The sequence below is a fragment of the Pteronotus mesoamericanus genome, unplaced genomic scaffold (assembly GCF_021234165.1).
Source record: "Pteronotus mesoamericanus isolate MK-2021 breed Mesoamerican mustached bat unplaced genomic scaffold, CSHL_Meso_final contig_20, whole genome shotgun sequence".
Taxonomy (NCBI): domain Eukaryota; kingdom Metazoa; phylum Chordata; class Mammalia; order Chiroptera; family Mormoopidae; genus Pteronotus; species Pteronotus mesoamericanus.
The window spans coordinates 67,082,857-67,154,945 of NW_026555085.1; the positions used below are offsets into that span (position 1 = coordinate 67,082,857).

The following is a 72,089-nucleotide window of genomic DNA, read 5'->3' on the forward strand; positions in this document are numbered from 1 at the left end:
GGATCACTCCACAGAAGGGTCGGTGCCGGAGGAGAAGCCAAAGGGGCCTCTAGGATTTTCTGGTCAAGCACCAGGAGAGTAACCTGTCATGGGCCCTCTTCATCCCCCATAAAGAAGAGGCAATCTACATGATAAAAACCCTTCTTCCAAAGAAAAGATGTTCAAGAATAATTCTTTCTTTTCTTTTGTTAATAGCTCCCTTGCCCTTCCCTTCTGCCTACAAAAACCTTCTATTTTGTACAAGGCTCTGGGCAGCCTGCTAGTTACTGGATGAGATGCTGCCCAATTCATGAATTGATTAATAAATCCAATAAGAACTTCCAATTAGTAAGGCCAATTAGAACTTCAAATTTTGTGTCTTTTTAACACTTTAAATGAGTGGATATTATGGTGTGTGAATTATAACTTAATAAAGCTGTTTTTAAAAATCTCTATTCAAAATAGGGAAAAATTTCAAATCTTTTTTGCATGAAAGGGGCCCCAACAATATCTTTATTCTTGGTAATTGAAGCTCATAACTAACTTTCACTATACATGTTTTCAACCAAAGCAAAATTTTGGTCATTTGGGACTCAGGGAATTTTCTTAGAAAAATGCTGACTTAGGTTGAAGAAGAAGGAGGAGGAGGAGAAGGAAAAGGAGAAACTAAAATAAATATAGTACATACTTATAAGGTGGTTCTTCCTGTCTAGGTCAACAATACTACCTTTATCTTTAGGACATAAAAGACATAGTAAAATAACTCAATTTTTTTCCATTTTCGTTCTTCAGTCTCTATTCCCCTTAATATTGCTTTCTCTTCCCTGAAATATCAATAATAAGGTCCTCCACTGGGATGCTCTTGAGGAAGACAGGGCGTTTACATCAGCTCCCCATCCCCACTTGCCATTTCCTGGGGCAGCAGGGAACTCATTATCTGCATTCAACAGTCACACTAAGGTGTGAGGGGTGGATAGAGCTACAGTGTGTCAACATTCCCAGAGATGGTTCTATTAGAAAAGTTTAGCTCATTTAGTAAAAAGGCTGAATCTCTGGGAGCTGCATATATCCAACATAATTTTGGTCAAGTGGGCTTCCACCCATATCAAGTGTAACCACAGTGAACTGTGCTTGAGCCCAAGACTGTCACCATCTACCTTTCCCTTGGAGTGACAGTCCTCCATGCTGGTGGTTGCTGAGAGGAATGACATCATCATTGGCCTTGTCTTCAGACTCAGCCTGATTGACCTGAAAATGGTCATTTAGAAAATTCCTCCCAATGGAGGAGCAGCAAAGCCATTTGTAAAGTCTGTGTCCATGTCCTTCACTGTTTACAAAGCAGGGATAGGAGATTAAAAGGTGTTTTGTTTTGTTTTTTTAATTTCTGTGTTCAGGAAGCACCACATTGGCATTTTAAAGGCTAAGAAATTCTTCTTCAGGCAACTGTTCAACTAACAGCAAACAGAGAAATGGAAACACCCCATTATGTGAGTCAAGTCCTCAAATCACTACCTGGGCTTTAATCTCAGTACCTGCCTGGGATGGCTGAGAAGCCAAGAAAAGAATTTTATGACTCTCAAGGTCCCTCCTAGGAATGTAACTACAATTTTACAGCAGAGAAGCTCTCATCAAAAGAGTGACAAAGTAGCCAACATTGCCCCACCTAACATGACTCAGGGCCGTTCTGATTTTTTTATCTGGGGTGGTGGGGCCAACCGTTCCTCTCCTGAGTACACTACAGATATACAAATGCACAGATTAGGAATCAATGATTATCACAGAAAAATCTCTCATAAAATGATCCAAACTTGTATAATCAAGGATGACGTTATACTAGTGGCACATTCAGAATGTCTATGAATAGGACTGGCAATCCAGTTGGTAGCTGAGAATGGGCATTATGGTCAGCTTTCCTTTACCCCAGACTTCCCGCAGCAATTCCCTTGGCAGGCTCCACTTGCATCAGAAGAGGAACCATGTCCTCTATTTGCTGCTTGAGAAAGTGCGTGCACTTTGGAATTAGCCCACCCTTGTTCTCTTTTAGGTCGGCACCCCTATTTGGAATAGCTTAGCCCTCCTCATCCATCAGCTGGTTCACTCGTTTATCTTTCGCGCTCCCCACTGATGTCTCTCTCTCATCCTGTCCTCCTTAGGCACCGTCCACCCCCTGCACAGCTCCCATTTTGTCCTGCACCTCCCTGTTTCTCCCCTGGGAGGTACACACCATAGTCATCCCCATTTTATAGAGGAGGAAACGGAGGCGCAGAGCCAGTCTAGAGATATTGACTTGAAACAGGAGTGGAGATTAAAAAAGAGAAGAAAGGGTGATGAAGCTGTGAAAAGCAAGAGCTATTTAAGGAAGCTGACCCAGAGGGCAAGATAGGGGAAGGAAATTTTCTTCTTTTTGTGTTTCCTCCACAGCAAGGCCTACTTTGTCCAGGGACCTGGAACTCAGGATCTTTGAAAAGATTTAGTCAGTGAAGAAATCATTGAATTAACATCATTTATGTTGCACAGCCCAGGTTATAATGGAAATTGGGGAATTTGCTGCCGATTCCATACATTTTCCATCATCTGAGGTTTCAAATACCACTTTGGGCACATATATCAGAGAAGACAGAGTTTACCAATATTCCTAGAAATATGAGGAACACAGCAGCCCTTAGATAACATTTTCCCAAACTCCCATAAAATACTGATTCAAAAGGATACATACACCCCTATGTTCATAAAAAGCAGTGTTATTTATAATAGCCAAGATTTGGAAACAGCCCAAGTGCCCATTATTAGATATGTGGATAAAAAATAAATCTGTCATACATTTACACAATGGAATGTTATTCAACCATTAAAAAAAAAAAGGAAATCTTAAGTTTTGTGACAGTGTGAGTGGATCTGGATAGTATTATGCTAAGTGAAATAAACCAGTCAGAAAAAGACAAATGCCATATGATTTCAGTTATATGCAGAATCTAATGAATAAAATAAACTAACAAACAAAATAGAAACAGACTCCTAGATACAGAGAATAGAATGACAGCTGTCAGAGGGGAGGAGGAGCTGAGGGGCTAGACGAAATAGGTGAAAGGATTAGGGAAAAAAACAAAAGAACCTCATGGACACAGACAACAGTATCATGGTTACTAGGTGGAAAGGGGGGTGAGGGGAAGAGGAGGGTAGAGGGGTGATAAATGGTGATGGAAAGGGACCAGGCTTTGGATGGTGAGCTCTCAATGCAATGTGCAGATGATGTATTATGAATTATAACTTAAAACCTATATAATTTTATTGACCAATATCACCCCAATAAATTTAATAAAAATAAAATGAATGGAAAAACAAAATATGTGTGTATATTAGCTATATATATGTGTGTGTATATATATATGCATATATATGTTTATGTATATATTTATAAATTAAAGGAAAGAAGCCACCACAGATCAACTTGTATTTGAAACAAAAATTATACCTAATCCATGGTTTTTAAGTATTAAATTAGCAGACATAAGTTTCATTTATGAAATCCTGGGAATGATTCAACAGAGAAATAAATAACCATCTTCCTGTCATATCACTTTTGTTTAACTACTGGCTGCCACTTTCAAATTGTGTAACCTTTACTTGTTACTTAAACTTCCTGGGCCTCAGTTTTCTTACATATACAATGGGGGCGATAATAGTTTCTGCTCTTAGGTTGGGAAAATTAAATACATTAACACATATAAACAGCATAGGACAATGCCTAGTCTATAGTCACATTCACAATTGCCATCACTGTGTCATTTATTAACATAAATTTATTTAGTATCCTAGTACCTTCCAGTTATCAGTCCTGTGTTAAGCCTTAGATACATAAATGAACATTTTCCTTATTGAACCTCCTAGTTGTTTAAAACTTTCTTCCAGATGACTTTAAAAGATATAAACCCTGCTGCCAGATAACAGGAAGTAAATAGCATAGATAAGGCAGAGGGAGCAGAAAAAGGGGCAAGTGCAGAGGCAGGAAAACTTCCCTGAAAGGTCACATACTTGCTCGGGGTGGGCCACCTTTCTGGACTCTGCAGCCAACAGGAAGCTGCAGATTTGAACAAGACAAGATTTCCGACCTCAGGGAACTCGGAGTCTAGTTGAGGAAACAGATGTGTAAACAAACAATTACAGTGCAATGTGATGAATGCAAAAATGGAAGTTCTCCAGGGGCTTTGCAGAGGAAGTGATATTGGAGATGGTTTTCAATGATGGAAAGGGTTGTGGAGAATCACCAGGATGGGGAACAGCATAGACAAAAGGCTTGGAGCCTTGAAGAGCACTGCTGTCAGTTTGCAAAACAGGGTAAAATTTGCTAGAGTCTCATCAGAGAAGTTGTAGAAGGCATACAGGTGCTCAAAAATTTTTCTTTTCAGTGAAATAATGACGGGATTCATGATGAGTGTTCCAAGGCAGCAAGAATGATAACATGGTTTCAAAGAACTCAGAGTGAAGTTAAGAAATCAGGCAAAATGCCAAAGAAAGAAAAGAAAAGGAAACCCTAAAACTCCACCTCTGTTACTCTTTGTCCATTACCATTTGGATTTCCTCAGGAACCTGTTGGGAAGAAGAGGGTTCTATGCTCACACATAAATATTGAGCAATTCACGGTTACCTAAAAAACAGCATCTGAAACAGAAGTAACAGAATTGAATTTTGGAACTCTGTCAGATCATTAGAAATTATAAAATTCCATCCTCATCTTATTAAGAGGGAAGGAAACTTAAGTAATTTTTCAAAATAGCTGGATAGTGGTAAAGCTCTACTACAAGACCAGAGTTTTTCCTACTTTCATTTTGCATCTCTTTGTACTTGACTACATGGACTCTCCCAGTCCAGTGACAGGGTTTTAAGATCTGATATATTTTGTCAAAAATGGAGTGACAGAGGGTCAGAAACAGGAGAGTAGCCTAACACTGGAGGGACTGATTCCAACTTCAAGGATCAAAATTATCTGTTGCAAACTATAAGAGGTTATTAACTATATGAAGCTTTCTAAGAGAGGGGTTGTATATTTGAAAGTAGAGGATATTTTAATTACATAACATTTTGACTTTTTCAAAATCCTTCCAGCCCGCCATAAATGTATCCTCACATCTAGATATGCAATTCAAAAATAACTTCTTTTCAATGAAGAACAAATTAATGAAACTTGACAAAAGTTTTATTTTGCCACATTTTTTGCATTGCGGTTTCCCCTATTGGCTTAAACTGTCTTCCCAGAAATTCTTTATCTTCCTGGCTGATAGATGCTCTTTCAGCAGTGACTCCAAACACCGCATGGTGAGCTGTTTCCATCTGGCTCTCAGTCAAATGGTACGTCATCTCTGAATGTATGTTTAAGAGCAATGAGCCAGTTCCATATTCAAAGAAGCTCTTTGTTGAAATCTTTTAAGTGAAACAAAGATAAATAATTTCTCCCCCACTGTGCTCTTTTGGAAGCTGTTTACATATTCTGCATTGTATTGTTTTATTTTAAAAGGGGTCACCTGTTTCTCCTCCACAGCTGACTGAGGTTTCTGGTGTGAATGATTTGCACATACTCACTTCTGTGGTGTGGCCAGCAATTTAGATTTTACGGTACCTGCTTCACTGGGGCTCAGACCCTGCTTCCCAAACAAGCTTCTCAGTGATACAAATGCTCTTCGTGGCCAGATGGCTGGCTAATTCCAGGGATCACTGACCATTTGGTACAACCAGTGCCAACTAAGTATCTGACAGGGGAAGGACTCGATGAAAATCTGGGCAAATTGAAGGCTAAAAGATCAGGATCAGAACGACATAGGTAAATGTGGGATGTACATATCTTTAGCAACTCCCAACTTCCTTGTCAATGATTTGGAGTGTTTTTTTCTCTGTCCTAGGGATATCAATTACTCACTGTTCAATAGCTGTCCAAAGCCTTCACTTTTGCTCTCGCTCTTATAAATGTCAAACACTATACATTATTACTGGCAGTATTAACATATACTACTTCACAGTTCATAAAGCTCTTTTCTATTATCTCTTTGAATCTACAAAATAATCAAGGATTGTTACTGGGACATACATGCAAGGCAGCCAAGAGCAGACAGACTGAAGGGTCTGACCATTGGCACTTGTATTAAATGTCAGTGCTGTTCCCATCCCTCCACGGCCCTTGACCTTGCTTCATATCATCCCCATTCCACAGAAATAGCTCTCATTCCACACCCTTCTTGAAAGGATAAAGTCAGCCCCATTTGCTATTGTGGCACCATTTGCGTAGCAGGCCTATGACCTTGTTAAACATGACTGCCATTTTACTCTTCTGAGCTTATGTCCCCAGGACTGGAAATTACTGGAAAGCAAGAACAGAACTAACCACTCCCTACAGCCACGGGCAGAAGATAACATTGGAACAAACAGCAGCCTCGAGTTACTACACCCCCAACAGCCCAAGGGCCATACAACAGCAACCCCCACCCTTTTTTAATCTAATTATAACCCAATAAAAGCTTTAAGCCCCTTTCCCTCAATGCTGGTATATCTCTCCACACCATGCCCCTCTCCTTTCTTGGAGAGTGAACAAAAACTTTATTCTCTACGCTTTCTGCTCTTTGTGAATTCTTTCATAGCCTGCATGACTGACCACCCTAATGCTTCTTTTCCTCTACATTAAAATAGCTATGGCTATTTTGGAGGTTCATATGATAAAAGAGTAAAACTTAGTTTCAAATCTAATCTCTATCAGTACCCAATCCCTCAGCCTCCCTGACCCCCAGTGGTCTTGTCTGTAAATTGGATTCATATATCATTGCTTTTACAATGAACATGTATTCATTTATCATATGTGCAATTAAAAACATCTTTAAACAAATATAAGTGAATATGCGCCAGTTCATTGAGATGGTGTGTGTAAAGTACCTGGTAGAAAATTGGACCCTCATGCTTGCTCTTCTTTTCCCCGCCTGAGCAGTTTGGTTACCTAATTACAGAAACTGATACGCTTCACTATGATATATTTGTTTTAAAAAGATGTCCGTAACTATTACTACTTGGTCAAATATATGGGAAAACAACTTGCCCAAATTCCTCCTCCTCCTCTCACCCACTGTGCCTTCTCTGGAGGGTGGGGGTGGGTCTCTAGGGAACTGCAGCTCCCCAGCATGTGGGAAGTAGGGTTGATCTTGGAAGAAACAGTAAAATACGGTAAATGTGCTTTCATGTCTTCTCACTTCCCTCTCTGCCTATCTTTCCACATTTGGGTTTTTCTTCTCCATTTACTTCACCCACTTTTCTGGATCCTATATTTTAGCATTTCCCTCTTAAACTAATAATTACAAGTTTGTTTCTTTTTAAGGCTAATGATCCCACTGCATTAAAAAAAATTGTCTTTGGCCACAAATAATTTTTTATAGCTAATGATTGTAGTTACGTAGCTTCAAGACTCATTCTCCTTCAGAAGGAATACATTCCCATATGCTTCAGGAATGTATGCTAGCTTTTATTTGTTGTAAATAATTATCCTGGTCTCTCCACACTAGAATGGCCGTCAGGAAGTCCTAGTCTACTATGTCCCACAACCAGGAATTTTACCAATACTCCATGGTATGATGATTTCCATTAAACAACGAGGCCACCCATCTTTCACAGAACACAGAGATGCATAAACAAACATGCAAGTGAGCATGCATGCACACAACACACACATACCACACACACACTTAACCCCAAAATAAGCCCTATTTTGAAAGATAAATTTCTAAAACTGGAAAAGTCAGAGAAGGGAAAGTAATTTTTTCCACATGACTGTTTTCTCGCGATCGTCAGTTGAACCATACCTTTGATGGCACAATGCAGTGCAATGGCCAGTTCTATATAAACATCATAAATCTAAACTTTATAAATATCTGTACATGCCCCTGGGGCAACATTTTTAGAGAGAAAGGAAGAGAAAAGAAGAAGAAAGAGAGGGAAACATCCATGTATGAAAGACACATAGAGTGGTTGCCTCTTGAATGCCCCCAACTGGGGACCCCACCCGCAACCCCAGTAATTGCCCTGACCAGGAATCAAATCGATGACCTTTTGGCTCACAGGCCGGTGCTCAACCCACTGAGCCACATCAATAAGGGCTCTGTTTCTTACTTAATGCACATGTAGCCTATATTTGTAGCTTACATTATATGTCTATTAAACAGCACTTATATTAATTCAGATATTAATTCAATAATTTAAAAAAGGAATGTTTTCTTATCCTAGAGTATGTAGGGCTTGCTGAACACAGATCTCCAACAGCCATGTAACATGTGACGTATTTACTTGTTTATTTGTTTCTCTCTCTCTACTCCCACTAGAAAATAAAATTTACATAAATAAAACTTAATGGGCTGTTAACCCATTTTCAACGTAAGAATGTCCAAACCTGTAGAAAATTTTTATAAATATTTATTTGGGCCTAATAGAGCAAATACCAGGAAGAGAGATTTCAACAGATTGAGATCAATGCTTTGGAGAGTAACAGTTTGCAGTTTCTTTTATTCATTAAGGTAAAGGAGGGAATGTAAGGAAAATCATATGAAGGTGGGAGAAAGCAAGTCAGGGATGGGATCTTGCATGATTTAGAAAGAGAGGCCTGAAAGGGGGCATTTTTACGGTGTGCTAACCTACATACACAGAAACAGAACTTGCTTAATGTAGAGACGAGCCTTTTAGTAAAGAAAGTATATGCCTGGGGCATGACCAACCACCATGACCTGCCTCGTGAGGAACCTATGATCAGATCACCCTCCACGGTTACTTTCCATAGGGCCCCTTTTTCAACCACACCACAGTGTGTGCAATAACTGAAAATTCAGAATGTATCTGCCCTCCTCTATCATAAACACAGCCTTATGAGAAGGCCTTTTCAGCCTTTCTTCATTAGAACTGGGGATTCCACGCCTGTGGGTGCATGCAGCACAGTGGCTGCACCAATGGTGCCGTCTAACCGTGGTTGGTCGCTCCTTGGAAAAACTGCCGCCTCTCTCTGAGTGTCTGAAAAATTGGGGGGCCAACTTTGGAGATTATGATTCAATTTTGGTTTATGGCTTCTCCCTTGTTCCCTTGTTCCCTTGTTTTCTTCCTCCCTGCCTCTTAAGCCAAAAACCTCCAAGTTATTTTTGACTGTTTTCTTTTTACTCTCTACTTGTAGTTCATTGGTAAAGACTGCTGGCTCTTCATGCAAAATATTCCAGACTCTGCCTACTTCTTTCTACTTTGCCACTGTCACCTTGGCCCAACTCACCAGCATCTAAATAAAAAGAAGTCAGATCACGGGACCCCTCTGTTTAAGACCATCCAATCTCTCCATTGAAATCAAAGCAAAAGCCAAAGTTCTCACAAGGACTTTAAAAGCCCATCCTATTCCCATCCCCCACATTCTCACATTTCACTGTGAGAATGTTACTGGTCTCTGAGTTGCCCCTAACACCCTCAAGCACACTCCTGCCCAGACCTTTGCACTTTCCGTTCCTGTTGCTTATAATGCCCTTCCTCCACATCTTTGCATGGTTTGTCCCTTCACTGCCTTCAAGTCTCCGTTCCAATTTTGTCTTCTTTGACCACCTATACAAAATGCTATCCCCCTTACCTAATAAATTTTTCCTTCTTTTCGTTCCTGTTAGCACCACCACCACCTATGAATTGTCAAGGCTAAAGGCCAGGCCGAAGGGGGACACGAGAAGTCCAGGAGTTGCTGCAGGGTCCAGAGGTAGAGAGAAGTGAGGGAGGCTAGAAGTGGTGCTTCCTCCTGGGAGAGGGAGAAGCTGGCAGGACCAAGGCAGTGAGGGTTAGACAAACTGCTCCACGGAGTGAATGTGGGTCCTCACTCTGTGATACTGGGTGACAGCAGAGCCTGGGCTCAGGGAGGGTCCGGGAAGGCACAGGTAGGGGGAGGCTCCAGAAAAAGAGGCAGATAATTTGGCTCCACCATGGAGGGAGCTGAGCCCCTTTATCCTGCTCTTCCAGGCACAATACTACAGGTGTCAGTGCAGGATTGGGAGTTGTGGCCCAAACTGTGCAGTGAGAGAAGACTGGGCAAGCCAGGAGTCTGTGGCCCTCAAGCTGTGTAGGGGTGGAGTGCGGGGAGGTCCTCAAGCAGCCCTCAGTTTAGACAGTCTGTTGTCCCAGACACACAGGGCATGTCCCTATCAGTCAGAGGTTGAGAACAGATGCATCAAAGAGGTCACAGACACTTTCACCTTTTCCAGGTTAGAGATGGAGTTGTGGCCTCTGAGTCGGGGTGGAGGAGGGAGAAAGGCAGAGAAAACACTTCTGAGGCCATCAGTTCCTCCAGCAGCTCTAAGCTCCTGCACTCTCTTGTGGGATCAAATATTTCTGACAGCTCTTTGGGCAGTTCGAGAACACCTGTGGGGTCAGCCTCGATGGGCTCAAAGGAGGTAGAAGGGTTGGATCCAGATGAATGGCTATTGCTGCTGCTGCTGCTGCTGCTGTCCAGCAGGGCAGAAGGCTGCAGTGGCCCGGCCCGGAGGGAGTGAACTGGGCTCACCACTGTCCTTGCTATCGGCTCCGGGGCCACCACTCAGTGTGCGCTCAGCTGTTGGGCTGGCCATCCCTTGGGCTTCAGTGCTGGTAGGGATAAGGTGGTGGTGGTCACCTAGGGACTGCTTGGGTGTAAGGCATCCTGGGGCAAGGCCACAAGAGGTTTGGGCAGAGGTGGAGGAGTAGAGAGGGCAGGGGACTCTGGAGCAGATCTTCAGGTGAAGGCACAGGCACTGCCACAGGTAGTGAGCTCCATGCCTCCTTGTTCACCAGCAGCGCCTCAATGGGGCCGCTAGGCTCTTCAAATGTATCTGGTACTTCTACCCATTGAGGCCCTCTGGGATGGGCATCTCCAGGCTGGTGCCAAATGGGGCCCAGATGGCCAGGAGGGCATCTCCAGCAAAGCATCTGCAGATGTCCTCATGAGTCACGTGGGCCAACAGCTGTTCCACACGTTGTGCTCGGTGATGTCCTGGATGCTCTGCTGAACCCATACCTGGTGCTGGTCCAGTTCTTGCTCTCACTGCTGCAGCTCCTCTATCTCTGCCTTGAGCTCAATCAGCCTGTCTGCAATCTCCTGGATATTGCAGCCAGGCCCCATACCCTTCCCTGGGATGCCGTTCTTGGATTTTTTTTCTTCATCAGCCCAATACCTTCCAACACGTTGGAAATGTCATAAATCTGTAGCTTCTGGCACACAGCTAGGGTGTCAACTGATAGTTGAGGTCAAGCAATCATCTTTGGCCTCCTGTAGAAGCAACACAAACTCGGTAGTGAGAAGCCCCAAGTCCTTCTCTGTGCTGCTTGGGGTTCCCTGGGGCAGGGGCTCCAGCCTCCACTGTCACATCCCCCGCCTCTCCTGAGCCAGACCAGGCCTGGCCAGGTCAGTACCACCACCAGCAATATTTCTATAGATTACAAAAAAAAAAAGCTTCATTAGTTTTTTTTTAAGAAACCAACTTTGGCCCTGGCTCTTGTGGTTCAGTGGATTGAGCACTGGCCTGTAAACCAAAAGGTCCCTGGTTCAATTCCCAGTCAGGGCACATGCCTAGGTTGGGGGCCAGGTCCCCAGTTGGGGATGTATGAGCTGATCGATGTATCTCTTGCACATTGATATTTCTCTCATCTCTTCCTCCCTCCCTTCCCCCTCTCTAAAAAATAAATAAATAGCCCTAGCTGGTGTGGCTCAGTGGATTGAGTGTCAGCCTGCAAACCAAAAGGTCACTAGTTCGGTTCCCAGTCAAGGCACATGCCTGGGTTGGGGGCTGGGTCCCTGGTCGGGGGTGGGGGGACACGTGAGAGGCAACCACACATTGGTGTTTCTTTCCCTCTTTTTCTCCTTCCCTCCCTCTCTCTCTAAAAATAGATAAATAAAATTTTTAAAAAATGAAGAAATAAATAAATAACCAACTTGGAAGCAAACTTTTAAAACAGAAATCATATGTAAGTTAGAGTCTGCACTATATAAATTCACTGTGTGTGGGTATACATAATTTATTCTGTTGATGTAAATTTCCCATGGGGGACAAGAGCTTTCTTCATCTCCACTACCAGCATCCCTTCTAGGGGCTTAGCCAGAGCACCCCTTTAACCAGTTTCATTGCTCTTTTCCTCTTAGAAAACGTTGTGTTTGGTGAAACTGAACACTGCACAGCCTCAAAAACAGTGTCTAGAGTTGAACCAAGATGTGTGATTCAACATAGTAGACTCTTCAAATTGCCTTTCTTCCTCACCCATCCCCATCTTACCCAAGTACAGTCAATTTTTTTAAAGTCTAAGAAAATTTAGCTCTGGAGAGGAACTTATCTCTTTATTTTCATGGTTGGGAAGAAATGAGGAGAAAAAAAGCAACTGTTACCCCATCAAGTTCTTCATTTGTTAAAATTATTCTGCTGACAGAAATTTTAGGGTTTTTTTTTTTAAGAAGCTTCCCAAAATTTGCTTAAGATCTCTCCTCATTGTCTTATCCAAAATTCAGGCTTTCTAATTTTATCTCATCACCACCTTGAAATGAATGACATGTCACTGGTGAATGCCCCCCCCCCACCCCAAAAGCCTTTGGGGGCAAGATTTCTTAATTATTACTCTCATTGGATAAATGCTCAAAGAATACACCAAGGTCTTTAAGCTTAGCTGGAATCAATTTATTGGGCAAGTAATGAACCTAATTGTCATGCTAGCTTCCATGTCAGCAAAATAACAGATGTACAGTATAATGGAGAAGAAAAAAAGTTGCTTTGGGATTGTTAGAGCAGGTGCTACACGAAAAAAAAAAATCACATGGAACTTTCTCAAGTACATTTGGGAACAGTTGGAAATTAGCCAGGAGGAACATTTTTCTTTAATCCTTGGACATCCAGTTGTGGGCTGGGATTAGGACCCTGAAACAGCTGAGTCAGGAGGACACTGATACCTTGTCACTTCTTCAAGCTCTTTATTCCTCCCTCACACTCCAACAAAAGCACCAGCGACTGCCCTCCCCCAACTACACACACACATGCGCACGCACACGCGCACACACACACACACACACACACACACAAGTCCAGCTGCCACATATGGCTTTCAGAGAACACTAGACAGCGTTGAGTCCAAGCAAGTTACCATGGTTCTCTGGCTATTATCGCATCCAGCACATCAGCGAATGGAAATAAGTGTGCACATGTTCTAAAAGGCCTTTTGGGAAAGATCAGTGGGGCTGCATGGGGGACACAATGGCAGGCTTTGTCACAGAAAAAGGATTTGGTCTGGCAGGCGGCAACAGTCCTGCTGGACACAGGATTTGTCTGCAAGGGCAGTGTGGGAAAACCATGTGCAAGTTTATAGAACATCCTCATTAGGAAAAGTAGGGCATTTAGCATAATTAAAAGTCATCCTGAAGACATCAGGTAAGAGCCTGCTGTTTTTAATTAATTGCTTCCCGTGACTTTAAAAGGGGTGCCTTTTTTGCCCACAGAGGTCTAGAATTACTTCAGAAACACAAGTCATTCAGATGGAGGCAAAGCAGAGTATATGTGAACATTTTATAAAGGCCAACAAAGAAAAAGAGGATGAAAAGTATGGGAAGAGTGAGAAAGAAGGGAAAATTATAAACAGTCACCTTCTGTAATTTGTTAAAATGACCCTGTTCTCTTTTCATGCTCTGTGCCTCAACATCCTCACATCCAAAGTACAACTCCCCACTGTCCTGCATCCTGCCTTAATATAAATTATTTGGGGGGAAAAAATCCCAGAGTCAAAGTTAACAGAACACAGCTGGAGAATAAACTGAGAACCATACATTATAGATTTCTCCAGTCAATAGATTTTTAAAAACTCAATTTTGAAGAGTCAGCAGATCGAGAACAAGCAGGGTGAACCAAGGACTTTACTTGGCATCCATATTCATTAAAATAAGTATCATGAGGACAATATAACTGTGACAATTAGGCAAAAAGGGGAAGGAATGGACAAAAAAGAAATCTGACCTAAAATGCTTTTTCCTTTCACAACTACAAAATTCCCAAACTAAATTATCTAGGTAATTATTACTACTCTCTGCTTTTCTTATGCATAGTTTATAAATGAAGAAATGATTATATATTTTTAAATATTTTTATTTAGACTTTACAAATTATAAGCTACATTGTATAAAGTAGCATCTGCACATTAGTGAGAACTTTACTAAAGGTTGGAAAGGAAAAATAGCATTGATTCACTGCCTAAATCAAAATTGCTTTTGTATTTACAATTTTGATTTAGGCATTTTTCAAATGCATTTGAAAAAATAAATTTAAAAAGAAATTGCTTTTTTAATTAATATATTTTCTTCTTCTCTTTTCCCATCATTTAAATTGCATTGTATAAATTTGTCTTCTGTGTTTCTCACTTAATATGGCAACTATCTCCTCATGTCATGACAGTGTGTTGGATAGTCCATGCAAACACCTGAAAATTATAATTATACCTCCCTTTTTTCCAGAAGCCACAGTTTTCACTAAGCTCATGCCTCTGTGCATGTGTCTAGCCAGGCTCCGTGCTGTCTGGCCCTGGTACTAAGGCTGATTCAGGACCAAGGTTGACATTGTCCTCAACACAGATGCTCTCTATTCTTTTAGGACTTGTCAAATCTGTCAGAATTTCTGTCACAGGTCATAGAAAATAAGAATTTGTGATTGTTGGAGTGATTAGAAGGCCCAGCAAAAACCACAGAAATGATAAGAAAGCAAGAACCACGAGGTGAAAGAACTCATGAGGTAGAGAGTGGAGTAGAAAGAAACTGTGGCTCATTGAGATTAAGCTGAGTTGCTCTAAACGTACACCACTATTAGAGCCAATAGTCAGTTATTTCCAAAAAGTGATCAAAAATTGAGTCAGTAGAGATATATTAAATCCTCAGTAATAGTAATTAACATCTAAGTAACACTGCCTGTCAGGTGTTGTTCTCCATGTATCTGTTTATCTAAACTTTCCATCAATTATAACCTCACAGAAACGCCATTTCTTCAAACATGACCCTTTCCCCTTTCTGTCTGGTCCACTCCCTTATTCATTAAGCCCTTAGGACATCAGATTCTGGTCAGCATCAAACTGTCTTCAGAACAAAGCTTTAGGTCTGTTGATGACAAAAACAGAGTTTTGGTTAAACTAAAGATAACATCTTGACCTCATTTGTGTTTCATCATCTGGCCCATGAAAACAGAACAACTTTTCTAACCAACCAACAATCCTAACAATCACACCCTCATGAAACTAGACAGAACAACACTACAGTTGACATCTGGACCTGATACAATAATCAACTACTCCCTATCCTGACCTCAACAATCAGGACAGCTCACAACCCCAGCTCCCTTAATCACCATGATTTGTAATCTCTCCCCTATATAATCGGTCCCTGTGTGGGACCCAGGGCTTTGAGCATAAGCTCACCTGTGATTACAAGCATGGCAACACGCCCTTAATTAATAAACTTCTATTTTCTTGGCTGCAAACTTATGTTGCTGTTCAATTGGGCTTTGATATATGCAGGTGAACAAACCCCTTTAGTTTGATAACCCAACCCTATAGTGTGGGCTCTATTATCATCCCCATTTTAATAATGAAGAAACTTAGGAGCAAAGCTTTTAAGGGACCTTCCCAAGACTCAAATTCAGGCAGGCTGGTTTTCATGGCTGTAATATTTATGATTTATAGTAAGAAATACATATTCAGCCTTTGTCCTGTTTCTGATACAGAGCTTCTAAAACCCTCAAAATTTCCTAATTGATAACAATGATAAAGAGATCTGAATATTCATAAGAAATCCTTTTCAACCATACCTGTGTATGTTAATGAAGGGACATTTGGAAAGCACCAAGGAGAGCTGGTTGTCAGGAGAACCAATCATGTGATTAAAAGGTTAGAACATCCCTGACCTCAGAGAAGGGAAAGGGGTTGGAGACTGAGTTCAGTTACCAACAGGAATGATTTAGTTAGTCATGCCTATATAATGAAGACTCCACCAAAGAGACAGGTAATTCAGAGAGCTTCCAGGTTGATGAAATGTGGAGACTCAGGAGTGTTTGCTTGAATTTCTGACCAATTGGTTACTCAGAAGCCCTGGTGACAACCTCGACTTTCAAATGGCATCTGAAGTGTGCCTGTGTGTTTGGGGAGAGGGGCGAGCCAGTCTTACAGGACCGAGTCCTTAACCGGTGAGATCTGATGCTATCTCTAACATCTGATGGCACATGAATACCTATGTGTCAATATTTTTTCAATCTGAAAGAATACCTTTCATATAATGTCTTTATATATTCTGACATATGTACATATATGTATGTGCATGCCTGTACGTGTGTTTGTGTATGTGCAGAGAATTGCATATATGTATATATGCCTATTTATACATATATACCTATACATAAATATATACACATACATGTATATATGTATACATACATGTATAACCAATTTAGTGACTATACCAGTGTTCACATAGTCAAAAACTATTCCAGAGAGAAAGTAAATAAGTGTTTGCCAGGGGTGCAGATGAGAGAGAATGAGTGACTCTTAATAAATATGGGGTCTTTTGGGGGTGATGAAAATGTTTTAAATTACATAGCAATGATGGTTGTACAACCCTGTAAATATATTAAAATCCACTCAATTGGAATTCCAGTCAAGATGGTGGTATAGGCAAGCATGGCACACCTCTTCACACAACCACATCAAAATCACAACTAAAATATAGAACAACCGTCACTCAGAACCATCAGAAATCCAGCTGAATGGAAGTCTGACAACTATGGAATTAAAGAAACCACATCCATTCAGACTGGTAGGAGGGGCACACACGCAGAACAGGCTTGTCCCACATCCTTGTGTGATGGATAAAAATTTGGAAAGGATATCTTGGGAGTGAGAGTCCCAGCCCCACACCACACCCCCTAGCCCCTGGGACAAGTACCAGAAAGATAAGTCCCAATAACCTGTTTTTTTTTTCTTTTTGCCACATAATGAATTAAGCACATTTATAATGATAAAATGAGTAAATATAATAGCAACAATGCTATTCCACTAGATTCCACTAGATACATTGTCAAAACTTACACTGCAAAAACCAGTGGGAATTTAGTCAGTGGAAGAAACTTCTGGAGTCCCAAGCAGTTCCTCTTAAAGAACTCACAGATGGACTCACCTGCTCAGACTCACTCCCTCTGAGCTCCAGCACCATAATGCAAGCTCGAAAGGCACCAGAGGTATACAGAGAGAAACTGAAGTGTCTGGCATCAAGGTGAGCAAAGACCATTGTCCATTTTCTAAACCCTCCCCCACAGAGCCCACAAGCTGGTGCCATATCTGAGACTTGATCAACCTGGTCAGCACTGTTTGACCCGCCCTGGAGATCCCTAGATCTGCCTCACCCAACTTATGTGCCCACCCAAGCTGCTTTTCCATATAAATGACTGGTCTTGGCTCATGCTTCACAACTTCCTAAATCCTCTCAAACAAGAACAGCTAGCTTCAATGAGCCCCAGGCCCAGCACTAGCAGCAGCCAGCCTAGATTCACAGCTAGGTTTTGTCTGAATCTCCAAGCCCAGCACAAGCAGCAGTCATCTCAGATTGCTTTATAGCTCATGCAGGATGGCCCCACAAAACACAGATTGGGAATGACCTTGGCCTGCACTACCTGGGAAATCCCAGACCTGAACACCCAGTGGACAACTACAAACCACTCTGAAACATCACCATCCTGCACCTGCACAGCTGATCCTCCACAGAGGGCAGAGGTTGGCAGTAAGTGTTCACAGCCAACCCTTGCAGCTGAGTGGCCTGGGCAAATCCTTCCCACTGATCTGACAATAGCAACCAAAGCTCAACTACAAGAGGAGGGTGTACTTAGCCCATGCGGAGGGAGCACCTCAAATACCCATCTTGGGTTATAGTAGAGGCTGTGCCTCTAGGCCCTATAGGACACCTACTACATTAGGCCACATTACCAAGACATGGAGTCAAAGTAGCTCTACCTAGTTCATAGAAATAAACACAGAGAGACTGCTAAAATGAGGGGACAAGGAAACATGGCTCAAATGAAATAACAGATCAAAACTGCAGAAAAAAGAGCTAAATGCAATGGAGATAAGAAATCTATCAGATGCAGAGTTCAAAACATTGGTTCTAAGGGTGCTCAAGGAAGTCAGTGAGGACCTCAACAGCATAAAAAATATCCAGTCAAAAATTAAGACTACACTAATTTAAGTAAAGAATAGTATACAAGGAAACAACAGTAGAATGGAGAAACCAAAAATCATATCAATAATATGGAACATAAGGAAGCAAAAAGCAACCAATCAGAACAAGAAGAAAAAAGAGTCCAAAAAAATGAGGATAGTATATGCTGCCTCTGGGACAACTTCAGGAGGTCCAACATTCACATCATAGGAGTGCTAGAACGAAAAGAGAAAAAGCAAGAAATTGGAACTCTATTTTTAGAAATGATGAAAGAAAACTTCCCTAGTTTGGTGAAGGAAGTAGGCATGCAAGTCCAGGAAGGACAGAGAGTCCCAAACAAGAAGGATGTGAAAATGTCCACTCTAAGACACATCATAATTAAAATGCCAAGGTTAAAGATAAAGAGAAAATCTTAAAAAGCAGCAAGAGAAAAAAAGTTAGTTACCTACAGAGGAGTTTCCATAAGATTGTCAGCTGATTTCTCAAAAGAAACTTTGCAGGCTAGAAGGGATTGGCATGAAATATTCAACGTTATGGAAAGCAGGGAACTACAGCCAAGATTGCTCTACTCAGCAAAGCTATCACTTAGAATTGAAGAGCAGATAAAGAACTTCCCAGATAAGAAAAAACTAAAGGAGTTCATCATCACCAAACAATTATTATATGAAATATTAAAGGAACTTATTTAGGAAAAAGAAGATCAAAACTATGAACAATAAAATGGCTACACACACACACACACACACACACACACACACACACACACACACAGTTGAATCTAAAAAACAAACTAAGCAAACAAGTACATAGACAGAATCATGGATCCAGAGAGCATTTTGATTTTCCAGATTGGAGTGAGGTGTGGGAGAATGGGTGAAGAGGTGAGGGGATTAAGACATACAAATAAGTAGTTACAGAATAGCCATGTATAAGAAATGGAGTAGCCAATGAACTTATACATGTGACCTATAGATATGAACAATGATGTCAGATGGCCTGAGGGAGTGGTAGTTGCTGAGTGTAGGGGGGCAAAAAGGGGAAAAGCAGCACAACTGTGATAGCATAAGCAATAAAATATAATTTTATTTTATTTCTTTAATTATTTTTATTGTTGTTCAATTATAGTTATCCCCATTTTTCCCCCACTACTCTCCTCTGCCCTACCCACCTCCCACCTCCCACATTCAATCCTCCCCCCCAACCCTGTTGTCTTTGTCCATGGGTCCTTTATACATGTTCCTTGACTTGACTCTTCTCCTTCTTTCCCCCATTACCCTCTTCGCCTTCCCCTCTGGTCACTGTCAGTTTGTTTTTTATTTCCATGTCTCTGGTTCTATTTTGCTTTGCTTGTTTGTTCATTTTTTTCTCTTATTATTTTTATTGTTGCTCAAGTACAGTTGTCTTCATTTTCCCACCATCACTTTCCCATGCCCCACTAAAATATAATTTTAAAAAAAGAAAAATATTAAAATAAAATAAATCCACTGAATTGTATGCTTTAAAAAATGTAAATCTTGTGTATCTAAATTATAAATGAATAAAACTGTTATTTTTTTAAAGTCATACTATTCAAGTCTCCTGTAAGTAACATTTTCCACCTCTATGAAATGTAAGTCATATCAGAGATATGAAGGTCATCTAGAGAAGACATCTATCTGCCTTCAGTCAACCAAATGCTTAATTCTTGAAAGAATTCTAACCTCTTATCAGCCTTAAGAATAATGTCAAACAAGATGTATCTTTCGTCCTAGTCACTCTATTTTTCATCTAGTCACTTTTTTGTTCATAAGTTAGAAACTCATGAATTGGGTTTAAAAAAGAAAAAGATAATTCTAGTGAGATTGACCCATAATTCTCTCTAAATTTACAGCATATGTATCCTGGTGAGGAAATATATATAATTTATATTATTTATGAAAATGTACATATCTTTAAAGCTAAGATATGCTAATGAAGGAACAAGTATAAATGTGTTGAGCCTTTGATTCTACCTACATGTTATAGGACTACTAGCTGTGAGCTCTAAAATCATATTACAATTTATTTCCAAAAAAGACTGTGAAAATGTTAACTAATGGTCCATTTCATAATCCACTCAAAATCTCTTCTGCATTAGATGGAGGTAGAGAGCTGGGGTTCACTGAGACCCAGTTCTATTCATATTTGTCAGCAATGGCCGATAATGAACAATAGTGAGAAATATTTACAATTTGATTACTGAAGAAATCTAAAAGCATAAGGTCCAAGGAACTGGTCAAATAGTTTCTTAATATAACCTTGTTCCAGCCGCCACAAGCACAACAGAGGCCTTTAAAGAAGTAGTGTGTCACCACTAGTTGGTTACAGGATTTAGTTATCCCTGGTACAGAATTTTTTTATTATATGTTTATGTATAAACAACAAAAGAATATCAAAGGAAATCTTTTCTTTCCTTAAAAGAAAATCACCTACAATTTCACCATCCTACCAAACTATTCTCATTTTTTGTTCCATTGTGGTTTTTCTCAATACATATATTTACATGGTTATAATCACAGTGAACATACACTTTCATATTTCTTTTTTCTTTTGCTTAGCAAAAAAAATCAATTATGACTCTTGCTATGTTTCCATATTTACTCAATTTTTTTGGTATTGAAGTACCATGCACTGTGAAACCAGTTTCCTAATGTTGAATATTTGAGTTGTTTGCTTCCAATTGATTGCTAATGTACTATAAATATTACAGGAAGGAACATCCTAGTGTATAAATTTTTTTCTATTGACTTATTTGTTTTAGGATGAATTTATAGAATTGGAAAGACTGGGTCAAAGGGAAATAACATTTGTATAGTGATTCCCTTATGCTATCTAATCCCTTTAAACTTACTCAGCATGCTTCTCTAACTGTCCATAAGAATCTTGTACTGTTGCACCATCTTTTCTCCGATGAAGTTCACATTCTGAACTATATTTTTTGTGATCAAATATAACCAAAATAATATGATTTCACAGAATGGACATTTCCTGCAATATTTTATCTTATAGCAAGATTAAAGTGTTCTCTCCAGTCAAAAGCAAATATCCTAGGTAGTTCACCATACATAAGATCTTAGATTAATGATTGGCCAGCTGAAAACAAAGCATTTTATTGAACTTGTCTCTGAATTTTATAGAAAGGAAGACTGCAAGTGACTACCTCAGCTAAGAGATGAAAGTAAGAAGGTAAGATTCAGAACCCTTAGCTGACACAGCATTCATTTAGTTGGGCAATCATTTGACATACATTTATTAAGAATGTATTATTTTCTTTGGTCATTAGAGGCAAATAAGTTTGCCCATAAGACATTTAAAGAACAGTGGGAATCCAATGGAGGATACAAGAATGCCAGGACACACAAGAAACATGGCAGAGGTTGCTGTGTCTATACCAATATCATAATTATATCTAATTGAACTTGCCCACCCCTTTCTTAGTAACATATTTCACAAGTTTTAGCTGGGCATAGGGTCTCCCAGTATGAAATTCATTTCCCAGCCTTCCTTATAGATGGGGTGTAACCATGTGACTAGTATATAACTGGCTAGACATAAGAGAAATGTTGAGCGGCAACTTCAACAAAATTTATTTTAATTCGCTGATGCACATATTTTAATCTTTTTCCCTTCCAACCTCCATTTTACTACCTGGAATCTCTTGTGAAGGCTAGTACTCTCTGGCTGACATCTTGGGCCATGAAGAAGAGACCTGCATTCAGAGCCATGAGCTCGGAAAAACTTACAAGATTTTTTGTAATATATTTATCATAACAGAGTGAACTGTCTACCTCCAATGTTCTTTTGCATTAAAAAAAACAATACCTACAACAAATGTCTTCATTTAAGTCATTGCAATTTGAGGTTCTTTTTTTTAATCTTTTTATTTTTTTATTTATAAATCATATTTATTCTATTACAGTTGTCTCAGTTTTTACCCCTTTACCCTCCTCAACCCATCTACCCCTACCCCCCACTCCCACAGTCAATTCCCAGTCTGTTGTCCATGTCCATGGGTCATTCATACATGTTCTTTGTTTAGTCCCCCTTCTTTCCACCATTGCCCTCTTTCCCCATCCCCTCTGGTCACTTTCAGTCTGCTTCATGTCTCCATGCCTGTGGTTAACTTTGTCCATTAATTTATTTTGTTGAATAGAGTTCACATATAAGTGAGATCATATGGTAATTTCATCAACTGGCTTATTTCACTTAGCTTAATATTCTCCAGTTCCATCCATGTTGTTGCAAAAGGTAGGAGTTCCATCTCTCTCTCTTTCTTTTTTTCTTAAATGTAGATTGATTTTATTTACTTATTTTTTTTAAATGCCAGTTAATTATAAAATAGTTTTAAAAAATTTGAAACCGCTATAAAGTCTCAACAATTAAACCAACATGACACCAGCACAGAAATAATCAAGTAGATCAATGAAATATAATGAATATTCTTGAGACAAATGTATATATCTGATTAATATATGTATAAGTTGATATTTCAAATCAATGGGTAAAATAAGGCTTATTCAACAAATAAAGTGCATGGACCACTATTACTTGAAATAAAACAAATACAGAGCCCTTATAAGACATTATACAAGACATTTTCAGGTGAGTTAAAAATCAAGATGTTAATCTAAGGAGTTTTAGAAGAAAATAAAACTAATATTTTTCATGACCTGAAGTAAAATATTCAGCCCCAGCAAATTGAGGTTCTTTAGTTACTTAACAGTCAACTCTAAGTGATAGAGATGGCCTCTGTAATCTAGGTATAAACTCTGATAAAGAGTTTGCCAGATGAAGAATGTGGAAAAGGGAGTCCAGGTAAACAGTCATGAATAAACCAAGGAAGGAGATCCAAAGGGGCAAAGGATTTGCTTGGCAAAAGTGGCAAGGCCAAGAAAGATTTTTCTTATTTTATAGAATGTGTGTTTTAACACAAGATCCTCAGGGATCTTGATATTTTTAATCACTAGTTTTATTAATTATTGTTAATAACAAATTACCTCAAACTTAGCATCTTAAAATAACAGTATTTATTATCTTATATAGTTTGTGGTTAGAAATCTAAGTGGTTTGGGATGAGAATCTCTCAGAGGATGCCGTCAAGATGTTTACAAGGGCTGCAGTCATTGAAAGGCTTTATGGGCTCAACGTTCACTTCCAAAATGGCCCATTCACAAAAAAGTCAGGACGGCAGAGGAGTGAATGGAAGTCACACTGACCTTCTCACAGGACCAATCTGGAATTACAACTAAATTGCAGAGAAATCACCGAAAACAAACTACTGAACAATAGTGAGAGAAGAACCTTATAACCTCAGACTGACAGAAGAATCAACTTTAGCACAACATAACTGGTAAGGAGTGCGGTAGAGACTCAAAAAGGTGGGTGGAGAGCCCATGGGTGGAAGCACCAGAAGGATATTGAAATGGCCAGTGGGATCCCCCTGAGAAGAGCGGGATCTAAAACATAAGCAGGGATCTCCAGCCTAAAGCACCAGAGCCCAAAAAGTACACAGATAACAACCAGCTGTGAAAAGTAGCAGGGTTGCTCTGTGTCAGAGATGGGTGGCTGAAGACGCAAAGAGTCCTCTAAAGAGCCAACGCATAAATTTTTATTTGCAGCCACTTACCCTGGTCCAGCAAAGGTGGGGGCAGAGTGGGCTAGACACGCCTGAGGAGAGGCTGGGGAAGGAGTTTTTTGGGAAAGAACTGAGAGAGTAGCCGGCGCCCGATGCTGACTCATCTCCCATATGGCAGCAGCCATCTTGCTCAGGCAGACCACCCCCCTGAATGGCAACAGCATGGAAGGACACACTAGCCCCACCCCCAGGAGGGACTCTGCCCCGACCCAATGGTACTAAAGCTTGACTGCTGAGTACAGAGTGGCATCCACAGATAGTAGATCCCTGCCTAAAAGGGGCACAGAGTGGTCTAGAGACACTTGAGGAGAGATTGGAGACGGAAGCTTTGGGGAGAGAACTGAGAGAGTGGTCAGCGGGATCCTAGTGCACACCACTTCCCTGAGTGGCAGCAGCATGAGATGACCCAATAGTCCCGTCCCCAGAAGGGACTCTGCCCCACCCTGTGCTGTCTAAGCCTGACTGTTGAGTGCAGATTAACAACTGAGGGAGACAGCCACAGACAGTAAATTCCTGGAAGTCTTGAACAGACTGCCTAAGGACAGACAGCGACAACATCTGACATCATCAGAGGCAGATCCAGAATGAAAAAACAGCAGTCTCCTACCATAGGCATTCACACCACAAAGTCAGGAAATCAAGGCAGATCAATTTAAAAGGAAGAAGCAAAAAAGAGGAGCCTCAAATAATGGGAAGACAAAGAAATACCTCCCATCAAAGGGAAAGGAGGAATCCCTAGAAAGAGAAATAAATGAAATAGAGGCAAGTAAACTATCAGATATTGAGTTCAAAACAACGGATCTAAGGAAGCTCAATGAGCTCAGTGAGCTCAGAGAAAATTACCAAAAACTACAGGGAAACTACGAGGAACTTACTGCAAACTCTATCAGCATGAAAAAGGACATAGAAAGTATCAAGAAGACACAAGAGGAAATGAAGAATACAATTTCTGAGTTGAAGAACACAGTAGAAGGAATCAAAAGCAGGCTAGATGAAGCCGAGGACCAAATCAGTGAGCTGGATGACAAGGTAGAAAAAAGCTCCCAGGAAGAGCAAGAAAATGAAAAAAGACTCAAAAAAAGTGAAGCGGCATTTAGGGAAATGCGGGACAACTTGAAACTTAATAATATCCATCTAATAGGGATACCAGAAGGAGAAGAGGATGAGGAAAAGATAGAGAACCTGTTTGAAAAGTAATGATGGAAAACTTCCCTAACTGGAGGAGAGAAAAAGTCACACAAGTCCAGGAAGTACAGAGGGTCCCATTCAAGAGGAACCCAAAGAGGCCCACACCAAGACACATCATCATTAAAATGGCAAATATCAAAGACAAACAGAGAATCCTAAAGGAAGCAAGGGAGAAAGAGGTAGTATCATATGAGGGAGCCCCAATATGGTTATCAGCTGACTTCTCACCAGAAACACTGCGAGCCAGAAGGGAATGGCAAGAAATATTCCAAGTCCTGAAAAGCAAAGGCCTGCAACCAAGACTGCTCTACCCAGCAAGGCTCTCAATTAAAATGGAAGGTGAAATAAGGAGTTTCCCAGACAAAAGAAAGTTAAAAGAATACACCTCCACCAAACCAGCATTGCAAAATATGCTAAAGGGACTGTAAGAAAATGAAGAGTCTATGAATACCCAGTTCCTTTCACAGTTGCCAATACTTGGTATTACCAATATTTTTTAATATGTATTAATCTGATTGTGGCAATTATATGTTATTTTAATTATTCCTTTATTATTCGTTGAAACTAAACCTGTTTTTGTATATTTCTTGCCTATTTCTACTGTTTTAAAAAAGCTTTAAATGACTTTTTGGTATTCTTTATCCATTTTTTGATTAAATGTAGAATTTCCCCCCCCCAAAAACAAACCATTAACTCTTTTTTAGATGTGTTGCAAATACTTTCCTATTCTATTACTGGTCCTTTAACTTTTTTTATATGTATATTACTGTACAGTCTTAAGTGTTTAATATAGTCATATTGTCAATATTTTACTTTATAGCTTCTGGGTTTGACTATTTTACTTCAGGGTAAGAAAAATAATATTTTGTACTTTCTCCTAAAACTCCTTGGATTCTACATATTGATTTTTAACTCACCTGAATATTTCCTGTATAATGTGTGAAATAAGGTTCTGTATTTTTTTTTTTAATTTCAAGTAGTAGTGGTCCATGCACCTTATTTGTTGAATAAGCCTATTTTACCCATTGATGTGAAATATCAATTTAATCATATATTACATTGTTAGACAGATAAATACATTTGTCTCTAGAATGTTCATTGTATTTCATTGATCTACTTGATTATTTCTGTGCAGGTGTCATGTTGGTTTAATTGCAGAGACTTTATACTGGATTTAAATGTTTTAATATTTTATAATGGATTTTGACATTAAAAGAATAAATAAATAAAATCTGCATTTAAAAAAAAAGAAAGAAAGAAAGAAGGAACTCCTACCTTTTGTGACAACATGGATGGAACTGAAGAATATTAGCCAGTCAATGAAAGACAATTACCATATGATCTCACCTATAAGTGAACTCTATTCAATAAAATAAACTAACAAACAAAATAAAACACAGGCATGGAAACAAGGAGCAGACTGAAAGTGACCAGAGGGGATGGGAAAGGAGGACAATGGTAGAAAGAAGGAGAAGGGACTAGACTGACAACATGTATGAATGACCCATGAGCATGGACAACAGAGTGGGAATTGACTTTGGTAGCAGGGGGCAGGGTGAGATGGGTGGAGGACGGCATAGCTGGAAAAATTGAGACAAAGGTAATAAAAAATAATTGATTGATTAATTTCAAAGTAAAAAAAAAAAAAAAATGGCCCATTCAGATGCCTGGATGGTTCGTTTAAAAAATTACTCGCCTAAAGTTTTAATCAACAAGTTACTGATTTTAATCAATCAGCTGTTGATTGATTAAAACTTTACACTAGTAGGTTTCAGGGGTCTTTTCAAACAAAATCTTCAAGTTGTTAAATTAATTAAATAAGGAGGCCAAGAGATGGAAGTGGTACCTACACCTTAGCAGCTGAAGTAAGCAAACCAAAACCTAAGCCTCAAGGTTAAGAAATCAAAACATAAGGACAACCAATTACAAATGGCCAACGAGGCTTTCCCAGATAAGGCAATCACTTAGTCAAATAATTTCCTTGTTTTGCTTCTGTGTCTTCCAAATAAAAGTCTTATCCCTAGATCCTGTCTGTGGAATGCTTCTAACTACTTCTGGTTTGTAGCTGCCCAATTTGAGTAGATATTTGGTCAAACTAACTCAAACATTTTGGTATGCTTCGGTTTATCTTTTAATAAAGTAAAACCTTAGTAGTATTCTGTGAGATATTAATGGGCATAGCTATTCTGATTTTTTCTGACAATTTTTCTTTAAAAAGAGTGTGATAAAAATATCAAGTAGCCACTTGCAGGACTATGTGTGTTCCACCATTGCTGCACAAGCTACATCTACCCAGCAACTGATGCCACACTTTGCCTTCTATTACTGTTATTAGTCTAAGTTATATATCTCATCTGATAATTTCAGCATGTATCTATAATATTATCCAGTGTCAATCGTGTACTTCCATATAAATCAAATACTGACAGTTTTTAACTATAGTTATATTTCAGTTTCATTAGGCCCTTTCATGATTTCTGTTAATCCAAGTCTACTTCTCATAAGCTCCAATCGCTGTCTCATCACTAAGGTATACTTTTAAAAGTATTATATTTCCAAGTTAATTTAAGAAGTTCAGACCTAAACATACAAGAATATTTGTGCTTAGAAAATCCAGCAAGTTTGGGTTTTAATCCAAACTCCATCACTCACCACCTAATAAAATAAGACTAACTATTACCAGTTACACTTGTCATTCATCATATCCTAATCATTCATAAGAACATAGATCCCTGCTGTTAGGTAATTGCAGTCCAGAGGCAGCATTCCATTCTTCTAAGCACATTCTGACAACAAATCAAAATGACTATTTCCCAGAATTATAGAACTTTAGAATAAAATAGTTGATGGAGATCACTTAAGTCCACATTTAATATCTGAAGATTAGAGAGAGTATTGTGTTGCATATTCAGAAAGCAATGATAAAATTATGATTACAACTCAGAATTGATTGTGTCACTGTTTTCAAAGTATTCACTTCCCTTTCATATAAAACGATTAACTCCACCCATTGTAATATAACATACAGTGTCTCTTACAAGAGAAGTATATATCTCTATCTTAGTGACATTGAGCTTGGCCATGTGCTCTATTTGTCCATTGGCATGTAAGAAAACACTGCATATACCATGACAAAGCAGAAGCTTTAATAATTGTGTGGTTTTGTCAGCTCCTTTTTCTTCTTCTGCCACTTGCTCAAATGTCCTGAAGGGGACAACTCCTTCAGCCTAGAACAAAGGAGACAGACACTCCAAGCATACACACATCTTTTCATGTGCCAACAACGTAAAAAACAAACTTTGTTTATTTTTGGTCTTGTAAGCCACTGAGATTTTATAGTTACTTATTAGTAGAACAAAGTTGAATAGTTTAGAAAACAAAATCAAAAAGGATAAATAATTTGCTCAAATTTGCACAATTAGGTACCTAAATGGCAAAAGTAAGATTAAATCTCAGTTCTTTTGATATCTAGCCCAGTATTCTCTCCATATCGCAAAGCTCCTTAAATGACCAATGTAAACATCTACATAGTATTTTTTACTGAGATATTTAAAACATCTCCCTAAGCCATTTGCTCCATAACTATACCTTTGTCCAATTATTTTTTCCCTATATGGCAAGGGCAAATAACATGCTATGAAAATCCATGAAATTCTAACTCATTGTGGTCATTACTTATCATACTGACCAGGAGCTGTCCCTCTTAATGTACACTGGGTGGTGTGGAGTTGGAGATTGATAGAGGTTTTCCCTTTTTCATCTGTTCTTGTTGTCCTGGTCATCTTCAAGTGCCTGTTATCTGGGCTGAGATAAAGGATTCTAGCAACAGTTCTATTGTATTAGTCTTATCTTAGGAACAAGTGAGCTCTTTCACACTTGGTTTTCCTAAGTAGAACTTTAAAAGTGATGGCAAATTCTGTTAACACCTCACACCTGTTTTGTGTTCTCTCCAGTAAAAATGTGTGTAGAAGCTTCAAGAAGTTCATTCCACTACAGGGCCACTTCATGCCTGTTTCACTTGCTCCTATAGCCATTTCCCATCCAAAGTATTATAAAAAATTTATGTCTTATAAATCTTTATGTCTTCAATAAATCTTTCAAGTTAAAACTAGAAGCCTATCAACTTATTATGCTATTCTTTGAATCCTTACACCCCATATGAACAATATGCCATAGATTTTCACTACCCAGCCGAATGTTTGTTCTATGTTTACTTTTGAATAATTCTTAGACTTGCCATCATATTAGACTATTAAAATGTTAATATGTCTAGTGCTGTGGACCTTAACATTTAGTATATGCTGAATTATTCTAAAAATGATTAAATAGATTTGTCTTATGAGGAGTTGTTCCTCTTTGTTAATTCAAAATTGAAATATGAGTTTGGGAAAGTTCAAAGATATACAGATAATATAAAGTGAAGGGAATTTTGGGCTAAGTAATCATTGTACTAACCAATCTGAGCCATTCATTTAGTAAATAGATTGAGTTTTATTCCAAACTATAAGGTGTTATCTTAGTTGTCCTGATTATATCAAAAGATAAGTTATTGATCAATATTTGATACTGTACTCAAAGATAAATTCCAACTAGAGACTTAAATATAAAAAAATAGCATAGAATATTTAGAATACAAAAGAGAATCCTTTCTAACTTTTGAGTATAGAAGGCTTCTCTAAATGTGACTCAATTTAGAGGCCATAAAAAATAGTTGATCAATTTAATAACATTTTAAAAAAAATACACATGTAAGACAAAAAAATCTTCAGCTTAAATTGCAAAATGTTAATTTTTCTAATATATAAAGAGCTAAAAATCAATAATAAAAAATGACAACTCTTTACCCATCCAACATAGGAGCACACAAACATGTAAAGCAAATCTTGATGGACATAAAGGGAGAGATAGACAGAAACACAGTCATAGCTGGGGATTTTAACATCCCATTGACTTCAATGGATAGATATTCTAGACAGAAAATCAACAAGGAGACAGTGGCCTTGAACCATGCACTATATCAAATAGATTTAATGGATATATTCAGAGCATTTTTTTCACAAAGAGCAGAATATACATATTTTTCAAGTGCACAGGGAACATTTTCTAGGATAGACCACATATTAGGACACAAAACAAGTCTCAATAAGTTTAAGAAGACTGAAATCATATCAAGCATCTTCTCTGACCACAATGCTGTGAAACTAGCAATCAATCATAACACTGAAAAACACAAAAAGAGATAGGAAATAAATAACATGTTATTAAAGAATGAATGGGTCAACAATGAGATCAAGGAAGAAATCAAAAGATACATTGAAACAAATGTAATGAGGATACAACAATCTAAAATCTGCAGGACACTGGGAAAGAAATCCTAAGAGGGAAACTCATAGGAATTCAGGCCTATTTTAAAAAAACAAGAAAAAGCTCAAATAAACAATTTAACTTCACACCTAAAGGAACTTGGAATAAAAACAACAAACAAAGCCCAAAGTGAGTGGAAGGAAGGAAATAATAAAGATCAGAGGTGAAATAAGTGAATCTAAAAAAACAATACAAAAAATCAATGAATCTAAGAGCTGGTTCTTTGAAAATATGAATAAGATTGTCAAACCTTTAACTAAACTAATCAAGAAAAAAAGAGAAAGGATCCAAATAAATAAAGTCAAAAATGAAAGAGGAGAAATAACAGCTGATACTAAAAAAATACAAAGGATTCTAAGAAAATATTATGAAAAACTATATGCCAACAACCTGGACAAAAATGGATAAATTCCTAGAAACATAAAATCTTCTAAAACTAAATCAGGAAGAATCTAAATAGACAGATTACACTTAATGAAACTGAAGCAGTAATTTAAAAGAAGACTCCCAACAAACAAAAGCCCTGGACCAGATAATTTCACACATGAATTTTACCAAACTTCTGAGGAGAATGAACATGTGTCCTTCTCAAACTATTTCATAAAATTCAAGAGGATAGAAGGCTCCCAAACTCATTTTACGAGGCCAAAATTGTCCCAGTCCACAATCAAGTAAAGACATTACAAAGAAAGAAAATTATAAGCCAATATGTCTGATGAACATAGACACTAAAACCCTCAATAAAATATTAGCAAACTGAATATAGCAATGCATCAAAAAGAGCATACACCATGATCAAGTGGGATTTATAGTGGGAATGCAGGTTTGGTACAACATTTGCAAGTCAATAAATGTAATTCACCACATAAACAAAATGTAGGATAAAAACCACATGATCATATCAATAGATGCAGAAAACACATTTGATAAAATCCAGTACAATTTGTGATAAAAACTCAGCAAAGTGGGATTAGATGGAACATACTTAAGCATAATAAAGGCCATATATGACAAACCCACTGCCAGCATCATACTCAATGGCCAAAAACTACAAGTATTCCCCTTAAGATGGGAAACAAGACAGGGATGTCCACTTTCACCTCTCTTATTCAACATAGTACTGTAAGTCCTAGCCACAACAATCAAATAAGAAGAAGAAATAAAAGGCATCCAAATGGAAAGGAAGAACTAAAACTGTCTTTGTTTGCAGATGACACGACACTATACATAGAGAACTCCACAGATTCCAGCAAGAAACTACTAGAATGGATAAATGAATTCATTAAAGTAGCAGGATGCAAAATTAATATTCAGAAATCATTGGCATTTTTATATGCCAAAAACAAACTAACAGAAAGGAAAATTAAGAAACAATCCCATTCATGATTGCTTCAAAAAGAATAAAATACCTAGGGATAAACCTAACCAAGGGTGTAAAATACCTGTAGTTGGGAAATTGTAAATGCTGAAGAAAGAAATTGAAGAAAATACAAATAAGTGGAAGCACATACCATATTCATTGATAGGAAGAATTAACATCATTAAAATGTCCACACGGCCCAAAGCAATCTATAGATTCAATGCAATTCCTATCAAGATTCCAAAGACATATTTCACAGAACTAGAACAAATATATCAGAAATTTGCATGGAACCACAAAAAGCCCCACATAGCAACTGATGATCCTGAGAAAGAACAGTCGGAGGAATCACGCTACTTAGTATCAAACTGTATTATAGGACCATAGTAATCAGAACAGTATGGTACTGGCATAAAAACAGACACATAGGTCAATGGAACAGAATAGAGAACCAAGAAATAAACCCACATTTTTATAGTCAATTAATATTCAACAGAGGAAGCAAGTACACACAACGGGCTAAAGATCAAATAAATGGTGTTGGGAAAATTAGGCAGATATATGCAGAAATATAACACTAGACCACCTTCTTACACCACATGCAAGAATAAATTCAAAATGGATAAAAGACTTAAATGTTAGACCTGAAACCATAAAAATTCTAGAAGACACAATCAGCAAAATTTCAGACATTGCTTGTAGCAATATTTCATTGGATATATCTCCCCAGGCAAGGGAAACAAAAGAAAAAATAAACAAATGGTACTAAGTCAAACTAAAAAGTTTTTGCACAACAAAGGAAATCATCAAAAAAATAAAAAGACAACATACAGAATGGGAAAACATATTTATAAATGTATAAAGAACTTACAAAACTCAACACCAGAAAAACAAAGAGCCCAATTAAAAAATGGGCAAAGAAACTGGATAGATACTTCTCCAAAGAAGACATACAAATGGCCAACAGACATAAGAAGAGATGCTCAACATCACTAATCATCAGAGAAATGCAAATTAAAACCACAATGAGATATCTCACACCTGTCAAAATGGCTATCATCAATGAATAAACAAATAACAAGTGCTGGCCAGGATGTGGAGAAAAGGAAATGCTTTTACGTTGTTGGTGGAAATGCAATTGGCACAGCCATGGTGGAAAACAGTATGAAGATAGCACAAAAAATTAAAAGTGGATCTGCTTTTTGACCCAACGATACCACTTCGAGAAATATATCCAATGGAACCCAAAACACTAATTCAAAAGAACATAAGCACCCCTATGTTCATTGCAATGTTATTTACAATCACCAAGATATGGAAGCAGCCCAAGTGTCCCTCAATAGTAGGTAAAATAACTATGGGACATTTACATAATAGAATACTACTTGGCCATAAAAAAGAAGAAAATTTTACCCCTTGCAACTGTATGGATGGACCTGGAGAACATTATACTAAATGGAATAAGCCAGTCAGATAAAGACAAATACCATATGATTTCACTCATGTGGAATGTAATGAACAAACTGAACTAACAAGCAAAACAGGGACAGACATAGATGGAGAGCAGAATGACATCTAGTATGGGGGAAGGGGTGGAAGGGTTGGGCTAAAAGGAAAAAGGACTCATGGACATGGACAACAGTGTGGTGATTGCTGGGGACAGAGGAGCATAAGGGGACCGAATGGTAATGGAAAAATTACAATAAAGATTAAATTAAAAAATGACAACCCAAAAATGGGCAAATTATATGAACATATTGTTAAAAATGGAAATATGAATTATTATTAAACATATGGATATACACTGAACTCATTCATTGTAAGAGAAGTACAAATTAAAATTATACTCAGTTATTACATTTTACTAGGAGACTGGCAAAAATTCAATCGTTTGAAAATATACCTGTGGAGGTATAAATTTGGACAACCCCAATGATAATTTGTCAATATTAACAAATGAATAAATGCACACAGAAATTGTTCCAGTAACGTTATTTTTGAGGATTTGTTTGACCAATATACTTGTTTATATGCAAAATGATATTTGTACAAATATTCATTGAATCACTGTTTATAACAGCAAAGCAATGGAAACAACCTACATGTATACCAATAGTGAACTTTATTAATCACGGTACATCCTTACAACTACATACTCTAAAACTATAAAAAAGAGAATAAGAAAACTCTTTATGTCCAATATGGAAAGAGTGCCAAGGAATATTGTCCAGCAAAAATACATAGGGGTGGGGGTAAAGGACAAGGATAAAGATAGAGACATACCACTGAAATTTTCATACCTTTCAGTTTTTTAAACTATCCAAAAAAAGATTTAGTACAAATAGAAGAGACAATGTAAAGGGTCAGTGGAGTTAAAATGAAATTAGGAAAGCAGGTTAGTTAAGTTAGTTTTCAAAGTCTGCTTGACATTAATACACTCTAGAGAAATGGTGTGGGCTAAATCAATGTTGCATCTTGCAATGTTGCTACGTGAAATCCCAATGAAGCATGTTCTAATACGCTTGAAATATATGGACCCTGAACACTACTTTCTGGCACCTTCTTAAGAGTAAGTATGTGAGAAGAATTTCAGGACATAGCAATTCATATTTTGGTAGTCTGATACATTTCCTACAGTGTCTGAAAATATAATGGCATTTTGCATTTCTTTTCTTGGCAAAAGCTATAGTGGTTAGACAGTCTATTTCCGCCCATATGCTTTCACACTTGATGGCTACATAGGAAGAGGACAAGTGCTGTTTCTTTGGAAATTATTATGGATCTATGATTTTAAAAAAATTAAATACAAGAGGATAGGAATTTTTTCTAGTCTGGAACACTGTCAATACCTCATTGAAGGAACTATTTGGTTAAAAAGAAAAAAAAGAGGGCCTTGAAATAAATGTTAATGGAATCAAGACTATATAGAATAATAATCATGTGTATTAAGTCTCTATGGTGTGCAAAGCAGAATTATAGGCACAAAAGGGACAGAGATTAATATTATATGAGAGCTTAAATTTAATACAGAAAATAAGATATGTAGACAGTTCATAAAAATATGAAGCCAAATGTACTAAGTTGTGAAGGAGCAAATTTATGGAGTGCAGAAAAATCACTTCCACCTGGATAGTTGCAATGTCAAGAAAAATAAGTATTACGAAGTAAAAATTTGTGATCATTCTTTCAGTGTTGTGAAAGAAAGAAAGACTTGCTGAGGACTAATGAAGGCAATTTCCCTGGTTCTACCACAGCCTGGACAAAATAGCCCCCACAATTCACCAGCTTCTTTTGTATGTGGTGATTCTTTTCTCCCAGAGAACCTTCTAGCTACTGAGCTGGGATGTCTTGAGACCAAGAAATTCTTTGGAGTAGTCCAATTTCAAAAATAATCTATCTTCACTTCATACTACAAATTACTAGGTCTCTATGAAGAAGTATTTCATGAGTAAGATTAGTATGAGATACTTGTTGGTCACCTCAAAGTCCTATCAACCTTCTATTAAGAGAAAATATCCCGTTTCAAAACCTGCTAGGACAAGCACAGCACAGGACCAGAGAGACCTCAGGGAAATGTGGGCCCAAGAGCAGCTAAGCCAGAAACAAACATGGGGCCACTCCCAGCTGCCTCCCTGACAACATCTTTTCATCTGATTGCAAATTTTAGTACTTTTGGAAATTTAAATTTGGTGAGCCAACAAACATGAAAACAAGAAAGCACTTTCTTAGGCAAATGCATGTTTTTACTGTAATATGAGAAAAGCAGTTATAGCAAGTCCCAGGGCAGATAATCTAAAATACAGGGTCTGGCAGAACTAACATTTGCTTGAGTGTGGCTGCTAGGGTAATAATATGGGTGTAATAACTTAATTTGAACATTTCACCTAAAATGTTATATGGTGTGTTTGAGTGCAGTATTGTTATGTTACAGAATTACATGCTTTAAAAGAGTTTGTAATAAAAAAGGGGCATTATTTGTGCCAGACGCTGTATTTGCCAGGAAAAGACTGTCTAAGTAAAAGGCACAGTTTGGAAGCTACACTTTCACAGCCCATCATTAGATATTAATGAACTAGCTTCAGGTTGTTGTTGTTTTTCAATCAGAATATATAACTTTATGTATAAATATGGCTTAAGTAGCCATTTCACAATTATCTACGACCATGAAACACCTCTAAAATCGTAACATAGGAAATTTAGAATTTACAGAGAAATTAATTCTTGTATTAATACAGATAACAAAAAACTGATCAGAACTATTTTTTAAAGTAAAATACATAAGCATTATGCTAAAGGTGATCTGATTCCATTTGAGAGAGTCATTCACATAAGTATTTCTGACAATCATCTCAGTACTAGTGTTCTTACCTTTGAACTTGTCTGGAGAATACTGGGGAGACAGTGAAATTCTTCTGCAGTTCCACAGTCACCTCCACAGAATTCATCTTTCTTTCCTCCTCTTTGGCCTCTCTCCTTGCTGTCCCTCTGCGCAGTCTCTCACTCCATTCATGCTGTTCTTTCAGTGTCAACATCATGAATCCTCAAACCAAACTTTAAAATTTTAAGCAATAGTTTTATTAATAAGTCTTTGATTATACACCCTGTTCAGAGTTACGTTTTCATTAAAGAGTAAAGGCTACCAAAGTCCAACATATGTTTGCCATTATTTTAAAAGGCTTTGCTCTCCGGTAATCTACAGAGAAAATTTAAGACTGTAAACCTGCAAGCTAGCAGCCAAAAGTATACACTACATGGATTTGCTGCTTTCTTGCAATAGAAATCTTCACTTTCATACATTAAGCATATTTCCTTCTGACTTTGGTTGCATTAGCTTAAAATAAGAAAGGACCCATAGCACCATTACTACCAACACACTTCAGTTTTGAACTGAGCACTGTACTTGTGCAAGACAGGGTTTCTGCCCTCCAAGGAGGCAGGCAACATCAAAATGTCTTCATCCTACAAAGATTAAAAAACATCCTGGAGTAGAGCTGGGAGAGTTCTAAACCCTTAAGAATGTTTAGAAGTTACCTACAAGGGAGCTCCCATAAGACTATCAGCTGATTTTTCAACTGAAATATTTCAGACCAGAAGAGACTGGCATAAAATATTCAAAACGATGAAAAGCAAAAACCTATAACCAAGATGACTTTACCCAGCAAGGATATCATTTAAAACTGAAGGAGAAATAAAGAGCTTTTCAGACAATAAAAAGTTAAGGAGTTCATTACCACCAAACCAGTATTATAAGAAATGTTAAAAGGTCTTCTTTAAGAAGAATATAGTTAAAGAACAAAATGGCAATAAATAGATACCTATCAATAAATATAAATGGCTTAAATCCTTTAATCGAAAAACTGGGTAGCTGAATGGATAAGTAAGCAAGACCCATATATACATGTATGCTGTCTACAAAAGACCCACTTCAGACTAAAGATACACACAGACTAAAAGTAAAGGGGTGGAAAAAGATATTTTATGCAAATGGAAATGAAAAGAAAAAGCTGAGGCAGTAATACTTATATCTGACAAAACAGACTTTAAAATGAAGGCTGTAGCAAAAGACAAATGAGGACACTACATAATGATAAAGGGAACAATCCAACAAAAGGATATACCCATTGTAAACATTTATGCACCAAACATAGGAGCATAGGAGCATGGAAATATATAAAGCCAATCTTGATGGACAGAAAGAGAGATACTGATAGCAATACAGTCATAGTAAGGGATTTTAACACCTCATTGACATCAATGGAAAGATCTACCATACAGAAAATCAACAAGGAAACAGCAGCCATAATGAAATATGAATCAGATGGATTTAACTATTATCTCCAAAGCATTTCACCCGAAAGCAGTAGAATATACATTCTTTTCACGTGCACATGAAACATTTCCTAGGATAGATCACACATTAGGACACAAAACAAGTCTCAATAAATTTAAGAAAATTAAAATCATATCAAGCATCTTCTCTGACCACAATGCTATGGAAGAGGAAATCAATCACAAGAAAAAAACCTGAAAACACACAAAAATATGGAGGTTAAATAACACATATTACTAAATAATGAATTGGTTAACAATAAGGTCAAGGAAAAAATAAAAGATACCTTGAATCAAGTGAAAATGAGAACACAACAACCCAAAATCTATGGGATATAGTGAAAGCAGTCCTAAACAGGAAATTAATAGCATTACAGACCTATTTCAAGAAACAAACAAAAAAATCTTAAATAAACAATTTAATTTTACACTTAAAGGAACTAGAAAAAGAAAAACAAAGCCCAAAGTGAGAAGGAAATAATAAAGATCAGAGCAGAAATAAATGAAACAGAATAAAAAAAAGTCAATACAACCCTTTAACCCTATTCATCAAGAAAAAGAGAGGACCCAAATAAATAAAATTAGAAATAAAAGAAGAGAAGTTAACAGCTGACACCAAAGTAATACAAAAGATCGTAGGAAAATATTACAAACAACTGTGTGCCAACAAATTGGACAATCTGGAAAAAATGAATAAATTCCTTAAAACATGCACTCTTTCCAAACTGCATCAGGAAGAATCAGAGAATCTGAATAAACAGATTACAGCTAATGAAATTGAAGCAGTAATCAAAAAACTCCCAACAAACAAAAGTCCTAGGCTAGGACTTCTCAAGTAAATTGCACCAAACAAGAACTAACACCTATCCATCTCAAACTATTTTTAAAAAGTCAAGAGGAGGGCAGACTTCCAAGCTCATTTTACAAGGCTAGCATTATCCAAATTCCAAAATCAGATAAAGACACTACAAAGAAAGAAAACTATAGGCCAATATCACTGATGAACATAAATGCTAAAATCCCCAACAAAATGTTAGCAAAATTGATCCACCACCACATTTAAAAGACCATACGCCATGATCAAATGGGATTTATTCCAGGGATGTAGGGTTGGTATAATACATGTAACTAACCATATAAATAAAATGAAGGATAAAAATCACATGACTATATCAATAGATGCAGAAAAAGCATTTGATAAAATCCAACACCATTTATGATAAAAACTCTCAGCAAAGTAGAAATAGAGGGAATATATCTCAATGTGATAAATGCCATATATGATGTACCCACAGCCAACATCACACTCAATGGGGAAAAACCAAAAGCATTTCTCTTAAGACAGGAAAAAAGACAGTGGTCCACTCTTATTCAAAATAGTACTGGAAATCCTAACCATAGCAATCAGACAAGAAGGAGAAATAAAAGGCATCCAAATTGGAAAGGAAGAAGTAAAACTGTCTTTATTTACACATGACTGATACTATACATAGAGGACCCCAAAGATTCTACCAAGAAACTAATGTACTAGAACTGATAAATGAATTCATCAAAGTAGCAGGTTGCAAAATAAATAATCCAGAAATCAGTTGCATTTTTATACACCAATAATGAACTATCAGAAATTAAAACTAAGAAAACAATCCCATTCACAATTGCTAGAACTAGAACTTTTCACAGAACTAGAAAAAATATTCCAAAAATGTATACATAACCACAAAAGACCCCAAATAGCTACTGCAATCTTGAGAAATAAGAACAAAGTTGGCAGAGTCATACTACCTGACATCGAATTATATGACAAGGCCATAGCAATCAAAACATCATGGTACTGGCATAAAAACAGATACATAGATCATTGGAACAGAAGAAGGAGCCTAGAGTAAACCCATGCCTTTATGGCCAATTAATATTTGACAAAGGAGGCAAGAACATACAATAGGTAAAGATAGTCTATGCAAAATAAATGGTGTTTGGAAAATTCGACAGATACATGCAAAAAGAAAAAGAAAAAAAAAGAAACTAGACCACCTTCTTATACCATACACAAGAATAAACTCAAAATGGAATAAAGACTTAAATATGAGACTCAAAACCATAAATTCTAGAAGAAAATATAGGTAGTAAAATTTCAAGGCATTCCTCATAGCAATATTTTTTTCTGAAATATCTCCTTGGGTAAAGAAGCAAAAGAAAAATTAAATAAATGGGACTACATCAAACCAAAAAATTTTTGCTTAGCAAAGGAAACCATCAACAAAATGAAAAAACAACCCACTGAATGGGAGAACGTAGTCGCCAATGATACATCTCATAAAAGGTTAATATCAGAGATCTATGAAGAACTTAGAAAACTTAATACCCCCAAAAACCAAACACTCCAATTTAAAAAGGAAAAAGGACCTAAAGAGACACTTCTCCAAAGAGGACATACAGATAGCAAAGAGACATATGAAAAGACGCTCAATAATCAGAGAAATGCAAATTAAAACCACAATGAGATATCACCTTACAGCTGTCAGAATGTCTATCATCAGTAAATCACAGAAAACAAGTGTTACCAAGGCTGTGGAGAAAGGGGAACCTTCGTGCACTGCTGGTGGGGGTGTAGATTAGTGCAGTCAATGTGGAAAGCAGTATGGAGTAACCTCAAAAAAATTTAAAATGGAACTTCCTTACGACCTAGCAATTCCACTTCTGGAAATGTATCTGAAGAAAACCAACACACTAACTTCAGAGAATATATGTACCCCTATTTTTTGGAGCATTATTTACAATAGCCAAGATTTGGAAATAGCCCAAATGCCCTGCCCATCAATAAATATGTGGATAAAAAAGCTGTGGTACATTTGCACAATGGAATACTTCTCAGCTGTAAAAAAGAAGGAAATCTTACCTTTTCCAACAGCATGGATGAACCTGGAGAGTAGTATGTTAAGTGAAATAAGCCAGTCAAAGACAGACAAATACTATGCGATTTCACTGACATGAAATAAAATGAACAAAGTAAACTATCGAAGAAAATAGAAACATACTCATAGGTGGAGAGAACAGACTGATAGCTCTCAGAGGGGAGGGGTCTGTGGGCTGAGTGAAAAAGGTGATGGGATTAAACAAACAAACAAAAAAACCCCTCATAGACATAGACAACAATATGGTGATTACCAGAGGGAAAGGGGAGTGGAGAGGATACAAGAGGGTAAAGGGGAGATAAATGGTGATGGAAGGAGACTTAACCGGGGTAGTGAACACACAATACAATATGCAGATGATAAGTTATAGAAGTGTACACTTGAAACTAACAAAATCGGTCATTTTATAAATCAATGTCACCCCAATAAATTCAATTATTAAAAAAAGTGGAAAAGTATGTTTAGATGAAGGAAGATTTGGTACCAAGTTCTAATATGAAACAGGGAAACCGTTTTATTTCTGGCCCTGGTATATATTCTTTCTCTTTTAAAAAAAAAAGATTTTTAAAAAGTGTGCCACCATGGTATATATCTTCTCTCTCTCTCTCTCTCTCTCTCTCTCTCTCTCTCTCTCTCTGCCCCCTCCACCCACCCCTGTTCACTCTCCCTCCCTATTTCACCCTTTTCAAATAATATTTAGCTACCTCAAAGTGTTACTGAAGGGATTCATCAGTATGTTAAGTGCTTTAAAGATCAAAAGCAATATATAAATGCTTAAGTATTATTATAAAAGTTCAATTAAGTGAGCTCACAGCATGTGATTTAAATGGAATGCATGTAAATACACAATCCACAGATAGCCAAACAAATAAAGAAGCTTCAGCTAAGACTCATAACCCACATGTCACTAAGCCTTTAATATCATAGAGTGCTTCAGAGCTAAAAAGTTCTCAGAGATCATTCAGTTCAAATCTTTCATTCTATAGACTGAGAAAAGAGAAGTCACATATGACAGTCCAAGGCACACAGATGAGGAGGAACATACATGGGACAAGTTTCCTTAGTGCCTACTAATGCTTCTGATACCACACCATGCTAACTACACAATGTCATATATGGAAAAGAAAATAGCATGTTCAAATATTCGAACTTCAATTAACAAGTTTAATCATCATATTTGTTGCCACACATCTGGATGATGGTAAATACAGCTATATGATTTAAGATTGAATTTTTTTCGTTCAGAGTAAGTATCCTGTAGACAGACCTATGAAATAATTTTCCCATTGGAAAAATAGTTGTAAGGATCCATATCTATATTTATGTTCTATGGGTCCTCAAAAATATGCAAGAGCTGCTCTGCAAAGTAGGTAAAGGTGGGTGAGAGAAGAAACGAGAATGTTTTCAGGGGACACCAACCCCAACAACTAGAGGTGTTGTCAAGAATGAGTAAATATGGGCATTCCCACCAATCTGTAAACTGACAGCTACTCTTTAGCAAACTTCTCCAGTGAGACTTATTCTACTTTGAAATTATATCTTTAAAGAAAAATTTTAAGAGACACGTCAAAGTATCTATTAACGTGCTAATAATACCCAGCATCATCTTGGAATGTCACATAACCAATGATCTATGACTCTGGGATGTTAGCACGTCTGATCACCAACCCAGTCCATCAGTTCTGGTTGATGAGCCTGCCTTAAATTCTTTTCAAGTAAATTGGGGACCTCAGACTTTTGGTGGGCATCAGAATCACATGGAGAAGCTTGCTAAAAGCAGATTTCTGGCTCTATTCCCAGAATTTCTGATTCAGTAGGGCTGGAGGAGGCCATCTAAAATTTATCCATTTGGGATGCACAAATCCAATTTGCATTTCTAACAAGTTCCCAGATGCTGCTGATTCAACTTAAAACCATGCTTTAAGAACCAGTGGGTTAAAGAAAAACCATGCAAATACGAGTCAACAAATTGTTTACCTCTCCTCTGATTAGCTCCCTGGGTAGAAACCAGACAAGGGTTCAGAGAGCAGTTGGTAATTAACCAGGTAAAATTAATCCCTGAAGACAGGAGTTTACAATGAATAAGGCTAAATCTGGCCCAGAAGTGTTTTGTTTGATTCACACAGTATTATTTTTCAAATTGAATTTGTTGTCAACATTTATAATTCATAACAGTTTGTATGAAAATCCCAGACCCAGCTTTTCTCAATGAATCAACTACAATGGCCACCCGTGTTAGACAGGACACCAGGTCAGGAACCAGTCTTCACCTGACTTGCTTCACTTGCTCAGCCTGCCTTTTGCTTTTGCCTGTGTGTTTTTGTTAATGCATTTAAAAATTTCAAGCCTCCAGATATTTTTTTTTCAGTTTAGTTATCTACTAAACACAGCTGTATTAAATAAATCAGGCGTGTCGCCACTTATTCCAGTTTAGTGTATTCCGTTTGAATGCTGTCTACGTTCACAAGGAAGGACAAAATGGAATCTCCCATGGTGGGCTGGTATCCTTAGCACTGGCCAGGCAATTTTTTATTTTTACTTTACTTTAGATAGCTAAATATTATACTACTTAAGTTTTAAAGCACTTCAAAAATAATAAAAAGCTCAGAAATGATGTGATTCGCTATATAGAATTCATATTCTCAGAGGTATACTTTGATAAATAATGAAATATATTGTGTTTTCTTTATCTTCTTTTTAAAATAGTTTCTATATGTTTGTGCAGCTTGATTTTATTTTACTCTTCAATGCTTATTTTCACCCAAATCTTTTTGCCCTTATTTAATTTTAAAATTTGACCTATTGTGTATACTTTTAGAGAATTGTTCAAATCTGTTTTGGAATAACATAGAATTATACTAAGTGAAATATTAACATTATTCTTCACACATTTATAATGAGCTTTTGGGGAGGGGTGTTCGAGTCCTGATTTAGTTTGCTGTGGTCCCAGGACCAGCATTGCCTGGGAACTCATTAGAAATGCAAAATACTGGGTCCCACCCTGGACCCACCAAACCAGAAACCCTGGGAATGGGGTCCAGTAATCTGCATTTTACCAAGTTCCCTGGGTAATTAGGATGTGAAATAAAGTTTGAGGACAACTACTTCCAACCATCAAATAGGTATGATAAGTGTACCTGTATAAATAGTAAAGTATAATGCCAAAGGATTTTGTGAAAACGATTTCTGAATAATTTTAAAATACAGCTAGTTGCGGGTGGAGATTAGAGGGGTGGAGGGATTGAGCAAGAAGGCAAAAGAACTCTTAGACATGGACAACACCATGGCGATTGCTGAGGAGGGCTGGGTATAAGGGGACTAAATGGTTATGGAAAAAAATACAATAAAGATGATACCAAAAATTAAAAATAAATAAAATATGCTTTGTTGGTCAATATTATTATTCTCTATTTAGTAGTACTCATCAGGAGATAAAAAATTTTTCTTTTGCATCTTTCAAAAGAGTAATTGTGTTTTAGAATTTGCTTTCGTAACTAGCTTTGAGAACTATAAGTCATATTTTTAGATTGAGATAGGAGTCCACTATGTTAGTAAAAAGGCAAGAAGATAAACCCACATTGACATTTCGCCTCATCTCTTCTCAATATTCTTAAAAGACAAATGCCTGTGGACTACTCAGGCAATGGAGCTACCGTAGTCTCTGGTTTTTTTATATCTCCAACCATCAGCATGATGGTATCCTTTGAATCCAATGATTCTCAATATTGGATGCTTTCCAATCACTTAGGAAGCTTTTCAAAAATATCCTGACCTAAGCTCTATCCTCAGAGATCCAGGTTTGGTTGGCCGTAGAGGGGACCAAGGCCACGGGCATGCTTTGAGCTTTGAAAGCTTCAGAGGTGATTCTCACAGGTAGCTGGGGTTGAGAAGTCCTGCTGGCCTCCTTCACTGGCACTGGCAGTGAACTAAAAACCAAATCTCCAGGCTCAGTCCCTCTCTCTCTAGGGAACATGAAACCACCTCTCCCCATTTGAAGAGAGTAAGTTGAGTAACTGAAAAATCTTGAAGAACTATCAATTAAAATGGCCTAAACACAAAGTCTCTCTGTTTATACCAAATAAAGATAAGAATCAGGCCTCCAAACGTTTTTACCAGATAATTAGAGCTAAATCCCTTTTTCTTTGACTTTAAGTTTTGGATAATTGGCTTGACTCTCCCCTTGCTCTCTGGTGCAGACCAAGCCCTTAGCAAAAGTCCTGCATTCTGCTGTTTGCCTGACCTCAGCAAAGGAAAGGAGGAGGTAGAATTCAATTCTCCATTTTACTTTGTGGGTGGAGTGTTGATACAACCAAATCTAAACACCTTCAGTCTTTTGCTGGATTGTTACTTGTGAAAACATTAAATTTGGATCAGAACTCAGAAACAAAATGTTAATTTCTTCTTCTCTTCATCCCCCTCAACACTCCTCCTGTTTATTTATTTATTTTTGTAATTCCTGGTATTTTCGTGACAATGCTCTCTTCCCACTATTTCCTCATGGCAAGCTCAAGGATCTGTGGGTTTTGACCTTTTGGTATGAAAACATGCATTACAGCCACGCTTTTGTGGCTCTTTTTTTCTTTGATTTAGGGAAGTGGCAAGAATGTGTGGAACAATCACAAAGTTCACATTTCCTCTTATAAATAAACGAAAAGGGCAACTCACAAGGGTTTCTCACTAACTTCAGGGAAATTTTCTTTAAAAAGAAAGAAGAACATTTAGAAAAGATTTAATTTTGTGATGTCCACAAAGACCATGACTTTGGGAAAGGTAAACCATTTATTTCCAAAGTTTCAGTGAAATTACTATTTTGTGTATAACATGGTGAAGATCTGAGATGAAGTCTTAGTTTTATCCACTAATTGTGTGACTTAGGGAAAATTATCTAACTTCCCTAGGCCTTGTTTTTCTTCTGTAAAATGATCTCACAGGATTATTATTGTAAATTACGTTAGATAACATGTAAAGCATTTGAACAGTGTCTGCAAGAACTATAGAGTCAATGCAAGGCAATTTATCCTTATCATCACTCTAGGCAGGTTCCCTAAAGGCCAGTTTAGGCTACATTTCTCAACCTTTGATTTTTCTCCAACAAACTGAGGTATTAAACCACTCAGAAACAGTGATTTGAGATGTTTCCACAATAGATAAAGTTCTAAGCAAAGGGAGAGAAGTAGCAAACTCAAATACCACCAGGTATCTGAAAACTGCATAAGCAGCCTTTCATAATGCAACATTCACTTTGGAGAAATGACCCAAAAATGTGAGTCTGATCACTCCAAGTGGACCTGTAATTATGGAATACGAGTCCTGCGTCATCAAAAAACTAACAGTGTGTCTGTCATCCTAATTTCACTGGATCTAGAGTGATAGGACTCTCCCTGAAACATTGGCACAATGCATGCACTGGAGCAGACAACACAGGACAAGCCGGAAGCCTTCCAGAGCACTGTCACCTCTTGGAGAAGTCAACCTCCCCACCCCCACCCCCAACTGGCCTATTAGCTCAGAGCCTCTGTTGGACCTTCCAAGCAAGCAGCAGCCCCACTTCCTGCTACACTCAGGATCCTCCCCAGGGGTTTTCATTCCAAGCCTGCCCTTCCTCTTCCTCCAGGGGACTCCTCTCGGCTCACAGCCTGTGGCATTTTATGTCTGTCAGAAGACACTCCAAGAAGAGTGAGAATGAGAACTATTTTAACTCACAAACAAATCTGAAAGGGGGATGTGGCTCCGTACTCCCAGATGAAAGAGATTTAGGCTAGTGAATCACTGAAAATAGCAGGGAATCAGACAAGAAGGGCCTTGTCCCAGAGTAACAGAGATTAAAATAGGTCTGACCTTTGTCCATGGGATTGTGTTGTCTCAGTCTTACTTAGCCGCTCCAGCTGAGCACTTCTGAAAACCTCCATCTGCACATTGCAAAACTTATCTCTGGGTCATGGGGTGGTTTCTCTCTGCATGCAGAGGAGACGCTTATTCAGGGTAGCACTTAACTGGGACTTGTGGCTGCTAAGCCAAGAAAATGGAGCTTACTGAAATCCAATTCTTTTTTTTTTTTTTTCCTGCTCAAATGAAGTTAGAAACAAGAAAATGTGACGGTCAGAGAAACTGAGGTTGTCGAACCAGAGGTGAAGCTATGTAATGGTTGTTCACTTGTTCACTCTCCCCAGGAGGTACCTGAAAGTCCAAATCTGCTTGGTTGGTTTCTCTGCTTAGAATGCTTATTGTGGGGGGTGGAGGGGGTGTGGCAAGCCAAATGTTGCCATGTCTGGGGACTTTGGGGAAAAGCTTTGTTGGGCAGGAAAAGCAGAAGAGAAGGCAAGCTATTTCTAGCTAGGAGGCCCTGATTTAAGGAAACTAGAAGCCTATTTTTTACCCCTGCCTCAAACTCAAATTATTCCTCTGTGCCTCAGTTTTACCTTCTATGAAGTGGAAATAGTAACCTCCATTCCTCCCTACTTTCTCAGTATATTTGAAAAGAAATTACTGCATACGTGAGCTCTGGTTAGGAAAGGCTTAAATTAAAACACTATTATTGTTTTTTTTTAATTGTCAAATAGCTCCCATGGTAATCATAGCTTCCTTTTACAAATAACCCATGCCACCTCTGGCCCAGTGACCTAAATGTCAAAAGAGCAATATCTCATTACAGCATTTAAAGCCCTCTGTTCTTTAAAACTTTGCTTTTAATTCACATGACATCTAATTTTGCTCAGGGTCACTTATTTCATTTGGCCAAAAGTCAACTTGCACGAGCAGCCTCAACTAAGATGCTACAGGAGCTAAAGTGAATGTTCAGATCATTATATATCATAACAATAAAAACGCATTTGGAATATAAACTCTTGATCTCAGAGAGTACCATCTACTTAGATGGTGGTGGCCATTTACCTTTCTGATTTACTCTTCTGCTGTTCTCTTGATCTGGAAAGAATATGGTGCACCACTCAAAGAGGTGCATGTGCTATCTGAAGCACTCTGACCACCAGCCGTCATCTCAAAACTCTCCTGCAGTGAGCAGGATCATGTGGCTCCTGCCATCAGGCTCCAACTCGTTGACAGTGGTTCTGTTGTTTTATGTTAAGAGTGACATGTATCAATCAAACTTGAACATCTATTTTTTTATAGTATTTTTAAATCCTTACTTGAAGATATATTTTATTGATTTTAGAGAGAGAGAGAAAGACAGAGAAAAACACTGATGTGACAGAGAAACATCAATCAGTTACCTCATGTGTGTGCCCTGACCGGGGAACAAACCTGCAACCTTTTGGTGTACGGGATGACAGTCCAACCAGCTGAGCCACTCAGTCTGGGCAAAAATCTATTTTTTAAGTTATTTTTTATTGTGATAAAATACATATAACAATTAATTTTCCCATGCAGTTTGTGCATGTATGTGGAAAAAATATATAACATTGGATTTATCATCTTAACCATTTTAAAGTATACAGTTTAATTGTGTTAAGCGTATTTATATTGCTGCACAACAGAAAAGTTTACGTAACCATTTTTGGGTAAACAGTTCAGTGGCATTAAGTACATTCACATTGCTTTGCACACATCACATCCATCCACCTCCACAGCTTTCTCATCTTTCCAAACTCTGGACCCATTAAACAACAATTCCTCATTCCTTTCTGCCTTTAGCCTCTGGCAGCCACCATCCTATTCTATGAATTTGGCTACTCTAGTTACCTTATATAAATTAAATCATACAATACTTGTCTTTTTGTGACTGGCTTATTTCACTTAACATAGTGTCTTCAAGATTCATCCATGTTGTAACATGTGTCAGAATTTCCTTTTTTTAAGGTTGAGTAATATTCCCTTTTATGTATATACCACATTTTGTTTATCCATTCATCCATCCATCCATCAATGAAGACTTGGTGACTTCTACTTTTTGGCTGTAATTAATAATGCTGCTATAAACCTGGGTGTGCATGTTTATAAAGCAGGTTATCTCACAGCCCTGCTCTTGGTTCTTTTTGCTATATGCCCAGATGAGGAATTGCTAGATCACATATTAATTTTGATTTTAATTTTTTAAAAAACTCTCATATTGTTTCCATAGTGGCTGCACGATTATACATTCTTACCAACAGTGTACGAGCATTCCAATTTCTCCGCATCCTTGTCAACAATTGTTTGTTTTTTTTAATAGTAGCCAACTTAATGGGTATGCTGAAATTCCAGTTTAGATAAGTGAGTAGGAGATGGAGAGGCTAAGATCAAACAGGTTACAGGGTATTCCCACATACTTGCGTGAGACTTCTCTGAGACAGACTGGTGAGGACTAAAACAGAATGACTGAGAGTCATCTTAGAGAGTAGTATTTACTGGTTACCTTTGCTCCAAGTGGAGAGGAAGTACACAAAAAACCTGCAAAGGATAGCAAGCACTTCCCTGCCAACTCCAAGTCAGCAAGAGAAAGCTGAGCCCAACAAGAGAAGAAAGTCGAGAGAATTTTATGAAAGTACTCCCTACCTGCACCACACATTTGGCATCCAAAAGTTCCAGATGACCCTGAGATATGGTTAGCATTTCACTGTTTTGCACAGTTTCACTATGGAATTGCCTGACAGAAGCAGATAAGCCACAGAAGGAAGAGTGGGAGGGGTCTCCTCAGGAACTGGGCAACAGAATGGGGAAAACGTGTATGGCTAACGCTGATCCAAGGTAAAAATTAAAAAGAATGAGATTGGAAGTTAAGCCTAGAAAAACTGAGTTGCTTCTGCGATTCCTATTTCCAGCCCAAAATAATCACCAACAGAACATAACATCAGTTCCTAGTCTACTTCTCTTTCTAAAGTGCTGATGTCCTTGCTTTTCCTTTTCTGGGGGCCTGATATGACCTGCTACCCTCTGAATGCCCTCAGCCCACTTCGGCCAGATTTCACCCATCTTAGTTAGGCCTTCAGAAAATATTTCTTGGATACCTGAATGCCATTGAAGTCAAACTGAATAACTTGATATTTTTAACATTTTTTTAAATAAAATTGTGTTCAAAAGAAAATTAATTCCTTCCATAGCGGTGTATCAAGGACAGGACAATGGGTGTGGTCTGCTCCATGTGAAAGCAATTCATCATAGTCTGTAGAGAATTTTAAAATTTTAAAATAATAGCAAGGATTTTTCAATAATAAACTAAAATAAATAATAAAACCAAAGGTACACTGCTTTTTATTTTCCCCAGGCTCTGCCAACTCTAAATACTGTCAATGATAAAATACTGCTCCCACCCAAAATAGCTTGGTCCAAGTTCTAAACAATTGCTGTGGTTACTCTTGAGTTTTAATAATACATATGTAATCTTCAAATATATAAAGAATATATTATTCTTTAACAATCATTGTATTCTACATGGAAGTCAAGTCAAAGAACTCCCATCTGTTACTTTTCTATTCTATTCCTTGTCTTTTAACTTTTTTTATGTGTATATTACTATATAGTTAAATGTTTAATATAGTCACATTGTCAATATTTACTTTATAGCTTCTGGGTTTGAATATTTTATTTCAGGTCATAAAAAATATTAGTTCTATTTTCTTCTAAAACTCCTTAGATTCTACATATTGATTTTTAACTTACCTGAATATTTCCTGTATAATGAGTGAAATAGGGTTCTATATTTGTTTTATTTCAAGTAATAGTGGTCCATGCACCTTATTCATTGAATAAGCCTTATTTCACCCATTGATTTGAAATATCGACTTATACATATATTAATCAGATATATACATTTGTCTCAAGAATATTCATTATATTTCATTGATCTACTTGATTATTTCTGTGCTGGTGTCATGTTGGTTTAATTGCTGAGACTTTATAGTGGTTTCAAATTTTAAAAAAATATTTCATAATTAACTTTGACATTTAAAAAAATAAATAAAATCAATCTGCATTAAAGAAAGAAAGAGAGAGAGATGGAACTCCTACCGTTTGCGACAACATGGATGGAACTGAAGAATATTAAGCTAAGTGAAATAAGCCAGTTAATTAGACAAATACCATATGATCTCACCTATAAGTGGAATCTATTCAACAAAATAAACTAACAAACAAAATAAACCACAGGCACGGAGACATGGAGCAGACTGAAAGTGACCAGAGGGGATGGGGGAAAGAGGACAATGGTGGAAAGAAGGAGAAGGGACTAGACAAAGAACATGTATGAATGACCCACGGACATGGACAACAGAGTGGGAATTGACTGTGGGAGTAGGGAGTGGGGGTGGCATGGGTGGAGGGGGGTAAAGGGGTAAAAACTGAGACAACTGTAATGGAATAAATATGATTTATAAATTTGAAAGAAAAAGAAAGAAAGAAAGAAAGAAAGAAAGAAAGAAAGAAAGAAAGAAAGAAAGAAAGAAAGAAAGAAAGAAAGAGAAAGAAAGAAAGAAAGAAAGAAAGAAAGAAAGAAAGAAAGAAAGAAAGAAAGAAAGAAAGAAAGAAAGAAAGAAAAAGAAACTCCTGTTTGTCTATCCAGAGACACAGCTGCCCACATTCATTATAAGAGTAAATTCAGAATGGCTAGGAGTCCATTGATCTTGCCTAAGGGCAGTCAGTATCTCCAACCTTTAGGGAACTACAACTTCATAAGTATAAAATAATAGATTTAAAACAAACAATAATTGTGAAGAAAAAAAGTTCAACTTCAGTTACTTTAAGTCTGACTCTGGAAATAATAGAACAGAGTACTGTACATGACAGTATAAAATAGTTTCCATTTTCTCAAGAAGTCATCAATGTATTGTATATTTTTTATATATAGCTAAAATATTTTTGTCCTGTAACATATATTGTTTTTATTTTTAATTTATTTATTTGCATGATTATATATATTAAATGTAATTAAATTTTATTGTCTATGTTTTTTTCTGGTTGTTATTTTTATTTATTTCATATCACAATTAATACTGAAATATATTTTTCATCTGGGGTTATTAAAAATAATCAGTTCTGGGTGTCAAAAATATTAGACACATGACAGCTCTTACTACTTCTTTTTCTAATTTGTGCATGGCTCATTTTTCAATTATCCAACAAAGCACCTGATGTCTACCAGTCACTGGGCCCAGCTGTGGATATGCAGGGACCAATAAAACCTTGAGGTCAGTGTCTCCAGGATATGGCAAATTGGAAAGGCCCAGGACATGGCTAGAAGATGGAATCGAACTGAAAATATTAATACAAGTCTAATTTCAGGGAATGAATTCCAGACAACCCAAGAACAAATCAATTATGTTGCTTATTTCATGCATTTTCTTTAAATGAGAAGCCTGATATTTGCCCCAAAAAGGAGCCTGATATTTTTACACCTATTTAAAAAGATATTTTAAGAATATTTTCTAATCTGGTTCTATGATTATGTTTAAGAAATGCACACTATCCTTATATCGTGCCAATAAACACACAATAAATAAAGCAGGCTTCTGCACATCCAACGTGAGTGGACCCAGTTCCCATAATTATTTTGAGTATTCTTTGTTGAAAGATGGAAGTTATAGATGGAGAGTTTCCTGTTGTTGCTGCTAATCTCGATGATGAGAAAAGCTGAGAGAGGCAACAAGCCTACAATTAAAATGATTAAAATGATAGAAGCAGCATAGAACCAAAGGGTATGAGAAATTTTCGATGTATTTTTTTTCCCAAGGGTATTTTTCTTTCTTTTTTTTTAGTGAACATTTTACAAGTTTGTCCCAGATTTTTATTTTTTATTTTTTAAATTATATTTTATTGATTCTGCTATTACAGTTGTCCCAATTCCTCTTTGCTTCCCTCCACCCTCCCGCCAGCTCCCTCAGGCAATCCCCAAACCATTGTTCATGTTCAAGTCCAGGGTTAATGCATAAAAGTTCTTTGACTACTCCATTTCCTATACTTTCCTATATATCCCCATGGCTATTCTGTAACAACCTATTTGTACTTCTTAACCTCCTCACCTCTTCACACATTCCTCCACACTCCCCTTTCATCTGGCAACCATTAAAACATTCTCCATATTCATGATTCTGTCTCTGTTCTGTTTGCTTAGTTTGTTTTTTAAATTCAATTGTTGATTGATATGTATTTATTGCCATTTTATTGTTCATGGTTTTGATCTTATTTTTTTTCTAAAATAAGTCACTTAACATTTCATATAATAATGCTTTGGTGATGATGAACTCCTTTAGTTTTTTCTTGTCTGGGAAGCTCTTTATCTGCCCTTCGAGTCTAAATGATAGCTTTGCTGGGTAGAGAAACCTTGGCTGTAGGTCCTTGCTTTGCATGACTTTGAATATTTCTTGCCAAACTCTAGCATGCAAAGTTTCTTTTGAGAAATCAGCTGACAATCTTATGGGAACTCCCCTGTGGGTAACTAACTGGTTTTCTCTTGCTGCTTTTAAGATTCTCTCTTTAACTTTTGGCATTTTATTTTTTTAAAGCTTCTTTAAAGATTTTTTAAAGATTTTTTAAACATTTATTTATTTTTAGAGAGAGGGGAAAGGAGGAAGAAAGAGAGGGAGAAAAAAATCAATTAGTTGCCTCCCACACGCCCCCAAATGGGGACCTGGCCTACAACCCAACCATGCTCTTTAACTGGGAATTGAACCAGCAACCTTTCAGTTCGCAGGCTGTTGCTCAATCCACTGAGCCATACTTATCAGGGCAAACTTTGGCAATTTACTTATGATGTGTCTTACAGTGGGCCTCTTTGCATTCATCTTGTTTGGGACTCTGTGCTTCCTAGACTTGAATGACTATTTCCTTCACAAACTTAGGGAAGTTTCCTTTCACTATTTTTCCAAATAGATTTCCAACTTCTTGCTCTTTCTCTTCTCCTTCTGGCACCCCTATGGTGTGACTGTTGGATCACTTGAAATTGCCCCAAAGATCCTTACACTATCCTTGTTTTTTTTGTATTCTTTTTTCTTTTTGTTGTATTGGTTGGTTGTTTTTTGCTTCCTTATGTTCCAAATCATTGATACGATTCTTGGCTTTATTCACTCTACTGTTGTTTCCCTGAAAATTGTTCTTTAATTCAATTATTGTATCCTTCATTCCTGATCTTTTTATGCTGTTGAGGTCCTTACTAAGTTCCTTGAGCATCTTTATAACTATGTTGTGAACTTTGTATTTGACAGATTGCTTGTTTCCCTGTTAATTAGTTATTTTTCTAGAGTTTTGACCTGTTCCTTCATGTGGGCCATGTTTCTTTGTTTCACTTTGGCAGCCTCCTTGTGTTTGTTTCTATGTGTTAGGTAGAGCTGCTTTGACTCCATGCCTTGGTAGTGTGGCTTAATGTAGTAGGTGTCCTATAGGGTACAGGGGCATAGCCTCCCCTGTCACTCAAGCTGAGTGCTTGAGGTACACCATTCATGTGGGCTGAGTTTACCTTCCTCTTGTAGTTGAGCCTTCATTGCTGCTGGCAGATCAATGGCAAAGATTTACCCAGGCCACTCAGTTGCCAAAACTGTCTGTGACCACTGACCACCAACCTCTGCCCTCAGTGGAGGATCAGTTGAGCAGGGGCAGGGTGCTGGTGCCCTGATGTGGTCTGTAGTTGTCCACTGGTTATGCAGGCTCTGGGATTTCCCAGGTAATGTAGGTCAAAGTCAGCCCCTACTTGTGTTCTGCCTGGGGTCACCCTGCATGAGTTCTTAAGCAATCTGCAGATGACTGCTACTTATAAGGGGCTTGGTAGTTCCCAGGCAAAGCCAAGCTGTGAACCTAGGCTTGCTGCTGCTAGTGCTGGGCCTGGGGCCACTTACCAAGAGGTACAGGGGCTGGGAGTTCTTTGAGGCTGACTATTTTTTGTTTGAAAGGATTTAGGAATTTGTGAAGTGTGAGCTCAGACCAGCCATTCATATGGAAAAGCCACTATTATCAGCTTGCAAAGGCCCATATGTGGAACAAAGCTTCAGAGCTCTCCAGGGTAGGGCGAACAGTGTGAGGTTGATGGAGTCTCATATTGGTACCTGCCTGCAGGCTCTGTGGCACAATCTGGATGAATGGGGTTTATTTAATTATGTAGTTGTCAGACTTCCATTCAACTAGATTTTTGATAGTTCTGAGTGATGGTTGATAGTTCAGTGTAAATTTGATGTGGTTGTGCGAGGAGATGAGCTGTGTTTACCTACATTTCCATCTTGACCAGCAGTCTCACTGTATTTTTATTGTTTCCATGTTACTCTCTCAAACACAAACACACATACACCTTATTCCTTAACAAAATCAAAATGACCTCAACTCATTTAAAAAAAACACTTATCAACTAAATCTAAAATACAAGAGGGTTGATTATTGCTGGGCAATTAAGAATGAAAATTTTTCTCTTCAGAACAATCTTCTGTAGCTGTGATCAACTGGAGATTTCAATATGCTTTTATTTTTTTCTTAATGGACTTCAGCATAGGGTTTCATTTTCTATCAACTAGAGTACCTTGTTACCTTCTGTGAAGAACTATACAGGTGGTCCAAGGGGTAATGAAATGAAATTGAGCAAAAGAAATTTTAGGTTGAAAATCAGGGGGAAAAATAAAGCTGTAGCATGTCCCATTATTCTGTGAAATAAACTCTCAGGGCAACCCCACCTGTAATGGCCAGATCCCATGTGTAACTCTAAATGAGAATGAAAAAATATTTGAGAGCATTCTATAAGGAAACAGCCTGTACTAGAAAAGAAGAGAGAAAATTATCTAATTTTCCATTTGTAATTTTCATGATTCTGCCTTGAAAGTCCTCTTCACACATAATATCTGACAATTTGTGTATGCGAGACAAAAAGAAAAAAAACAAAGCACGAAAATGATCTTTGGCCAGCTCTTCAATGCAGGAATTAAATAATTTTAAAAGGAAACATCCTTAACAATAAAGATCAGAATTAAAGTTATGATAAGGTACACATACTTATTTCATACACATTTATATACTTAGTATGTGTGGCTTATTATTTTAAAATCAAAATTCAAATAAATTTCTGTTTGAATTTGTCACTGTTCAACATCTCTGTCACTGCAGCTGATCCTGATACTGACACTTCCTGTTAAGAGTCAAGTCCCATTTTTTAGGCTGCAACAGGAAATACCACTCAGCACTAGAATACATAGGAAAATTGGGACATTTTCAAAGATGGTAATACAGGAAATCAACTAGGGAATATTCAAATAGTCACAGTGTGCCTAACATTTTAAACATTTTTTTCCTCTTTTAAACAAATGCTGAGCAAAGCTTCCTTGTGTTTCAAAAGCAACATCAATGGACCCTCAAAATGGCAAGTCCCATATACTGATTATTCCTTCTCTTCACACTTAATTTCCCTGGCTTTCTGAGGTTTCCAGATCTTTAAAGATGACCTGTCAAACACTTCTATGTATTTATGTTTATATCCTGCCTTCATGGAGTAGATAGAAAGTAGTATCAGCTATTAATATGAATAACTATCTCCTTTGAATTCTACTACATGTGGGGAAAATTAAGATAAAAGGTACGAAAACTATTTGTAGTTTTCTTGAGAACTACAAGAGGCTTACAAGTTAGGTGGACAGGGATGACGTAATGTTCAAAATATAAATGACAATATAATGTTATCTCTTTTTTCTTATCATTAAAATGTAAGTAACAGTACTTCCCTTATAGTAAGGATTAGAAGAAGTGATTATTGCAAAGCACTCAGCACAGTCCTTTGTGCTGTAGTGCTATATCAAAGGTTACTGTCATTATGGGGAATGGCCAGATTAGTAAAATTTTAAAATGAAGCCCAGTTTAAGAAGTTGGGGAGAAGCAGAGGTCAAGGAAAGGTTATGCAGTCTGTGGCAACCCAGGAAAGTTTCTCTGGCAAAGAAGGACTTAAACTGGGCCTTGTAAAATGAGGAAGCCTAGCCACAAAGCAAAAAAGTCCCTGTTCACTTCCAAAAATGGCAATTGGCAGGGCTATCTGAGGTGCTGACACATTCTTTCAAACTTCTTTCTTGAGTGATCTTACAGCCTAATTTCCCATATCTCTTAAACCTGTTTTTCCAGGTAAGGGCCAACATCAGAGCACTAGCTCATTTACAACGTACTCCTAATCCAGTTTTGTTCTATTTCAAACTCCTTTACAGCACACACCAAGAGCACTCACTAGTCAATACTTCCCGAAAAACATCTGGGGTAATACCCAAAGACACTTGGAGAACAACAGGAAAAGGGGTTTCAGAGCAGACTTAAGCCACTTTTCAATATAAGTCAAAGCTCACCAGATGATTCTTTTCTAGTCTCTCTGGACTAGTGACAGCCCCTAGGGGTGTGTCCTTTGAATCAATGGGAAGTAGTTTCTTAACACACGTTTGGGAAATGCGGCCAGTGAGTGATTCAGCAATACAGGTTGGCTCACTGGGACGTCATGAGGGATATTTCCCTCTTCAGACTCCCCACCTCTTTGGTGAGAGGCGAGTTTCCCACGCTCCAGGGTTACCCATGAGCACCCTGCTATGATAATAGAGAGCGCCAGAGGGTCAAGGGTAGTCTTTCCTTTTCCAGCGTTATTGAGACTCTAGACTGCTCTCCAAGTAGATACTCTATAATTTATTATCCAATCAGGGGGCCTTTGGTGAATGAAATGTGGCACTACCAATAATTGTGCTAGAACAGCAGATATAAATGGAGAGTGTTCCAGGCAAATTGGGATATAAGTTATCCTTTCTCAAGGCCTTGGGACTCTGATTTCTAATAATGGACAGTTGTCAAGCATTTATTGAACACATACTATGGAACAGACACTATAATCTATGTTAAAAATAACATACTATACTAAAGGGTTTTAACTCATTAATTAAAAAAAAGGTTAAGGACCATTTCATAGGTATCAAACTCTATGCATTTTTGACTCACAGATATCATTGGCATTTGGTTAAGGTTTTTTTTTTTTTAAGAGAAAAAAAGAAAAGTAAGTTCATGGTTTTCAAATTGTCTTTCCAGAGTTTTTGGGAGGTTACTCAAATCTCCCAAAACCATAACCAATTTGCTGCTTTGAGACCTGACATAAAGTGTTTTACAAATACTGAGTTCAAATTTTATTATAAAAACATATTTTTATAATAAACAAAAAACAAATAAAATGCAATAAGTTCATTCAACAACATATAAAAATTACAATTTAAAAAGAAAATATACACTACATTGAAGTACGTTCTCTACCAAATAGAAAGCCACCAATACAGTAAAATGATCCACTTTCTATTACCATCTCTATATAGATATTTGAATTTACTGCCAATGTGTCATTTATTTATAAGGTATAGCTCTGATTTTTCTTTTTTAGTTCATGGCAGATTCTATCTGCATAGCTAAAATTGTAAATTCATATTCTAATCCATATTAAATGAACTGTAACTCATCTTGAATCAACTCTATTTTTCAAAAAAATATTAGAAATAAGGTGAGTGGTAAAACTAATAAAATCCTGCAACTATCTTTTCTAACACTTAATTTTGAATACCAATATTCCTAGGAACAGTCTGTTAACATGATTAACTCTATAATAAGCAAATATTGTGAATTAACCTTATAAACAAGCATATTTGTTTTTATCTATTTTATATGCTGATTTTTTCCAACAGATGTCTAAAGAAGAAAAGAGTTCTGCTTTAACAAAAAAAAAAAAATTGAAAATCACTTGTGCAAGATACTATTTTAAAGTAAATTGTGGAACAAGATATATTTCTTCTTTCATTTTGTTAGGTGATCAATAAGAACAAAATATAAATGCAGCTCACTCTGGAGAAGTGTGCCCCTAATCCTTTAAATGGCATAATTTTCAGACAACCTGGGAAAGGGTAGAAATGACTGATAATGAAACACAATTGCATGTCAATTAAAGTCTTTAGCTCCTTTGTGATACAAGAACCTGCATTGTTTACATCAGTCAATGCCAAACGGGTAGCTGTAAATAGACTCTTTCAACATCTGAGAATCCTGTTTTCAATGAATTGGTTTCACCAACACTTGAAGAGATGTAATACCAGGGAGGGGGGGCAGCGGGAAGACAATCTAGTAGACAACAAGAAAAACCATACTGTCAGAGAATTACGCCCCATCAAGTCCTTGGTTTTGAGTATTGGTTTTCAACTGCAGTGACTTTGCATCCCACCATCTACCAACATTTGGCAATGTTGAAAACACCTGACTGTCAACCCTGGAGGAATGCCATCACATCTAAGAGATAGAGCCCAAGAATACTGCTCTACACCCTACAGTGCACAGGGAAATAGCCTGCAACAAAGAATTGTCCAGCTCAAAATATCTGCAGTGCCAAGGTTGAGAAATCTTGCCTATTTTCTTACAAAAAGAGTCGATGGTAAATTTTTAGGTTGCTCTAGATTCTAAATGCTTCTTCTTTATTATTCCCTGTTTTCTTTATAGTTCTCCAGTGATGGGTTAATCTTTCAACTTCACTGCCTGTTTAACTCAGAAATGAGATTTATTATGTCCTGCTGCTTTTTTAATGTCTTTTTACCCACCTCCCCACAAATTGAAAGTTCTAAATTGTTAACTCATTTTTGTATTTAAAGAGGCATGACAGTAAGTGGGAAGGTCTTCACACACACAAAATAAGTAATACACAGTGCAGTCTTCAGCTTCACAGGTCAAGAAACTTGGTTTTGTTTAAACTACAGTGTATCTGTTCAGAAAACAGTGATTGCCATCTTGTTTCCAAGGAATCCTGCCATTTTATTTTTATACTCCCCCCATAGACTTCGTTTTAAAATACTTTGTTTAACAAACTGTGTTTAATCATCTATTTATCAAAGACATAATTGTTAGATCCACTGAAGCATAACCAATTTGCTGCTTTGTGACCTGACATAATTATTGCAAAGAATCTTTACCTAGAATAATTAGCTAGTATAACCCCATTGATGATAAACATGACTTCTATCAGGTTTGTGGAAATGCTGGCAATAGTATGAAATTTCTCATTTCTACCTTCACTTACCAACCACTTAAGAAATTAATTAATAAAATGATTTATACAATCAATTTATTTAAGAGCACTAGAACTAATGCAAAACAATAGAGCTTGAAGTGCATCCTGAGATCTCCTTTCTGTTTGTGTTTAGATAGAATATTGGTAAGGAACAAATTAAGATGAAGAAAATTGACAGGTTTCCCAAGGATAATTCCACTAAATTGATGGTCATATAGAATTTTATCTAGGATAAACTTAATCCAGGGGAATCAACATTTTATTTGGGAACAGTTGTCCCTTAGTCATGGCAAGAGAAACTGGGAGGCCACTCTATACTCTAAGCAACTCCTGCCCTTATTTCATCCTTGCCTCACACAATCAAATGATAACACCATTGAGCCCACTTCAGTTTCTCTACATCACATTCTAGTCATGAATTCTGTGAGAACACACTTGTACTCTGACTGAAGATATGGCAAACACCCTCTGTCAACAAGGTGGGTTTCACATTAATATTCTCATTTATTCTGTGTTGATTTTTTCCCATATTCAACCATAGAGAATGTGAACTTCTCTTGACATGGTTCGCACATTTGAGGACTATCTTACTGCAGCCCTTTATTTAAATTTAAGTACACTGACAACATTAAATACTCAACTAAAAATGCCATTTTATGTGTAATTCTGTAGTAGGTAGTTAGGCATGAACAATATAGGAACAAAAGGCCAGGTGCAGTGGGTCACCAGGGCACAGAGCCTTGGGGGTCTAGCAATGGACAAAACTACAAGCCCTTGCAAGACAACTCCCCTTTAAGCTTTAACCCCTGGTGATGACATCTAGGCTTCCATGCACCAGTGTCTGACCCAGGCCTCAGGAACTGAAAGCACCAGGCCTCCTATAGGACTACCAGCCCCACAGGTGACACTGGTACTAAGGAATAGCAGTGAGTCAACACAGGATATATGCCATCCACCCAGATTCATTAATGCAGATTCAATCTGAATCCATACTAACCTAATAATAATAATCATCATCATCATTCAGAAACAATCAGTAATAACATCACAGAAAAGAACTGGGGGATAACGAACCCAAGTCTCAAGAGCCCAAATCAGGCCAGGGTCGGGGAGGCAACTGGGCCAAGCCATTGCTGTCTTGCAAGGCAGAGTCAGGGGGATGGAAGCATGCAGTGGAGCTCTGTCTCCTCCAATGCAGAACGTGCAGAACACCTCAAAGTGACTCACTCTCCAGATACATCATCCATGATCTGAAGTCCTTTGCTTTTACGTTTCTTTTGGTGGCAAAGTCATGTTGATTTTGCACAATTCCTTGTATGCACATTTTCCTTAATTTGGATAAGAAGATGTTTTTTTTCCTCCAACCCAATAGGCACATGTTGTATACAGCTCTGACAGGCACTTGTGATTTTGTGCAACCTCGATAGGCACATGTGGTTTATGTTGCTCTACTGTGCATGCTCTGAGAGGGTGGCGTTACTCTTCAGATAAGTACAGGTTGCCTGTACTGGGCATGCTGAGGGGCTATATTATTTCTCTGAGTCATTGCCGTACTGCACATGCTATAAACATGGCTTCGGGTCCTGCGTGCCACAACCAGATATGTTTCAGCTCCAGGTCCAGAGAGCATAAGATCAGACTGATGCCATGGCTGACATCAGGACCAGCTACATGGACTAATAACCCCTTGGAACTGACCAATCAGTGGAGACCAGGAAGGGGCACACCTGGAAAGCTGATGAATGTTCTACTAGGATTCGGCCCTAAGGCCTCCAGATAAAAGCCCATGGTATAATGCTCTCTTTTTCTGCAGCACACCTTGCACCTTTCCTCCCTCTTTCATCCCTCAAGGCATGCAACTCTCTCCCTCTTTCTCTTAAGCTCCAAGGGCCCTTCTACGACCTCTGTCACTTTCTAAATATATATATAAGGGAAATTTATATTTCCCTTATAATTTGAGTTCCTTGGTTCTGAAACTTTTCAAGCGGAACCCATTTACTGAGATTGCTGAACCTAGGTCCAACCTACCGCCTTCCTAATGCCAGGTGCCTTTTTTTCACTGCTAACAATTCTACAGATAAGCACAATTGCATTATGCCCAAAACAAATATCTGTGCCTTCATCTGTGCCTGATTTTTCCAGATCCTCAACTTTTAATAATAGCAGGATGGATGGCTTTTCCTTTTCACAAGTTATCAGTGTTGACCAGACACAACAGAATTCATTTTAATTAAGTGTCTTTGAAATCCTCACTAAAATGAACCCGGTGGTTTTCCATCAATTTCATTCTGAACTATGTGTGACCTGATGATATTTCTCAACAATGCACAACACAGGCATCTTTCATTGGATGTTTCTTCCAGGTCAGGACTGAGATTTAAGAGTTGAGATTTATTGACCAAATATCTTGCAGAAATCCGTACGTTGAATTTTTATTATTTATCTCTTCCCTCTTTACCTTTGCCCCAAGCAGTTTGAGATCACTTTGAATTTCAGAATCTAGATTTCTCCTTCATTAGAACAAGGTCTGCAACAGTCAGCACCTTCAGTTACTTTCCACTTAACTAATATCTTGAGGTATTTAGAAATGACAAATAATGGTGTTTCTTTATTAAACAATTTTAAAATAGTAATGACTTTAAAAATGCTTTTTAATATATGAGCTTGGTTTGAATTTCCTAAAATAGCAGAACATTTGTTTGGGACTCTACAACTAGTAAGTTTTCACCTAGAAACGTATTTTAGGAAATTATAGTCATCTTTGTCAATTTTTAAAAATCTCTAATACATTTTAAGTCCAAGATTCTTCCCCTATAGAGTTCTCATTAGTCAGGTTTGGTAATAGAGGCTGATGAAGTGGCTCTAGTTACATCAGGTGAATTCAGCAGAAGGTATTCTACAAAAGATCAATTCTGAAGAAGGTAATATCTCTTAATTTGGTAACTACTCACAACATATTCTGATTCACTGGATGTAACAAGATAATTGTCCGAAAAGGGACAACATCAAAGCAGTTTCTACTTTATAAATTGAAAACATATTAAATATATATATAAATTTAGTTCAAGGGATCAGGATCTCAGTAATAAAACTTGTCATTCCTGGTTAATTTCCTGGAAAACACACATTTATATATATATATATAAAATATATATATGTACACACACACACACACACACACACACACACACACACACACATATGCGTGCTTCACCCAGCAGCGAACAGTAAAAGGCAATAGCAGAAGTTAACAGATTCTACGAGAAATGTGTCGGAGCTCATAACCCTTCCCCAGAGGCCCGCTAAGATATGAAAGAAATCCTAGCATGATGCCTGCCTCCAAAAAAGGTTGCTTTAAAGTCAGTGTGAATATAATTTATCACACTTAACAAACCATTATTTATATTTAACTATTCAAGGTATAAATATTGACTCTTTGTTTTTAAATAATAAGATGAATGTTAGAGCTGTTTTTTAGGGGAAGAGTTGAGCAGAATAGGCATGTGATTGTGAGAAGTGCTGGAGGATTGCCTGAGCAGGGTGATTGGAGCTTAATCTACTTTCCCTGATGAGGTCATTTATACAATGGAGAAAGCATCCACTTGTTTGTAAAGTGATTATATTGAAAGTACCAGGCATTGTTTGTTGAAATATTTCTTTTCACTTCTAGATCTCCAATCTTCGCTTGTATATGTGGCCTGACAAGTGAAGTGGAATGCCAACAACCTTCTCTCAACAAACTAAGAGAAGATAGAGCAGAGAAGAAAAGAAATATACTTAAAAAAATGGTCCAGGACTTCACAAAGATGACACCCACTTAGGAAACAGCAAATAAACTATCCTTAACAAAGGTAGGGCAGCTTTCCTGGCATTTCCACAGAGTGAAATTGGGCTCTAACCCAGTGGATCCAATTCATGCTAACAAATTAATACTGAGTGGCTCACTCAATTCTCCTAGAAACACAAAAGTCAATGGCTAAAGACTAATTGTTAACAGGTCTTCAAATAATTCTCGAAGGGTACCAGCTACACCAAAACCACCAATTGATCTAACATGTGTAAAAGTGTAATTAAAAAAGGTATAACCAGCAAGATTGATGGATACATTATCTACATGTCTTTAATTAACTGCCATTGCTTCCCGCAAACTTCTCTTCTCCCCGCTCTGATATATTGGCATTGAAAAACAGCTAGCTATCTGTTTCAGCCACTACATTCTGATAACCATTGCCTGCCTTTTCCCAGGTCTTTATCTCTTTGGCCTTTGCTCCCCCTTCTCCTGTATTAGGCAAGCAAAGAGATTGAGTAGAGCACAGTGCCCTGAAAAGAACCAATAATTGCTGTGTGACTTTGAGCACATCACAAAATGCTCATGGAAAGTGACTATAATTCCCACCTCAGTTAATTAATATAAAGTACTTAGAATCGGACATAGCATTAGCAAAGTACTATTTAGATTGGAGAATCGCATGTCCCATTTTGCCTGGATTGATTACAATTTATGCTTGTCTCAGATTCCCAATTAGATTGACACTTGTCATACTCAAGGTGTCCTGGTTTGGATGATAATGCATGTGTTTAATCTAAGTGAAGGTGGTAAAGCTGCTCTTACTAGTAGTACTAGTAAATTGTAGACCTATATTTCTAGTAGTTTAATAAAGTCTTGATTATAAATGTTGCGATATTAATACATGCTGAGATATTCTAGAATCAGAATAGTGTAATAAAAACAACCAATTCTTACATATTTACTTGCTGTATAATATGATAGAAGTTACCTAACCTTTCTCAAACCCATATCATCTGCAGTAAAGCCAGATAATACATATTTATTCTCTATTAAAGATTATATATCTTTTTCCTCTGGTAAAACAGATCTCATTTCTGTATTTTAATATCAGAAATAAATATAACAGGGATTATAACATCTCCTAAAACTCTCATTTTCAACCTCAGAATCTTCATTCCTCATTAATCTGATGTTTGGACTCAATCTTTCATAGATTACTCTGGCAAAATGTATGTAGACCAAGGAATTTTAGATTATTTCAAGCCACTTACACACATAAATCAATTATTCTGGTATTCAACCCAATAAAAATAGTCCTATAATTTTTTTAAATAGAACTATTTTGTCTAAATTAGAAACCTTCACACCAACTGAATTTATATGTCATCATACTTAATTTGGGTATAGTTTTGTATCTAAAGCATGACATTTGAAGAGAAGATGTTAAAGGAGAATTGTCGTTAGGAGACAGATTAATTCCTTTTTTTATGGTACTCAGAGCAACAAGCAAAAAGAATAAAATAAAATAAAAACCCTAGAATAATAAATTAATCTGGGATTCTAGTGCAGAGCTAACTGATTCTGAGAAAGCCTTTCAAGTCCCTATAAAACAGCAAAAAGAAATACTTCTTCATAAATACCTTACAGATATACTGTTTTATAAGTGCAAAAGTATTTGGTAATATCAGTAACAAAAATAATTTGACATTTTCAATAAATAATAAAATCATTTAAAAGGAAAAAAAGGGAGAATTTCTCAGCAAACTAGTGAGTTTCAGCCATGTATTAACATTATTTCCAAGGTCAGAAAAATTCTAGAATATTTAGGTTGTTTGTGTGTTTAAGTGACCTCACTTCTGTTATTTGGATCATCGTAATTATAACTCTGAAACCAAAAATAAAGTCTGTTTAAGGCAGAGGAAATAATCCCAAAATATAACTAAGTGAAAAGCACTAATGTTTAGGAAAATATGAAAGAACCGCCTGGGCAGGGCTGCGAACCACCTCCTGAGGCTTGATTTCATTCTCAGCATTCCTGACAATACTTATTTTGATATCATCATTAAGCATTTAGAACTAACAAAATATTCAAGCTATATTTTATCCACCCAAGAAGGTGTTTTTTTTCTATACTACTCAGTAGGTGCTTTAAGAAGGAATAAATGAATTAGCCCAAGATCTTTTATTTTCCTCCATTACATTTTTAAGAGGAAGAAAATTCCGTTCTGAATTGCGCTTTGCTCATACAGTGACAGAACAGCTGACCTCTTGAAGTTTTTCCCACCTGTAAGATTTGGGCTTTCCATTCTTCAAAATGTTAGAGACCTTTGCAGAGTAAGAAACAAAAGGAGGGCATAAATGGAGAAAATACAGGTGTAGGGAAGAGGAAAACCAGGATTCAGTTTCCAAGGGTGATGCCATCAGTTGCATGGTATTGAGCCCTGCTGAACAATCAGTTCAAACTTCAAAAAGCACTTTCTGGAACAGAGGAAAATAGAGCAACCTCAGTCTGACAACTGCTCCTTAATGTGCAGAAATATTCACACTACACGAGTCGGTGACATTTTCCTCTCAATTTCAGTGCCCTGTATATTCAAATGTGTTGGGCACTGACTGCCACAGTATTTTCCTCTGCTCTATTATCTTTCCCTTTACTCAAAGAGAAAGCCAGTGACATCCCTCCCTGACTAAATGGCCTCTATATCTTGAAAAACATTTAAGGACTGTAAGGAGAGAATAAAGACCCCAGTGTGCCTCTATTTCTGTATTTACTTTTTTTTCTAAAATCTGAACTGCACGGTCAGTGAGCATCGTCATTCCAACATCAGTTAGATTTTTTTTAATTCTGTATCTCTCTCTTACTCCCCAAAGAATTTAAATTTAACATAGTTTGCAGTTTAAAAGCAACACAAAATAAAACTTCAGAAAATGTCATGGCAACACATCAAACATTTAATGTCAGGTTCCCGTATGTTCATTGCGTTGCAAAAGGCAACCACCAATTATGCAATTTTGGAATGATATTTTACTTTGTAATTAAAAACCGGGTTCCCTGTGCTTGGTATTTGGAGAGCATATGTGCAAAGCAATTGCTCCTTGGGAAGGAAAGATGGTATCTTTGCACCTTGAAAGACCTCTGCCTACAATGTTGTTGTAACTAAGCTATTTTCCTCTGTTAGCATCTCACACCTAACTTCACACTTAGACAAGTTATCAAGGAATCACCCAATAGCATGCAAGCAGAAGACTGCTGTTCAGAAATTGGGATAAATTTTATTAAAGAGTTTCTTCTTTGAACATGACAACTATTGCCTTTATTTAATTTTAATACAGAAAACTTCATCTGATATGTTCTCAGCCTTTGTATTTCAATCTTAAACTGGCATTATTGCATTATTTGAATATAATTTGAATAACAATGTGCCAATTGATTTGGTGCTGAGGAAAAGAAGATCTGTAAAAACCGTTGAAAACAAACCATCTTATTTATTGTCTCTTGCTCCTTTACTTGTAGAGCTCCAAAAATGAAAAGCATACATTTTAATAAAGGCTCTTTACTTGAAAATCACTCATCTTAGTGAACTTCTCCTGTATGCTGATTTTATGGGCCTTCTGTTATTCTGATACAATACAGCTTTTGATTTGTCTAAATAAATAAGAATACTACAAATATTTAAGTATTGTTTCATAATTTATTTTCAACCAGTGGAATAAATGCTCTGTCTTACTAAGGCCCAAAAAATTAAGGCACAATCATATATATAGGCATCTTAGCAAATGAAAAACTCTAAAATACTAACAAAATCTCAACTATGTGAAAGCAAAATTTTTCATATATCTTTCTATCACTAAGTGCTGAATCCTTTTGATATTTAGACAATTTTAAGTGAAAGTCATTTTTAAATATATTGCACAATTTTCTATCAATTTAAACTGAGCATATTGATTGCAATAACATTTTATTTTTTCCAAAATGACTCAAGGTCACTTTGAGTATCAATTACTTTTTACTCTAAAATAAGAACAACCTCAAGACTTGAAGAACTGTTTTCCTGTTACTAAATGACTCCAGGCAACTGTTTACAAATTACTGTAGTATTTTACAGTTTTTGGTTCCCTTTAGCCACCGAAAGTTTAGACTTTCATTCTGAGTCTTGAAACTGCATACAAAGAGTGAAAACTTGTCTCCTTTTTATTACTTTTATTCTACTTTATACTTAGAAACTATAAGGAAAGTGGTTGAAACTATACATGAGCCATAGGTACACAGATAGCAGCGAAGTACTCAAGGGACATGTCTATCAAAAAAACTATGAGCTTTCTTGGGTGGATTCTGTGACATTAATTTACTCTATTGAGAGATCTTTATAACCTGAGTCCTAGTCTATTATTTCAGGTAGGTGAGCTACTTGTTTATCAACTTCTCTATAAAAAGGGTATCATTGTGCTATAGCTGACTCAAACTTCATAGAAGGCAGATAATTTACTTTTGTTTCCTAGAAAAGAGCTTTAACAAGATGTAGTCGGTTTTCTTTTTTATAAAAATATTTAAAGTAGAAAACAAAATGAAGTCAGGAAAAAACACAGCTGATAGTTGGGTTTTTAAAAAAACAAAACAAAACAAAACAAAAACCTTCCTTCGTTGGTAATATAATAAATTCTAAAAATGTGACCTATTTTTAAAAATTATATCTTATTGATTATGCTATTACAATTGTCCAAATTTTTCTCCTTTTGTCCCCCGCTCCACCCAGCAATCCCCACACCACTGTTCTTGTCCATGGGTCACACATATAAGTTCTTTGGCTACTCCATTTCCTATACTGTACTTTACATCCCCATGGCTATTCTATGACTATCTGTTCGTCTTTCTAATCCCCTCACGTCTTCACCCATTCCCCCAAATGCCCCTCCCATCTGGCCACCATCAATAAAAGCTCTCCATATCCGTGATTCTGCCTCCGTTCTTCCTGTTTGCTTAGTTTGCTTTTTAGATTCAATTCTAAACATGTAAACTATTGTAGGATAGACTTTAAAATAACAGGCCTATTTTATAGTGAATCCATGGAGTTGAGATAAGAAAAGTGTAAGATCCCTTTTATGACATAGTCCCACAGTATGGACTCTAAATGTGCTGTTTTATTTTATTTTTTAATTATAGTTGACACTCGATATTGTATTAGTTTCAGGTGTACAACTCAGTGATTAGCCACTTATATAACTCATGAAGGGATCACTCTGCAAATGTGCTATTTTAGCACACCTCCAGAATCAAGCTAGAATCTTATTCAAGTTTGTACAGTGTAATATTAGGAATCCAGCACTGGTTTCAAACAGCTAACCACTAGGGAGGTAGTTAAAACTTGGGGAGAGGAATGAAGAATAACATTTTATATTTCTATATAGTTTAACATTTTTAACAACAGATGTGTGTATATGAATATGTATAATTAGTTTTTAGTTGAAAAAGTCTTTTGATTATAAATAAAACTACAAAAAAAAACACCCAGTTCCATTTCAAACAAACAAAATTTTACTTTGTAGGATAACTCAAGTATAATCAGAATTTTTGCTACTTATTTTATTTTTTTCCTTAAATTTATTCTGGCTGAGTGTTGTGTTAGTTTGCGAGGGCTGCTAAACACAAACTGGATAGCTTAAACAACAAAAATTTATTCTCTCAGTTCTGGAGGTAGAAATTTAAAGTCAAGATCTTGGCAGCTTTGGTTCCTTCTGAGAACTGTGAGAGAAGGATCTATTCTAGGATTTAATTCTTGGCTTGTAGATGGCCTTCTAAATGTTCACATGGTGTTTTCCCTGTATGTGTGTCTGTCTTCAAATTACCCCCTTTTATAAGAACACCAGTCATATTGGATTAATGCCCGCCTCAATGATTTCATTTTAATTTGGTTACCTCTGTAAAGATCGTACATCCACATGAAATCATCCAGAGGTATCAGTGGTTAAAACTTCAATATATCAATTTGGGTGGGACTCAATTCAACCCAGACCATTTGTCAACAATCTATAGGCCTGAGATCATTTTCTGGAGCAGCTTTCTCCTCTTGTGTACACATCCTTTCTCCTTCCTCTTGCCTTCTATTCTCAATTCCAGTGAAGGTGGAAGCCACAATTCACTTCTACTATCCAGCAAGTTGCTGTGACAATTCTATTTTTATAGTGTTTTCTTTGTTTTCAGGGAAGTAATTCAAAGGGTAACTGGAACATTTCTTTCGTTAAAGACAGAAATTTCTCTGAAAGTTGAGAGTTCTACCTACACACTTCCTACACAGACAAAAACTGATGTTAAATTTTTTCCTCAGGGGGAAAAACATTGCTTGAAAACTCATTTTGTTAGGGCTGGCGCAACAGCATATTAAAGCATATAAAACCCAACACACACACTTGCTAATGCTGGGATTCTCATTTTACCTAGTTGTGAATGAGAGCTTTTATGATGAAAGTACACAGGGTGGGGCAAAAGTAGGTTTACAGTTGAGAATACATAAAACAGAGTTTATTCATGTATTATTATTTATTAATTATTGTATTTACCATACAAACAACTGTAAATCTACTTTTGCTCACCCCTGTATATATGTGTGTAATGAACAGATAATGATACTTTCCTTTATTTAAAAATATTCTCCAGCCCCGACTGATATGGCCCAGTGGATTGAGCGCCAGTCTGCTATCCAAAGGGTTGCTGGTTCAATTTCCAGTCAGGGCACAGGTCCCCCGTCAGGGGCACATGAGAGACAACCAGTCGATGTATCTCTCACACAATGCTATTTCCCTCCCTTTCTTTCTCCTTCCTTCCCTATCTCTCTAAAAATAAATAAATAAAATCTTTTAAATAAATAGAATAAAAGTATTCTCTGGAGATGTGATTTTAGTAGCTTCATAGTGTTTCACAAATGTACATACAATTAATCATTTCAATGGCTGCTGAGTGTTCACTGATAGATGTCATAGCTGCTATATATTTGTATTTTTTTATTGCACATGCTTCTTTCCTACTAAAGTAGATCCTCTGAGGCATAGAGGGAGGGAACTCTCATCCTTTTCCCCCGCACATACCACTGTTTCTTTGCACAAGGATGAAACTTGATAAAAGTTATACTGAGCTGAACCAGATGACGGTTGTCTTATTTCAAGAATCAGTGTTTAGGGCCATGCAGTTGGTGGCTCAACCTTAATTTTTCCATCTCACTTTAAGAAGATGCATCTTCAGACCGGAAGCAGCAGAGCACATCTAGTGGCGCTAAGAGCAGAGAACCTGGGGAGAGGCAATCCCATCCCCCAACTCCCCCGTCCCCGTACTCAGTTTCTCCCAAGGGTACACCACATTTTCTCCTCTAGGGGAGCATTGAATTTCTTTTCCCAGATCCCGTTAAAAATTCCGAAGGAGCAAACTGTGGGAAGGAAGCAAGGTGCATAGCTAATGTGTGGGAAAGACACCTACCAGGGAAGGGGGGCTGATCCTAAAGGAGAGGGAAGCTGGGTAGGAGAAACAAATGAGTTCCCCTGCAGAAGACCTGGACAGGATGATACATGAGTGCGTCTTGACCGCAGAAGTCTCTCATTTCTACTTCGTACACCCCCTGAAACTCTTCCTAACTTTCTAGTTGGGTAAATTGGAGATAATTATGGTTTTTGACTTTGCATACTAAACTAAGAGCAACAAGTGTAGGTGGAGAAGAAGGAGGGAAATCGATTATTCTGACAAAGTGACTTCTCAAGGGAAAAACTACACTAAGATTTTTCAGAATAGTTTCAAATATAATTTTATTCATACTCAGAAATTGATTGGTAATCAATACCAGGATTGGGAACTGAAGCTGATTTGTGCCTGCTCATGAGAGTCAATTGTTAAACTTTGGCAAGGAATTTGGGGAACTAATTATTAAACACAGATATTACTAAATATTAAACTATATAAACTTAAATAAACTATATTAAAAACAAAGGTAATTACACTAAAAAATCACCACTTTCTAATTATTTGATTATATTTATTTAACTATTTAAATTATCTAAATATTTAACTATTATACATGCTTTGAAAGTTATTTATATTTATTGTACCGGCATGGTAGAAATCCCAAATGGTAGCAAGTTATCATGCACCTCTCTCCCCATTATCACCTTGGAATCAACCAAGGTGGGAGCGTGTACATCATGGAAATCAGCAAACACTACAACGCAGATTTTGTTTTTCCTGAGAAAGCTGATTATTAAACATTTACAATCACACCACTGGACACCATCTTCAAACACTACAGAAATTAATTTGAAAACCTACGGCAGGACTTTTCAGAACCTAGAATGGCCTGAAACAATGTCAAATGATTTAAAAATTATCATCTCTGGTCTTCAATGACCAAATTTAAGGCAGTTTAAACATTAAAAATAATTTCCAAAACAGTTTATAACATATTGAATGGTATTTTTTTAAAAGAATCTATGATACTAAAACAGAGAAGAAGGAAAAAGGAAAAACACTATTGTACAGAAGAATGCCAGCTAATGGATGTTAAAAACAGAACAGAATTAGAAAAATTTCTGTTTTGTGACCACCACTGTAATAACTGAGGCAGGCAAGGATCGTTAGTAAATGTTAAAGCTATTGGATAAAGGGTTATTGGAGGACACGATATTCATATGATCATCCCATGGATTATGTTTTAGTTCCAAAGGGAAAGAGAGTGATCTGGTGAAAACATCTTGAACAAGAGATGAAACCTAACTTCACCAGGAAAAGAACACAGTGGCATATAATGTAACATGTTATACATATCACTCATGTAGCATTCTTGCCAAAAGCATTTAG

At 37.2% G+C, this 72,089-nt stretch overlaps 1 pseudogene; it reads right to left on the minus strand.

Annotated features, from left to right (window-relative positions):
* Positions 1 to 10,207: 10,207 nt before the first annotated feature.
* LOC129066915 (transcription factor E2F4-like) lies at positions 10,208 to 36,305 on the minus strand (annotated as a pseudogene).
* Positions 36,306 to 72,089: the final 35,784 nt, after the last annotated feature.